The sequence below is a fragment of the Mangifera indica genome, chromosome 13 (assembly GCF_011075055.1).
Source record: "Mangifera indica cultivar Alphonso chromosome 13, CATAS_Mindica_2.1, whole genome shotgun sequence".
NCBI classification, from domain to species: Eukaryota; Viridiplantae; Streptophyta; class Magnoliopsida; order Sapindales; family Anacardiaceae; genus Mangifera; species Mangifera indica.
The window spans coordinates 5,603,330-5,675,418 of NC_058149.1; the positions used below are offsets into that span (position 1 = coordinate 5,603,330).

A 72,089-nucleotide genomic window follows, 5' to 3' on the forward strand; every position below is an offset into this window, starting at 1 on the left:
GGAGAAAGGTAGAACTTGTTGAAGTTCTTATACCATGAGATACCACAGATGTTAGAAAAAATGATGTGCCACCACGATGGTTGATCATGATGAGGAAGTTCTTCCATTTCACATGGAACAACATCAACACATAGAAGAGTTATGTAAGTCTACAAGAGTATATCACGAGCTAAAAAGATTTGGTTTTCTCTCGACTCAACATAATGATGTACAAGTCATCAATAATGACGAACTTAAAATGTATGACGAGGTTATTTCAAGTCCAAATTCTAATAAATGGTAATATGTCATGAAATCTGAAATAAACTTCATATATCAAAACAAAGTATAGACTCTACTGGATACACTTGAAAGGATAAAACCCAATAGGTGCAAGTAGGTTTTCAAAAAGAAAATTGACATGGAAGGTAACATGCATACTTAAAAGGCACAGTTGGTTACCAAAGGTTTCACTCAGAGGTATGATATTAAATATGATGAAACCTTTTCGCTTATGCTTACTATAGCAGTATATTATGATCATAAAATCTTTCAAACAGATGTCAAAACTTGTAATCAGTAAAACTTTGGTTATCCAAGTATTTCTAGTTGAAAGACTTAGGGGAAGGAACTTACATTCTTGGGATTGAAATTTACAAAGATAAAGAGTGTAAACTATTAGACTTAAGTTAAAGCACATACATAGATAAGGTATTGACTATATTTTATATGGCAGAATCCAAGGAAGGATTTATGCCCTGTCCTATGGTGTATATCTTTCAAAAGATATATATCCTGGTAATATAATCTGAAAGAGGTAAGATGAGTAGGATCTCATATGTCTCAGCTATAAGATTAATCATATACGTTATGCTATGTATGACGATTGATGTCTCATACGTCTTGAGTGTTTGTAACATATATTAATCTAATCTAGGTGAAAAACATTGAATGGTTGTTAAGAACATCCTAAAGTACAAAAGAAGGACTAAGAATGAGTTCTTGGTTTATAGAGGGGAATTTAAACTCATTGTAAAAGGTTACAGTGACACTAATTTCCAAACTTATCAAGATGATTACAAATACCAATCAATGTGTGTTTTGTTTGAATAGTGGCATAGTTAGCTAGAAAAGCTCCAAGCAAAGTATAATAGCTATTTTTACAATAGAGTCTAAGTATATTGCCCTCTCAAAAAGGGTAAAAGAGTTTGTATGGATCAAAAAGTTCGTGACTAAGCTTGTAGTGGTTTCGAGTATCACTGGGCTGATTGAGCTCTATTGTGACAAAAATGGAGCGATTGCTCAAGCAAACAAGCCACAGTCTCATCAGAGGTCTAAACATATACTCAAACAATATCACATAATCTAAGAGATTGTATAATGAGGTGACATACAAATAGCAAGGATTGATACAAATGACAATTTGGTTGACTCACTAACAAAGCCTTTGTCATAGCAATAGCATGATAGACATGTTTCGAGCTTGACATTAGATATATAACAGATTAGCTATAGTGCAAGTAGAAGATTGTCAGGATGTGTGCCTTTGAGCTAATTGAATTTGGCATTTGTGGATACAATTTATTTTAATAATTAATAAAAATGATATATTGTTATTCAAATCATATATTGTTTATTTATATGATAGTACAAATAACATGCCCTTAGAATAGTAGAATTGTGACAAGATGATCAAATAACTAATTGCGAGAACCATATGTACACATTAAATGGTCATTCTATAAATGTTTGTAATCTTAACATTACAATGAATAAGGGCACGTGTAATGAGCAATCCCACCAAAAATGATGACAATTCTTATGTGTCGAAGTTGTTATAGACAACTTGGTGTAACACATGGGTATATGTTGTAAACATGTTTATCGATTGGAACCGCTAGAGGATATCTATATGGATTGTTGCTCTAATATCTATAGAATAAATCCTCTAAACATCATGGGTGCATATGATCTTTTCACTTAAGGTCACCAGACCAGCTTGTGTAAGGATTGGTATGGTTTGATGTTATCAAGCGTGCCATCGTAATTAGGTAACTATAAAGATAGTAATTAGTCATATCGCGAGATACATAGAGGTTATGATTGATCAATAAAGGATTTGTCACTTCTAAGCATAAAGAGGATATGTCACATAAGAGTACTATAAGACATTTATAACTGTTTGAATCTATGGCAATAATGGGATAAGGTTGCAGCCTAATCCGTATTAGTCATTGATATGTATCAGTTCATACCTAGGAATCACTAAGATAGATACATTTCTACATCTCAACCTTAAGATATATTGGTTGATAAAAGGATTCAATTATGCATAACTGTGATGTTGTAAAAACTTAAAAAATGTCTACTAACATTCTATCATCCAAATGGCCATGATGCTTTCTTAAAGGCCAATCTTGGTCTGTTTTTGGATTTACTTTAAATCCAGACACTACTAACTTTATAAAAAGCTTATGAGTCACATGCATAAAAGAGTTAAATTGAACTTACAGGGGTAGACTTTTTATTGACAATCTTACTGTTCAGGGCCAAGAGAGAGAGACTACGAATGGATCAAGGTTGCCCAATAGGTTGAAAGGACTTGGTTTGATCATAGTTGGACCAAGTGCCAACCGTTCACTTGGTGTGATGGTGTTGGCTATGCAAATGCATAATACTAGTCAACCCCATGTGATTAAGCTTTCTGATTGACACAGTTAAGTGTGCCAACCATGCAAGTGATTTAACTTATCAACTGGCACATTTATGTGTGCTAGTTGTGCAAGTAATTTAACTTGCTAGCTGGCACATGTCGACTGTGTATTTTACATGCCAGTTATACATGTATGTTGAAGGTGTCGTGCACACTTAGAATTCCAACCATGCTTGGACATTTGCACATATAAATAAAGCATGAATTTTTTTGTGAATTTAGATAAAAAATATAGAGAAAAACCTAGTCATCATTACATATGTTTCTCTTCTTTATGTGAATATGGAGAGTCTAGTCAAGAGCCTTAGTATCTTCTTCACTTAGATTTCCTCTATTTGTGTTCATTATAACAAGATACCAATGCACCACCTCATAAGAGTTAGATAGCATACTTTCTCTTGCCACTTGAAGATTGAATGAGCCATCAACATATGCATAAAGTGTTTTGCATGTTCATAAATATATGTTTTAAAATAGGTATTCTGGTTTGAGTTTTTCAAGCTTGTTTGTTTTAAAATTTTTTAAATTTCGTTGTGCTATTGGTTATCGACGTCTTTAAAACCCTACAATGGTGTACTAAGAGGAGTGAACTGTGATAATATCCATTTTTTCATTAGGTATTCTTTAAACTCAACAAACAAGGATTCAATTTCTCAATCAGTTTGAAATATCTTTGTACAACTTCTAATCTCTTTTTCTACTTTGCTTTTTAATTATTTGAATTTTTCAAAGCATTCAAAATTATGTTTCATTAGATACACATAGTCATATCTACTAAGATCATTAGAAAATGTGATGAAGTAAGAATACCCATTCCTGGCTTGCACTGTTAAAGGTCTACATACATTGCTATGAATTATGTCTAACAGTTCAGTTGCTCTTTCACTATGTCCTATAAAAGGTGACTTGGTCAAATCAAAATGTTTAGTTCTTTTATTTTTCAATACTATATATTTTATCATCCAAATCAAGAACATAAAAATCATTTATCAAACTAGCAGTTCCATAATGAATATTATTCAAGCTAATGGTCATAACTAAAAGAAAGGATGAAGAGAATAGATGCAAAACATGTCATACATGAATAAGAGAGAAGGAATCAATGTTTGCAAAATCAACCAAAGAAAGGAGATTTACCTACTTTTTTGCCTCCTATAGAGATATGGGATGATGGATTGAGCTCCTTACTTGAAAAACCTCCAAAAAATGGCACCACCAAGCTAAAAAGTTCTTCTCGGCCAAGAGACACTTCGAGAGAAGGGAAAGGTTTTTCTAATTATAATGAGAGATAGATATTAGCTCAAATGAACTTAGTAAGTTTAAAATGAACTAAAGGTAACATTATTTATTAGGGGATTTAGTTAACAATTAAGTAATTATCATTTGGTCCTTATAAATTCACAATTTAAAGTGTAACTAAGCTAGTGTATCAAACATATACATTAGTCACCCTAATTTTATCTCACTAATATCTTAATTTTTAAAATATTAATTTTTAAACCCATATAACATTTTATATGATTTTCAGTGTCCTTCAAAAGGTGCTAGCCAACCTCAAATAATTAATTTATTTAGGTGTCCTAGTCATGGGGATAAGCGTTTCAGTCATAGGAATGGGTGTCCCTATTCATTTGATAAAAATTCCTGAGAGCTTCAGACTTACAAGGACTAGCATAGGACGAGCAAAGGAACCGACATCCCATAAGGGACGAGTGTCCCACATTTGGGTTGGGCATCCCATATCTGAAAAGTTAAAAACATAAATTTTTCTCATCTTTTGGTTTTAAAAATTTTATGTCATGGACTTAGTTAGCTCTTTAAATATTAATTAACAATTTTAAACTTAGTTTTGGCATAATCACAACACCTAGGGGTCTAATATATTTTATTTTAGAATTCATTGCTTCTAGCCATCTACCTAAATCAATATATTGTATAGTTTCGTCATAGCTTCTAGGATCATTATTATGATTTATTTCTCCAAATAAGTAGGATTCAAAATCCTTCTCATAAAGAAATCCATATATTTTCAAAGTTCTAAATACTATAAAAGGTCTTCAAATTGGAATTGCTACATCAAATACAAAGATTTGCAGAAAGAAATCCTCTAGCTCAACTTATTCAATCTAAGGCTCTTTGAAATTTTTTTTTAGCTTTATTACTCTTCTTGCACCTTCTTCTTGCAAGAACTCCCTTTCCAAGAAGTGTGTATTTCTACTAATCAAAATTTCTTGATCAGCTAAGAAGTAAAAGTAATATCCCAAATAATCTTTAATATATCATATGAATTAGGCCCTTTTAGACTTGACATCTGGCTTATCGGTTTTAATTTATTTAACACAAGTTGGATATCCCCAGACTTTAAGATAATTGACATTAGGAGGCTTACCGTACCATATCCAGCTTTGTTTAGAATATGCACAACAGTAAGCAATGCAAATCCCCACAATGATGTCGATAGGTTTGTAAAACTAACTATGGACTGTACCATATCTAACAGGGTACGATTCCTTCTTTCTAATACACTATTATATTGTGGTGTGTACGGAGAAGTCATCTGGTATATGATTCCATTTTTCTTCAAATAGTCTCAAAATTTCATAATCAAATATTCACCTTCACAATCTGATTGTAAGGCATTGATATTCTTTTTGTATTGTTTCTCTACTTCATTCTTGAATTCCCTAAACTTTTCAAAGAATTCAAATTTGTATTTCATTAAATACTTATACCCATATCTTGAATAATCATCAGTAAAGGTGATGAAGTATTGAAAACCACCCTTGCCATTTTATTAAATGACCAATATTAGTTCCAGTAGTTCTTTGGATCTTTCCCTTTTACTTTTAAAAGGCAATTTGATCATTTTTCCTTGAAAGCAAGGTTCACAAGTTGGATAAGGTTTAGAACCCAATGAATTCAAAATTCCATTTGTTTCCAATCTCATTATCCTTTTGTTTCCAATCTCATTTGTTTCCATTTGGTCGTTCTTGAATTCCCTAAACTTTTCAAAGAATTCAAATTTGTATTTCATTAAATACTTATACCCATACCTTGAATAATCATCAGTAAAGGTTATGAAGTATTGAAAACCAATCTTGCCAGTTTATTAAATGACCAATATTAGTTCCAGTAGTTCTTTGGATCTTTCCCTTTTACTTTTAAAGGGCAATTTGGTCATTTTTCCTTGAAAGCAAGGTTCACAAGTTGGATAGGGTTTAGAACCCAATGAATTCAAAATTCCATTTGTTTCTAGTTTCATTATCCTTTTGTCTCCTATATGACCTAATCGATGATGCCAAAGTAATGTTACATTGATTTCTTTCGAGATCTTTTATTCGTAATAGCATTCATAATATTTAGATCATTTAATTCTAAAACATATAAACCATTTGTATTTATTACTTTGCCAATCAGAAATTTTCCAAAAAGAATCAAACATTCATTACTATTGAACTTCACTTTGTAACCATTTTTATATAAGACAGTTACAAAAATTATGTTTCTAGTAGCTTTACCAAAATACAAAATCTTGTATAGTCTTAAAAGGTTTTAATAGAAGTGTCAGAGAATGATCCCCTATGACTTCAGCTACAACTCTTGTTCTATTGGCCATCATCAAACTGACTTTATTCTTGGATAGTGTAGAACTATTTTGTAAGTCTTGTAATGGCACACATATATGAGATATAGTTATTGAATCTAATATCCAGATTTGATCATTTGAATTAGCATTTAGCTCAAATTCTATCACAAATGAAGGAAATATACCTATTTTCTTTTCCTTTAAACTTTGAAGGTATAGAGGACATTTTTTCTTCCAATGTCTGTCTTTATTACAATAGAAGCATTGCTCTTTGGCCTTGGCCTTGGCTTTCTCTATATTGGTTTGCACTGTCTTAAAGATCCTTTTCTTTGGTCCAACTTTTGGACCTTTTCAAGGTGATTTACGTTTTTTTCTTTATGCCACTTGTAAAGGCAATGTTGACTTCCACATGCCCTTTCTTTTGCTTATAGAATTCCTAAATTTCATTTAGAAGCTCTAGAAGTATACGTTCGATTCTATTCAAATTTTAATTTATTATAAACGGTTTATAACTGTTTAGGGGGGATTGGAGAATCAAATTCACCTTGACTTTGGGTGGAATTACAACCCCATAAACATTCATCTACTCCAAAATATTTATCATCTTAATGATATGGTCATCTAAAGGCATTCTTTCTCTCAGTCTCATTCGAAAAAGTATTGCACACAGATCGTACTTGACCACTCATGATTTTTCACCACAAAACTCTTGTAAGGTTATGAGTATATCATAAGCACTCTGTATGTTTTCATGCTTTGTTTGAAGCTCTCTATTCATCGAAGGTAACGTATAGCTTCATGCTCTCAGATTATCATCTTGCTAGGTTTTGAAAACTTCCCCTTTATCATCTATGGCATATAGAGCCAAGTCAAGGGGAATGGACGACATACAGAGCCTTTTCAAAAGCAGGAAAATTCTCAAATTTCTTACACAATCTTTAACGTTTGACCTAGTCAAATATTGTTATCGAAAACTTATAGCAACATATTATTAGCCATTTATATTCGATTTTATCACAAATATTGAGAAAATACAACAAAGAAAAAATTGGTTTTGATGCGGATCTTATGCAAATATTAATTAAGTTCTAGGTTAGTTAAAGATTTAGAATCAAGAAAACAAGAAATGAAGTTCGATATTTATATTTGACCAAGTAACAACCTAAGACTTAAAAGATGCACCGCCGACCAAAGGAGATTCACCACTAATCTCGAGCCAAGAGAGAAAGGATAAAAAAGATAAATACTAAAGAAACAACTTAAGGCTTAAAGAATCACCACCAGCCAAAGAAGTTCCACCACTTAACTCTAGTGAAGAGAAAAAGGATAAAGGAGAAAAGAATAATTGAACAAAAACACACCCATGGCTTAAAGAAGAGCCACCAACTAAAGGCAAATCCACCACCAATCTTCGGCCAAGGTGGAAAGATGATAAAGGAAATTAGTTGCTCAATGAACAAGCACTATCATTTTCATTAACCAAGTCTCCTTTTTACATAGACATTGTTAAACCTTTATATAGGCACTATTATATTAAACTAATACAACTTGGAATTCAAACTAAATATTAATCTAATATAACTTTTGAATTCAAAATAAGGTTAAGCATTAAATTATAGGAAATTCATATTGAGGTAAGGAACAAGGAGCTACCTATGGATACTAACCTTGTCCTTGCAAAATAAGGTAACCTTGAGTCGTCCACTTGTTTCCCTTGTCTCCTTCATTAAAGCTTCATTTGACTTTGTCTTTACTTTCTCAAGGTGAAATAATACAAGACTAACAAGGTTTAACATAACTAAATACATGAGTAGACTAAAACATGTTTAACCTAATACATAATTAAACACATTAGTAACTTCAATTAGGTTAGTTGATAGGCTTGGTCCCAAATGATCATATTACACCCAATGGAGTGGTTTAGACCCAATAACAAGTGTAAGGCTAGTTGTTATAAGGATGGAACATGGGTTTTGGTAATATTGGTGGCGCTCGATATGGTATAACTTAATGGATCATAAGTCAGCTTCATATCATCCTCTCTAGGTTGAAAAGGATTAAACCTCAAGTCTGGGAGATTTTTATCATCAATATTTGGTGAAATTTTTTGGAGAATGAACAGTAATATCGAGAGTAGGCAATAACTTCAACTAATCATAAAAATGGAACCATAGCAAATCACTTACACAACCCAAGATCTGATATCAGTTGTTGTGGAACTTGTGCAAGTATTAATTAAGTTCTAGCTACATTAAAGACTTAGAATCCAGAAAACAAGAAAAGAAGTTTCATATTTATATTTAACCCAGTAACAACCCTAGGTTTAAAAGATGCATCACTGACCAAGGGAGAAGTACCACCAATCTCCGATCAGAAAAAAAAGGATAAAGGAGATAAATGACCAAGAAGCAACCTAAGGCCTAAAGGATCACCACCCGCCAAGGCAGTTTCACCATCTACCTTCAAGCAAAAGAGAAAGGATAATAGAGAAAAGAATAATGGACTAAAAACACACCCATGGCCTAAAGAAGAACTACTGGCCAAAGGCATTTCCACTAGTAATCTCCAACCAAGAGAGAACAGATAAAGGAAACTAGTTCCTTAAAGAACAAGTACCATGATTTTCACTAACAAAGTCTCTTTTTTACAAGGAGATTTTTAAGCCTTTATATTGGTACAAAATACATTAACTAATACAACTTGGAATTCAAACTAAATATTAATCTAATGCAACTTTTGAATTCAAAATAAAGCTAAGCATTAATTTATAGGAAATTCTAAAAGAGGTAAGGGATAAAGAGCTGCCCATGGATGCCAACCTTTTCCTTGCTAAATGCGTTAACCATGAGCTACCTCTCTTGTCTTCCTTGTCTCCTCCATTACAGCTTCATTTGACTTTTTCATGTGTTTTCCCAAGGTGAACTAATATAAGACTAACAAGGCTGAACATAACAAAATACATGAGTAAACTAAAACATGTTTAAACAAATACATTATTAAACACATAAGTAACTTCATTGGGCTTAGATGATAGGTTTGGTCCCAAGTGATCATATTCTACCCAATGGAGTCGTTTGGACTCAATGACAAGTGTAGGGTTGGTTTGTATAAGGATGGAACATGGGCTCTGATAATGTTGGTATAGCTTGAAGTGTTAAAACTTGATAAATCATGGTTTGGCTTCATATCATCCTCCTCGGGTTAAAAAGGATTTGAACTCAAATCCAGGAGGTTTTTATCTTTTACAAATGGTGAAATTTTTTTATGAATGAATAGTAAAATCTAGAATAAGCAGTAAGTTCAGCAAATCATAATAATGGAATCATAAACAAACTCACATATGCAACTCAAGTTTTGATACTAGTTAATGTGCATCTTGTGCAAGTATTAATTAAGTTCTAGCTGAGTTAAAGACTTGGAATCAAGGAAACAAGAAAAGAAGTTCGATATTTATATTTGATCAAGTAACAACCTAAGGCTTAAAGGATGCACCACCGGCCAAAGGATATCTACCACCAATCTTTGGTCAAGAGAGAAAGGATAAAAGAGATAAATGACCAAGAAATAACCTAAGGCTTAAAGGATCACCACCCGCCAAGGGAGTTCCACCACCTAACTCCAGTTAAGAGAGAAAGGATAAAAGAGAAAAGAATAATTGACCAAAAACACACCCATGGTTTAAAGGAGAACCACCGGCCAAGGGCAAATCCACTACAAATCTTTGGCCAAAAACTAGTTGCCCAATGAACAAGCACCATGATTGTCATTAACTAAGTCTCTTTTTCACATGGAGATTGTAAGCCTTTATATAAGCACTAAAATACATTAAACTCATACAACTTGGAATTCAAACTAAATATTAATCTAATACAACTTTCAATTTCAAAATAAAGCTAAGCATTAGGTTATGGTAAATTCCCAAAGAGGTAAGGGATAAGAAGCCACCTATAGACGCCAACCTTGTCTTTTCCAAATGGGATAACATTGAGGCACCCATTTGTTTCCCTTGTCTCTTTCATTAAAGCTTCATTTGACTTTGTCATGTCCTTTCCCAAGGTGAACTAATACAAGACTAAAAAGGCTTTACATGATAAAATACATTAGTAGACTAAAACATGTTTAAACTAATACATAGTTAAACACATAAGTAACTTCATTGAGCTTAGTTGCTAGGCTTGGTCCCAAGTGATGATAATGCACCCAATGAAGCGGTTTAGACCCAATGACAAGTGTAAGGCTGGTTGGTATGAGGATGGAACATGGGCATTAGTAATGTTAGTGGAGTTTGAAGTGTCGGAACTTGATAGATCATAGGCTAATTTCATATCAGGTTTTATTAGTGTCTTATATGTGTGAATTTAAACCCTCTTTTATTACATAATCTCATTAGTTCCCACTATTTTATTCAATTCTCGCATTTTCTAGAACAGGATCTAAAAATTCTATTAAATAAAATTTCTAGTGGGGAATTGAATTCTTATTAAACATAATTAACCTTATATAATAGAAATCTTGGTTAATTAAATTTAATAAACAGGAAACCCTTTCCTATTTATATCCCTATATAAAACTCGATTCAATTTTCATGCCTTTCACTTCGAATAGCTCACATACTAAAAATCTTTGTACCCTCAACTAGTTAAATCCAAACCATTATGCTTCCCGAAATGGCATTCTTATCATGTCCTCACATAATAGAATTCTTAGTCATGATGTAAGTAACCACCCAAGAACAAGATAAATATAATTGCATGACATAAATTTTATATCTCTCACATAATAGAAATCTTGAGATATCAAAATTTATGTTATAGAATTTAATTATCCAATGATGAGAGGCGTTGATTTAATAATTTTAATTAAAGAGATTTAGGTTTAACTTAATATTTAATTAAGTTCATTTTTGCATGGCATACATACATCACATATATGCATAATATAAATCATGGTGGAATGATCATGGGATTTTCGAAATTACAGCCTAATGGTAAACTATTCACCTAGGTCTAAGTCTTCATTTGGATAACCTTTGGGTTCTCATCCATCCACTTCGATTATATTTGAAACTTAGACACACAAGCCAAATAAATTAAATTAAATTACATTAAATAAATGGGATGGGTTATTTAATACAAACCCCTTAATAAAATAATATTACAACCTAATTACTTAAAATTTAAAAAATGACAAATTACACCTATGATCATCCCTAAATAATTCATCCATCCGATATGAACTCATTCATATCCAATTAAACATCAATCCATAAAATTTGATATAATAAAAACTAATAAACAACATGCAATGATTCAATTATAAATGATATATTGCATAATATAAATATTCTTTAATATTTATCTTAAGTAACATTTACCTAAAAAAGAAGGTCATGATGTCATGCACACTTATTTAATTTAATATTATTATTTTTCAAATTATTATAAAATGATTATGTCAACTCTCATTCTCAATCTACATTAGGTGCTAGTAGGTATATGTGTAATATAAAAAAAATATTATATTTGTCATCATGTCAATTCTTGATAACTCTCACATGCAACCATGATTAAGAGCTAGTTGGTATTTATGCGTGACATCTTCATTTAATCAACATTAAACAAAGCGAAAGGGCATATGCATCATTTCACATGCCTTCTAAAATGTTCAATTTCATGTCAACATTATATCACATCTTAACTCCCAATCATTATTAGTGCAAGTTGACATACATACAAAATTTACCATTTTGTCAAATTGAACTAAATTAAGCAATAAGTATTCATGGCCATTCAAACGTATTATGCATATTCACTTACCATGCCTCATAATTTTTATAGATCATATGTAATTACATTAATCACATACATCATTACTTTCATCCAAGTACCTTAATCAACATTGAAACATCATTTAGCTTGTCCAAAAGAGAGCTTTTTATGATGGACCATTCATGATATATATGCTCACAAATTAATATATCATTATATATCATTGACTTTAATGCATATACCATACTTGTATGCCTCCAATACATGTATTCCATGTACAATACATAAACTAACATCTAAGAAATTTCACCAAGCATATTATATACACAAGGAAGCTGAAACATACACATAGCATCAAGTTTTAATTTTTTTTTTCCAATTTTCAAGCCAAATCACATAACCAACTACACATGCATGCCCCTAAATCATATCTTTTATACACCAAGCAAAACAATGAACTCAAAACAAAATTTATACCTCAATATACATGGCAGTCATGACATGCATCCCCATTCCATGAATCAATAATTCATTAAACAAAGTGAAATGCATATGCATGTCAAGAATAAGCCTACTCACATGTATCCTATGAGCACTTCATCATGTACATTCCATATATAACATGAAGAGAAAATAAAAAACCTAGTCCAGACAATCCAGCCGAGACATTGAAGAAGACTTTATGCTTGGAAAAATCATTTCAAGGCAAAAAGACAACATGCATGCATATATGTAATACATATACATATTATTATGTACATTAAACATATTTTTGGCTCAAAATGAACACGCAAAGAGCTTTTTTAACTCTAATATCATTTTGAAAGAAAGGATGAAGAGAATAGATGCAAAACATGTCAATAAGAGAGAAAAAATCAATGCATGCAAAATCAACCAAAGAAAGTTAGGGGAGTTTCCTATTATTTTGTCTCTTATAGGGATACAGGATGATGGATTGAGCTCCTCACTTGAAGAACCTCCAAAGAATGGCACCATCAAGCCAAAAATTCCTTCTTGGCCGAGAGACACTTAGAGAAAAGGGAGAGATTTTTCTAATTTTATTGAGAGATAGATATTAGCTCAAATAAACTAAGTAAATTTAAAATGAACTAAAGGTAACATTATATATTAGGGGGTTTAGTTAACAATTAAATAATTATCATTTAGTCCTTGTAAATTCACAATTTAAAGTGTGACCAAGTTAGTATATCAAACATATACATTAGCCACTCTAATTCTATCTCACAAACATTTTAACTTTTAAAATGTTAATTTTTACACCCATATAACCTTTTATATGATTTTCATTATCCTTTATAAGGTGCTAGCCAACCCCAAATAATTAATTCTCCTTATTTAAAGCTTGGTTTATTGGTGTGATCATTTAGGTTCACTATGGCATAACTATGACTTTTCTTTCAAACAATCTAAAAGGCATCCGAAAACTTAACCGCTATGGTAAACATCTAGCAATATGTCATAGCTCTTAAACCATAATGACGAAATACTCCATTAAACCTAATATATCCACTCGTACATTCTATGTAAGCAATATCCTTTTGTTGTCCAATCTAGATTGATTTTGGACTTATAAATCGTCAAAGCACTAATTTCAAATTTATACAAATTGTCAATTCAAATATTCGAAACACGGTATTACAAACATCATTTTCATGACTTACATTACACTCTAGCTAGAGATTCGATTTTCAATATTTATTGACGTTTGCTTTGGAACTTAGATTCGAGACGAGTAAGCAAATATTCAAAACCTAACACTTTTCGAGTCAATAGATCTTATCTTGATTATCACTTGTATCCATATACAAGGCAAGGTCCTATATGAGTCCGAAAAAGACTACAAGACAAGGTCAATGGCCAAGTCATTGTCTATAATCATTTTCAGTGATGCCAACTGTTCTATCTAACAAATCATCTTGACTATGTGAGGCCTCACTGTTTCTCCCTCAAACTTGCTACACTTATAGAATGCTTCTAAAGCATCCCATAGAGGTAAAGAAGAACAGATTGGGCATCTTTGTCTTCATGTTGTTTCTGTAGCTTAGGTGTCATTGTCACCACCATTAAGCACTAATCATTATTGGAGTCATCTAAATACTTATTATCAGTATCATTCTACTCTTATGTGGTATCAGGACCAAGCTCAAGAGGCGTTGCTCCTTCAAGAACATATAGTTTCTTCTCTTAACGTAGTATGATCTAAAGACTTTAGTACTTATTATTGAAGTTACTACCTTTAAGCCTATTTTCCTTTCCAAAATCAATCATAAATTCATGTTTTCTAACATAGTGGGTTTTGATCTACATGTGCATAAAAGTAAATATTAGTAATCTTAATTTTAATTATTTATTCAACATGGTCTTTATTGAATAAATTTTCCCACTATTTTATTCAAGTCAACAACCCTCTCTATTGGACTTGGAAAATCTCATTGGACTTTCTAGTAGGCTGAGATCTTATTGCATTAACTATCCTCTTTGCATTGGCACACAAAATTGAATTAATAACATGTAGGTCATCAAACCAATCAGAATACGATCTCTAATTTAGCACTTAGCATGAATCAATCATGTGATATCAATTCTAACTCTTGATTTATAGTAAAGTGGATACTACATATCACCTATGCAACAACAATTGCATGTCCCTAACTATGACACTAATACACTTTCACCTTCACTTTGGCAAATAAGTTATGTGTACTAGTTAAGTCAAACCCAATATGAATAATCATTTGGTCTTTTGCCTGCTAGAAGTACACCCTTCGCTTTGGCTAACAAGGTCTCAATGAATATGGGCTTGTCCCAAATCATCATATTGGAATGCATTGGTTATTTTCAACTTAATTTGTTTAGGGATTTATTATGGTTTATTTAGCATGTGAGTTGATTTTTTGAAAAATAAAGCCTAACACGCATATTACAACGTAAATCATAATTGCGCTAATACACAAGTTTTAACTAATGTCATTTCTCGAGCCATAGGAATTAACTGATCAACCTCGTTCTTGCTCTTAAAGCTTTAAAAATTTGTTCGTCTTTAAATTTAATAAGTACATGGTTTTGTTTCTTAGTTACATTTTTCTAATTTAAAAAAAATAAATCCTATTCTAATTTTACATTGGTAAAATAGAAACCTCAAGTTACATGTTAGCAGATTTAGGTGAGAAAAAAGGTATATCAGAAATAAGAGAGAAGGCAAAATGCATAGGCCCTATTTTATTAAAAAATAAAAACCCAAATATGAAGCATTTAATATAAATCGTCCAACTGTATACTAGACACCATGCATATCACCCAAACATGCGTACAATAATGAAAAATTATTTTTACCCAAGCATTAATTTTACTTTAATCTTTCAAATTTTATATAATTGTAACTCAACCCTAAAGGCTAGACAAATTGCAATTCAGCCCTAGTTCATCAAAACAAGACTAAATTGAATTTTTCTACCTTAGCCAGACATGTAGGTAGGTTGCTAGTTGTGCATGCCATGATTATGAAAGTCACCAAAATTACAAAAGCATTCACAGCTTATGAAACAACTTCGTGTTGCCCACACTTTGCTAAATTTTACATTCTAAATTGCATTAATGATAAAATTGCTACTAAATTTTTATAACAGTAGTTACAAAATTATAAGCACCATTCAATATCAAAAATAATAATAATAATAATCGAAGACCACTGTACACTGGTTGCACCAAAAACAATCACGGCTTAGGCAGAAAAACTACCCAACCACGCGCAAGTTCAAGGTGCAACGAGTGCACTAACGGCAATGCATAACCTAGAAAAAACTATCTAGGTGAGTGTCATTTAGTGATACACCAACTTGTACCTCAATAACAGGATAGGGCAAAGACTGCCCTACCATGTCCTACGTTGACCCAAAGACAATTTTTGTCGAAGCGCACATCGTGGCATGGAGTAGCCTTATCGTGCATGACATCACCCTATTTAGTTTTCATTCCAGTAATGCAAGGTGGTGTTTCTAACCTCAATTTCTAGACTTTCCAATGATAGAAAATCTAGAAGCTATCGTGCAAAGGCAAACCAATCATCATGTGAGCAGTGGTGGTGCGTAAACCACTCTCATGTGACAAACCAACGATCAATCTTGAATTTAATCCTGCATCAATAATTAACTCAAGAAAATTTTAGGAATAATCACTCACTAAATTTAACACATCTTTACATTGTCATTGAACTCAACAAATCGTATGGCAACATAATTGTAATTCAACTTTACCAAATTTAAGGTTTTGATTATTTATCAATTACATACAATGACATATAAAGATAATTAAAACTTGTACGTATATTTTCATGAAAATATGTCTAAACGATGGCTTTGATATCACTGTAGGGTTTTAGGGCACCATTAACTAGCAACGTAGTGAAATTAAAAATTTTAAAAATTATCAAAGATCCTAAAACCCATCCAAGATACTTGTTTTAATTCATAGATTCATGAACATGTTAAACAAACATAGGGTGCTTAGAAATTATATCTACGTTGTTGGCTCTTCTAAGACTACACGTGGTTATGTAAAGATCGCTATTATCCACATAGACCACAAATGGGAGGCAATCCAATAAAAAGGCTACTAAGGCTTCTATCGACTAGATCTTGGAAATTGGATCATGGCAAAATGAGAAAAATGTCACAACAATGGAAGCTTGCGTCAACAAGGTTTTAGGCATGAAGCTACCTTTCGTACTTCTTCGTCAACCTACTTATATACACATCAACTCCTTTAGTGTTTTCTCCTTTCATTTAGGTTAAAATTCATAATGAAATTAGCCCACGATTTAGGGAAGGATTTTAACACCAAGTCAATGTAAGCTTATTATCCATGATGAAGTCTATGTTTGCCAACCACTTAATACAACAAATCATCTTAACCACATAAGGGCTAACTTGTCTTCCCTCAAAGGTTCGCAATCAAATAGTGCACTTGACATGTGAAATATAACTCTCGAATGTGTGCAATTATGGATTGCATATCCATTTCCTTAGGTTGTTTTTGAAGCACAAATGATATGAAAGTCAGCATGAGGCATTGAACTTCACAAAGTCATTAAGATACTTATTAAAAATATCTTTTTGCTCCTAAGTGTCATCAAGACTACGCTTAAGGGGCAATGACTCCTCAAGGATGTATAACCTCTTCTCCTGACACAAAATAATCAAAAACTTTTTGTACCAATTAGTGAAGTTGCTTCCAAAAAACCTATTTTCTTTTTTGAGAATTGATTTATACATTGGGTTTAACATTGTGATTTTATTATCTACAATTTATAGATAAAAAAATTAATCATTTTATTTAATATTCATTTTAATTACGAATTTAGTAATTAAAATGCTCCCACTATTTACGTTAAGTTAATAGCCCATATTATTGAACTTAAGAAGTTCTGGTTAATTTCCTAGTAGACCAAAACCACATTGCATTAATTCTCCCATTCATTTTAGCGAATAGCTTTGAATTAATTGAATAGGAAAATTTCAAATAAATCACCAAAAGCCCATGATCTTAAGTCAAGTGTTACCCTAACAAATCATGCGACCTCAGATGTAACTCATAGCATTAATAGGGTGGCTATTACATATCTCCATCCATTGGCAAATGCATTTCCTACTCATGTCAACTAAGGCTTACATGGCTTAGCTACAACATTGTCCAATTGACATGGCTAAGGCTTGCACACAAATATGTGTCCACTAGCATAGCTATGACTTGCATGACATGGCTACAAATTGGTCTGTAAGTTTTTATTACAAGGTGTCAACTAGTATCATGCATTTGCATGTTTGGCACCTATTTCACTAAGTGCACAGCTAACACTTGGTCAAGATATAGTCAAGCTGACTCTTCTAAACTAGGCAATCTTTATCCATTTTTTCTCTCTCTCTCGGCCCTGAACACTAGGATTATCAACAAACACTTAACTCCTCTGAGTTCAATTTAACTTCTTTATGCATATAACCCATAAGCTCTCTATCAGGTTGGTAGTATCTAGATTTGGGATGAATCTAAACATAGATCAAGACTAGCCTCTAGTAAAGTATCATGGCCACCTAAATAACAAAGTGTGAGTAAACATATCTTAAGCTTTTACGACGCCATAATTATATGCAATTCAATCCTTTTATCAACTAGTATCTCTTAAGGCTAAGACCGAGAAGTGTTTCTATCTTATTAGTTCCTCAGTATAAACTTATACACATTAATGACTAATATAGATTAGGCTACAACTTTATCCCACTGTGGTCATAGATTCAATCAATCATAGATGTCATTCAGTATTCTCATGTGACATATCTTTTCCTGTGCTCAAGAGTGACAAATCTTTTATCGATCAAATATAATCTCCTTATATCTCACGATATGACTGATTATTATTTTTATAGTTACCCTAATTATGATGGCATGTTAGATAATGTCAAACCATACAGATCCTTACATGAAACAATCTGGAAATCTTAAGTGAAAGGATCACATGCACCCCTATGTTCAAAAGATTTATTTTATAGACACTGAAGCAACCATCCATATGGATATCCTCTAATTGGGTTAATCCAATGAACACATTTACAATATGCACCTATGTGTTGTACCAAGTTGTTTATAATAACTTTAACATGTGAGAACTATTGCCACTTTTGCAAGGTCGCTTAACATTATAATAATCATATCATCATTGTGTGTGCCCTTATTCATTGCAATGTTAGAATTATGGCCATTTCTAGAATGACCACTTAATGTGTACCTAGGGTTCTCATGATTAATTGTCTGATCTTCTTGTCATAGTTCCACCATTCTAAAGCTATGTTATTTGTACAATTATATAAATAAAAAACATATAAATTAAATAACAATAAATCCTTTTATTAATGATTAATATAAAATTACATCTACAAATGTCAAATTCGATTGGCTCTAAGGCATTGAACTTCCATGGAGTCATCAGGATACTTATTAAAAGGGTAAAAATATCCTTGATGTAAAATATTCTGAAGATTTTTTTACCAATTAATGAAGTTGCTTCTAGTGAGCCTATTTTTTAATTTCAAGAATTGATAGATATGTTGGGTTTGGTATAGTGATTTTGTGCTCTACAATTTAGAGATAAAAGAATTAGTAATTTTATTTAATTATCAAAGTTCATTTTAACTACAAATTTGATAATTAAAAAATGTTCTCACTATTTTCTTCAAGCCAGTAGCCCTTACTATTGAATTTGGGAAGTTCTGATGAACTTCCTAGTGGACAGAGATCTCATCACATTAAATCTCCCCTTTACTTTGGCAAACAAGTTTGAATGAATCAAATAGGGAAATTTCAAATTAATTATCAAAAGCTTATAATCTCAAGTCAAGTGTTAACCCAATAAATCATGCGACCTCAAATGTGAATCTCGGTATTAGTAGGGTAGATATTACATATCTCTTCGCATTGACAAATGTATTCTCTCTTTATGCCTCTAACATACTTCACCTTCACTTTGGCCAACAAAAATAATATATTAGTGAAATCGGACCACCATGATTATCACCTAATTCTACACCTAGTATGAATGTACCATTCATTTTGGCAAACAAGGTTCCAACAAATAGGGTTTAATTAAGGTATCATTTTGAAAGACACCAATTAAATGTTAGACTTAATATTTAAATTGAGAGTTTTTTTATTTAGTCTTATCATATTTTAGTTGCATGTTAGATGATATTTGCAAAATAAAACCTATACATGTATTCTACAACGTAAAAATAAAATGTACCAGTACACAACCATAACTAATGTCGAGTCGCTTGAGCTAAAAGTAGTTTCACTAGTCAACCTAGGTGAATCTCCATATTTAAGTCTTCATGCTTCTTCTTTCATCTCTAATTTTCAATTATTACATGATTTTGTTCCCTAGTTACAATTTTCTAAGAAAATAAAATAGCATAGTCTAAAGAATAAAGAGGATAAAGGCAGAATGTGCAGACCCTTTTTAAGAATTGCAACCCAAAAATGAAATAAAAATAAAAACCATCTACAAAGTTTATTGGTTGTGTACTAGGCACCATGCATACATACATCCATACATATACATAACAATTAAAATTCGTTTTTAATTATTATTATCTTAAGTGTCAAATTACATTTTGGATTCAAGTCAAATTCAGACATAGACCAAGATTAGCTTTTAACAAAGCGTCATGGCCACCCAAATAATAAAATGTCAGCAAACATCTATATAAGTTTCTATAATATCACAATTACGTACAATTCAATCTTTTCGTCAATCGATATCTCTCGTAGTTGAGATATAGAAGTGTGTCTATCATAATAGTTCCTCAATATGAGCTAATACACATTAATGACTTACACAGATTCAGTTATAATCTCATCCTACTGTGGCAATACATTGAAGCAGTCATAAATATCTTTTAGCATTTGTATATGAGATATCTTCTTATATGCTCAAGAGTGACAAATCCTTTATTGATCAACCACAACCTTCATTTATCTCATAATATGGTCGTTCACTATCTTTATAATACCCCTATTATGGAGATATATTGAATAGTGTCAAATTATACTAATCTTTACATCAGACAGTCTGGCGACCTCAAGTCAAGGGATCACATCTACCCATGGTGTTCAGAAGATTTGTTCTATAAACACTAGAGTAACCATCCATATAGATATCCTCTGGTGGGATTAATCCAAATAACATGTCTAAAATGTGCACCCATGTGTTACACCAACTGTCAGCAAACAGCTTTGACATGTGAGAACTATCGCCATCTTTTAGTGAGGTTACTTAACACTATGATAATCTTATTACCATTACATATGCCTTTGGTTATTGTAATATTAGGATTATATAGGGTTTCTATGGTCAGTCGTCTGATCCTCTCATCACAATTTTACCATTCTAAAGATATGTTATTTGCACAATTATATAAAAGACAAGTATATAAACTGAATAACTATAATTTTTTTTATTAATTAATAAGATAAATTACAATTACAAATGTCAATGGCTCTAAGGCATTTAATTTAACAATCTTTCACTTACACTATAGTTAATCAGTCATGTATTCAATGCCCAATCCTATTACGTGTCTGTAATGCTTCAACTATGAGGCTTTGTTAATGTGTCAGCCAAATTGTCATTTGTATTACTCCTTTCTATCTGTATGTCATTTTGTTGAATAATCTCTCAGATAAGATGATATCATTCGAGTATATGCTTAGACCTCTAATGAGATCATGGCTCATTTGCTTGAGTAATCACGCCTTTTTTGTCATAATAGAGATCAATCGACTCAGTAATGTTTAGAACCACTCCAAGTTTTGTCACAAACTTTTTGATCCATACAACCTCTTTTATTGCTTTTGAAAGGGCAATTATTTAAACTCTATTGTAGAATCAGTCACTGTACTTTTTTTGGAACTTTTCTAGCTTACTGTATCATCATTCAAACAAAACACAAACCTAGATTGTGATTTAAAGTCATCTCGATCAGTTTGAAAATTGGTATCACTGTAGCCTCAAATAGTGAGTTTATCCTTAGTCATTCTCAGGTACTTTAGGATGTTCTTGATAGTTCTCTAATATTTTTCACTTAGATCAAGTTGATATCTATTACAAACACTCAAGGTGTATGAGACATCAAGTCTCATACATAGTATGGCGTACATGACTGATCCTATAGTTGAGGCACATAGATCCTATTCATCTTATCTCTCTCAAATTATAAAGATGAACACATTTTTTTAAAAGATATATATAATGGGACATGGGTAGGAATCCTTTCTTAGATTCCTCCATAAAGAATCTCGTCAAGATATTATTTATATACAAGCTTTGACTTAAGCCCAACAGTCTACGCTCTCTATCTCGATAAATTTTAATCCTAAGAATGTAGGTTGTTTCTCCTAAATGTTTCATGAAAAAACACTTGGATAACCAAGCCTTTACCGACAAATTTGGTATGTCACTTCCAATAATCAAGATGTCATCGATATACAATACTAAAAATACAATATCCTTCCCAGTAACCTTCTTATACATACAGCTCGTCTTCTATTTTTATCAAACTAAACTCTCATACAGTTTCATTAAAATGAATATTCTAACTTTTGAAAGCCTGTTTAAGCCCATAAATGGACTTTTGCAACTTGTATTCTTTATTAACTTATCTAGCAAGAATAAAACCATCGGGTTATGCCATGTAGACGTCCTCTACAAGGTTCCATTCAAAAAGGTAGTTTTAACATTCATTTGAAGGATTTCATAGTTATGGTATGCAGCAATAGTAATTATAATCCTAATAGACTTAAGCATAACAACTAGCGAAAAGGTTTCATCATAGTCAATGCATATTTGTGTGTGAAACCTTGGCAACTAGTCATGCTTTATATGTATGCACATTACTTTTCATGTTAGTTTTCATTTTGAAGACTTATTTGCATCCTATGAGTTTTACTCCTTCAAGTGCATCTACCAAAGTCCATTTTTTATTCTGGTAAATTAAGTCTATTTCAATTTTTATGGTATTCAACCATTAACAGAATCTAAACTCAAGACATTGTCATCATAAGTCTTAGGTTCATCATTAATGATGACAAATACATTGTCATGTTGAGTCATAAAAAAACCAAATCTTTTTGGTTTACGACGTACTTATGTAGATCTACGTAGTTCTTCTATGCTTTGAGGTTGTTCTTTTTGAGATTGAGAAATTTCCTCAAGATCAACTATCTATGATGGCATATCATCTTATCTAACATCTGTGATATCTTGTGGTATAGGAACTTAATCAAGTTCTACCCTTCTCTCACTGGTCTTCCTGAGAATAATTTTTTTCTCAAGGAACACACCAATACGAGTAACAAAGCAAAAACACTAGTCTTCTTGAGAATAAATTCTTTCTCAAAGAACATACTGATATGAGCAACAAAGACTTTTCATTCCTCTAAGTGGTAGAAGCATAACCCTTAGTTTCCTTCGAGTACCCCATGAAGATACACTTTTCAAACTTAATGTTCAGCTTGATTAAAGTCAATTTCTTAATATAAGTTTCACAGTCCCAAATCCTCAAGTATTCTAGATTGGGTTTTTGTCCAATCCATAACTCATATGAATTTTTATCCATATATTTAGATGGGACATGGTTTAACGTATAGGCAGCAATCTCTAGGGCATGCCCCAGAAAGACATGGGTAGGTCAGTTAAACTCATCATGGACCTGATCATTTCCATTAAAGTCTTATTCCTCTGTTCAAATGCACTATTATGTTGTGGTGTACTGGAAGGAGTGAGTGGAGAGACTATCCCATGTTCCTTCAGGTATCCTCTGAATTTAACACTTAGGTATTCACCACCATAGTCACTGTGAAGGATTTTAATTTGTTTCCTAAGTTATTTCTCTACCTTGTTTTTTAATTCTTTGAATTTATCACAGTATTCAAACTTGTGTTTCAACAAAAATACATTCTTATCTACTAAGGTCATTATTAAATGTGACAAAATAAGTTTCCCGATATCTAGTATGCACTATTATGAGCCAACACACATTATTGTGAATGATCCCTAACAATTTAGTCATTCTTTCACTGTGTCTGGTGAAGGGTGCTCGGGCATCTTATCGAATAGGCATGATTTGCATTCATCATAAGATTAGAAATCAAATGATTGCAAGACTTTTTTTTTCAAGAAGTCTTGATATGTGTTTCGGTCCTATAAGGCCTAGCCTGCGATACCATTGATATAAGGTATTCAGTTCGTTTGTTTTCAAATGTTTATTATTTTTGCACATTAAGAATTTCATTATCCTATTTTAGAATGTACAAACCATTATGCAAATTAGTCATTCCATAAAGAGTATTATTAAAACTAATAGTTATAGTACCACCAGCAATAAAAGATAAATATTCTTCCTTGTTTAAAACAAGCACAAAAATTATTTTTTTAGAAACAGGCAGAACATAATAGCATCTATTTAATTCTAAAACAAGTCCAGTGGACAACCTAAAATAATAAATTCCTATAGCTAGTGTAGCAACGCGTGCTCCATTTTCAACTCAGAGGTTAACCTCTCCTTTGGCAAGCAATCTACTATGCCACAATTCTTGCATATCACAACAAATATAAGTACCACTTCTTGTGTCTACAACCTAGGATGAACAAGGGAAATAGTTTATCTCAATGACAAACAAACCTAAAGTAGAGGTTTTAGCTACCTTTTTCTTCTTGTTTTCTAAGAAAGTCTTGTAATGTCTCCTCTAGTGATCAACTTTGCCACAATAAAAGCAAACAACCTTTCTCTTTCCCACACCACCTGTTGGTTGAGTAGCAGTATTTGATTGCTTCTTTGCTTTAAACTTGGGTTTAGCCTTAGCTTTGCCTTTTCCTTTAGCTTGAATCTATGTGTATAGGCTTCAACCATAAGCACATTAGTTGAATCTACCTTTCATACCTCTTGTTCAATCTACGTGAGCATATACAGTAATTCTTGGTAAAAGTGTACCCTTCGCTATGTTGAACAAGGTTCCAATGAACAGGGGCTTAATTAGGGTATCATATTCGACAGATCTAATGTGATCTTAGATTCAATATTTAAATTGAGGGTTTTAATTAATTAGTCTCATTAAATTTGATGTCGCATGTTAGGTGACATCTGGAAAAATATAAGCATTCATATCCATCCAACAACGTAAAATTAAAATGTGTCAATACATAGTCATAACTAATGTCAAACCTCTCGAGTCAAAAGAGATCTGACTGGTCAACCTAGATGAATATTTTGTCTTTGGGTCTTCATCTTTGCACTTGTCCTTTTCGCCTCTAGTCTTCAATAATTACATGACTTTATTTCTTAGTTACATTATTTTAAGAAAATAAAATAACAACCTAAACTAAAGAAGAAAAGGAATTAAATCAGGGTGTGAACCCAAAGAAAATAAATAAAATAAAAACATTCTCATCAGTTCATTTGCTGTGTACTAGGTACAATGCATACATACATCCATACATGCATATTGAATTAAAATTAAATTTTAATTATTAATTAGTCAAGTGTTAAATTACATTTTTATCCCTAAAACTTTGCAAACTAATTGTTCAACCTCATGACTCAAGAAAATTTCAGTTTTAGTTCCAATTCAATTAAATGCAAACCAAAATTTGGAACTCAGCTTGTTTGAAGTAATTTCTTAATATACGCTTCACAACCCTAAACTTTTAGATACTCTAAATTAGGCTTTCGCTCAATCCATAACTTGTAAGGAGTTTGGTCCATAAACTTGAACAAGACACTTCACAATCCGAAACCTTTAGATATTCTCGATTAAGTTTTTGCTCAGTCCACAACTTGTAAAGAGTTTGGTCCATAGACTTGGATGGGACATTTGACAACCCCAAACATTTAGATATTCAAAATTAGGTTTGCACTTAGTCCACAACTCATAAGGAGTTTGGTCCATAAATTTGAATAGGACACGGTTCAGTGTATACAAGGTTATTTTTAGGGAATAGCCTTAGAATGACATGAGTAGATTAATGAAACCCATCATAGACCTGACTATATCCATCAAGGTTCAATTACTCCATTCAAATACACCATTGTATTATGGTGTACCTTGAGGAGTGAGTTCAAACAATATCTCATATTCTTTTAGGTATTCTTTGAACTTAGTAGTTAAGTATTCACCTTTTCAATTATTTCAAAAGATCTTTATACTCTTTCATAACTACTTTTATACCTCCTCCTTAAATTCTTTGAATTTTTTTTAAGTATTTAAATTTGTGTTTCATAAAAAACAAATAGTCATATTTACTGAGATGTAATAAGAGTAATCATATATGGCTTGCACTATTAGAGGTCCACACATATCACTATAATCGTTAATTTATTTTTGTTAACTAGTAATAAAAAATTTCAAGAGACTACTCGAGGTCGTTAAAAGTGCATCAATGGAAACTAATATATCAGTTATATTAATGTTGCTTGAGCTAGGGACGGGGATGAATAGATTCCAACAAGACCTTTCTCCTATTAGTTAATAATCTTGTGTATTTTTAACCTAATACTCTCGTAACAATTTCATGCATATTAGTTTTTCTATCATGCATTCATACGTATATCATGCATTCTGTGATCTTCCTCATGAAATCTCTGCAACCTAATCTTTTTTGTTTCATGTCGTCTTTTAATGCAAGAAAACCTCATTCAAGGTTCAGGCCAGCAACGCTTGTTGGGTTTGGTTACTTACGGAGAAAAGCCATTAAGATGTTTGCTTGGGGATCAGATGCTGAACAGTGGATCACTCAACGGTGTTCAATACAAATCATATAAAAGTTTATGAATGCACCCAACATTGCAACAACCTATTAATAATTTACCAATGAAAATTGCCAATCAACTCCCATGTTCATTTCACAGGATCCTGCAGTCTAATACTATCAACATTCTAAACAGCCATTTCAAGATCCTTAGAGGGCGATTGAAAGCAAAGAAAACAACATTTCACACTAACATAACAGAATATATGTATTTTCATTTCATTTTCATCATAATAGCAGCACTTGTTCTTAGTTCTATTCAGAGTTATATCTGTCTGTTCCATTTTGACACAATATGAATAATACCCATTTATCAATCTTTGTTTTTGGTTCAAACAGTTTGTCATTTAAGAGCTGCATTATTTAACAGTCCTAGCCAGTATTGGACCCATCTTTTCAACCAAGAGGGGGAATTTCACAAGAAAAAAAACAAAAAATAAAATATAGGCCAGACATCATTATACCAATCCATCCACGTGTTGCAAACATATACCTGAAAAGTAAACAACGTGTTAAGAAATGGATGGAAGAGTATAGCCATGAAACAATAACAAAACAACTAGAATACGATCAGAGGACACAACCTAAGAAAGAAAATTAACAAAAGCTTGGGGAGAGCAATGGAGTAACAATCAGTATTACAATATCACTAGATAATTGACCAGAGAGTTCACTAAATCAAGAACCTGTCCATCTTTTTCCATTACTGAATTAATGATTCAACCTGATGAAGAATATTTATACAGCTATAATTGGCAACAATACTTTCAGATTAGACAAATTTACTTTTATTCTTTCTGTCTGCTGACATACTTACTGAAGACGAGAAACCATAATAACATTCAATAACATTTAAGCATCCACACATAATCTCCATATAGCTATCCACTTTGAAAAATCAAGATCTGATAAGCTCAAATGTACTAGAGATAGTGAAACAGGAAAAACAGCTATAGACTATTATAAATAACAGTTTGAACTTGAAATATGCATGCATATGTGTTTATGCACGCTTTTAGGACAGAAGTTTGGGTTTATAGAACAAGACAACATAAACAATGAAATGGAACAAGAAGAAGTATGATCACTAAATTGTATTCCTCTTCAATCAATTTAGCCTTTCAGTTTCTTATCACAATAAAAAATAAATAAAAATAAAAGATGTCTAGAAAATAAAATCAGAAGTAGTAAGGTATTGATAATTCAAAATCAAATATTCCCAAACAGGCATATTATAGGCACCAGACTCTTGCACAGCGAATATACCAAGGAAACAGAAGTTTTTAGCCAAGCTACCTGTACAGAAAATAGATCACAATGATCAATCTTTCAGCTGCTGAGAAGAACTTTCTGAGGATCAAGTTGCCCACTGCAGTAACTTGAAGGAACAGCAGAGAGTTCCTGCCTTCCTCTCCACTCTTCACCAGGTTTTAGTGTAATAGGCTTTTCAATAGCAGCCGCCTCCACACACAGCATATGCTTGTACTCATCATCACCAAAATCAACCATAGCCTTTGCTTTCTTATCCCATGGATTCCACACCACTGCATTAAAAGGAGGCATGAAAAACCCACATACACTGAAACAAGTTAAAGTAGCTTATATAAAAGGTCATCTAGAAACATTTTTTACAAACATTATAAACTGTCATAACAATTTTTGGAAAGAAAAGAAAATCTGAAAGTTTTCTGTGTTTCTAACCTTACCACCCTGCAAAGTCTTACAAAACTTACAATATATCATGTCATCAAGAACTCTAAACCAACATCATAATGGTCTCAAAAACCTCCGTATGAACAAACCCAGTGATGTTTATATGCTTCAATTCATATGCCATCTCAATTATGTACATAAATACGTAAGCAGCAAAAATAATTAAACTTGGAGGCAATAAAATGATGAAAATTGATCCATGTGATTCCGAACTTGAGTGGGAGGAAATATAGGAAAAGAAATAGTGCTCAAGCTCAATGTAGTGATATGTTTTAAAAGATACTTCTTAAATTTAAATAAAGGGTGGTTTCAGAATTCAACTCTCTCTTTTCCTAAAGCATGATTGCCGATACGAAAATCTATATGACCTCATTTTATTCCTTTTGTAAACCGTATTCTGTTGAACTGGTAGACATGTAATGAACCCACATTTCACTCGTTTATCCAGGTTTACTGATTTTTCTATCTTTTAGTACACTCTTGGTTCCAAACTCTTTGAAGCTTTTATACACACGGCTTATGCAGTCACAGTATTCATATAACCACATTTCAACTTATTCAAGCTATTAACACAATGGAATATTAGGTGTTGAACTCGTTTCATTTGACAGAAGCAATAATGTTAAGGCCATTATTTTATTGCATTTTTGCCTGAGAAAAATATAGATCTCCCAGCTAACATAGCAAGATACATTGATATCAAATAAAAGCCCCCATATATTACCAAAAACATTGCTAATAAAAGTATACAGATAAAATTAGTCTCACCAGCATCTGGAAGCCCATCTTTACGAATTACAAATGTTCTCTTCTTTTCATGATCCAGAATTGCAATCTTTGTAGGAGTGCTCAGATATATTTTGTCCACCTGTGTAACCACAAAAGTATTACCAAAACATTAGAGCTAAACATAGAATAAGCACACCCGTAAAAATATGGTATCATAAACTCACTTCTGATTCAAATGTTATTGCATCTCCTTGTTCAGTAAAACGCTCCTTGTTCTGTAAGTTGTCAAGATAATCCAGTGTCTCTAATCCCTCAACACGAACTTCACTGAGCACAAGCAACAAACCCCATTTAAGGACAACACAAATATGCAGAACATAAACTCAACCATTTGTTGCCCAAAATTAAGACTTAACTTCATATCAGTTTCACTAACTCAAATAGTATCAAGAAGCAAAACATTAGAGCCAACCATAAACATAAGCATACACAGTTTCTCCTGAAAGTAATGCCTTACAGACATATTTCTAGTGACAAAAACTAAACTTGATAGATTTGAAGATGGTCAGCCCTAAAACTGATTGCAATGTAGATAAATTGTGGCCAGTGTTTCCTGTACCATCTCATTGCTAAATTAAGAGCCATAATTTCCCCTGAAACTAAATAGATAACTGACAGCAAGATTTATGCTGCACTTGTAGAAAAAGATTACAACCTAATTTCAAACTCAGCATAATAAGATTGATTCAGATAACTCATCACATATTTGTCAGCAATTGTTTCATATTCCTACGTATTCATCTCAATTAAGTAACCAAAAGGTTCCATCAAAAAATTTGGCATCAGATACAATCAGCTTTGGTAAAACGAGAATAAGTTGTAAATCAAAGATCACAATCTATTGATAACTAATTTCATCTCACCCATGTTACTCATTTAAGTAACTTCTTTCACCCAATTTTCAACCACATTTGATTAGTTCCCTTATTTTAAATAGTTGTTTTTTCTGATTTTCCCAAATGACAAGCAAAGTTTAAATTTTTGGACTAGAAAATAGCATTAATAAGGCTAAGAACTTGCTAAAAGGTACCAGAAGTGCCATGCACCCAGGCCTAGTAGACAAATTGGTTAACACAACCAAAATCCAAGACTATTTGTTTGAGGAAAATTCACTTTTCAGGAATGCAGCTCATACGGCTAGGAGAGTTCAGAATGTTAATGATAATTTGGCTCCCACAATAAATAATAAACCCCTTAGGAGTCAATACAGCATTTGAAAATAAGTTTAAGAAAGCAATGTAGGTCAACTAAAGTTCTGAATCCAGAACATTGGAATGTTGTACTTGGATACCAACGATATTATCAAACATGTAGGATGGAGCCAGCATGGTCCTTTTGAAATAAAGGACTTCATTAGGTTTTTTATGTGATCCATAGAAGAGCAAGAACATGTGATTCAATAATGAAGGACTATGATAAGAGTGTGATAGGCTAGATAGCATTAAAAACATTGACAATAGATGCTAGCGTTGGATTTGAACCGAGCTTGTTCAAACTCGAGCTTGAGTTCGGCTCAAACGAGACATAAATGAACCCGAGGTTGAGCTACATAGTTGAGCAACTCGTGCGGCTCATGAGCCAAGCCGCTTGTGTCATAATAATAATTTTAAAGTGAATAATGCATTTCACTTTAAAATTTTCATTAGTCAAAGAACTAAAAAGACAATAGTTCTTTACAGACCATCATTGCTAAATTAAGAGCCATAATTTCCCCTGAAACTAAATAGATAACTGACAGCAAGATTTATGCTGCACTTGTAGAAAAAGATTACAACCTAATTTCAAACTCAGCATAATAAGATTGATTCAGATAACTCATCACATATTTGTCAGCAATTGTTTCATATTCCTACGTATTCATCTCAATTAAGTAACCAAAAGGTTCCATCAAAAAATTTGGCATCAGATACAATCAGCTTTGGTAAAACGAGAATAAGTTGTAAATCAAAGATCACAATCTATTGATAACTAATTTCATCTCACCCATGTTACTCATTTAAGTAACTTCTTTCACCCAATTTTCAACCACATTTGATTAGTTCCCTTATTTTAAATAGTTGTTTTTTCTGATTTTCCCAAATGACAAGCAAAGTTTAAATTTTTGGACTAGAAAATAGCATTAATAAGGCTAAGAACTTGCTAAAAGGTACCAGAAGTGCCATGCACCCAGGCCTAGTAGACAAATTGGTTAACACAACCAAAATCCAAGACTATTTGTTTGAGGAAAATTCACTTTTCAGGAATGCAGCTCATACGGCTAGGAGAGTTCAGAATGTTAATGATAATTTGGCTCCCACAATAAATAATAAACCCCTTAGGAGTCAATACAGCATTTGAAAATAAGTTTAAGAAAGCAATGTAGGTCAACTAAAGTTCTGAATCCAGAACATTGGAATGTTGTACTTGGATACCAACGATATTATCAAACATGTAGGATGGAGCCAGCATGGTCCTTTTGAAATAAAGGACTTCATTAGGTTTTTTATGTGATCCATAGAAGAGCAAGAACATGTGATTCAATAATGAAGGACTATGATAAGAGTGTGATAGGCTAGATAGCATTAAAAACATTGACAATAGATGCTAGCGTTGGATTTGAACCGAGCTTGTTCAAACTCGAGCTTGAGTTCGGCTCAAACGAGACATAAATGAACCCGAGGTTGAGCTACATAGTTGAGCAACTCGTGCGGCTCATGAGCCAAGCCGCTTGTGTCATAATAATAATTTTAAAGTGAATAATGCATTTCACTTTAAAATTTTCATTAGTCAAAGAACTAAAAAGACAATACTTCTTTACAGACCATCATTGCTAAATTAAGAGCCATAATTTCCCCTGAAACTAAATAGATAACTGACAGCAAGATTTATGCTGCACTTGTAGAAAAAGATTACAACCTAATTTCAAACTCAGCATAATAAGATTGATTCAGATAACTCATCACATATTTGTCAGCAATTGTTTCATATTCCTACGTATTCATCTCAATTAAGTAACCAAAAGGTTCCATCAAAAAATTTGGCATCAGATACAATCAGCTTTGGTAAAACGAGAATAAGTTGTAAATCAAAGATCACAATCTATTGATAACTAATTTCATCTCACCCATGTTACTCATTTAAGTAACTTCTTTCACCCAATTTTCAACCACATTTGATTAGTTCCCTTATTTTAAATAGTTGTTTTTTCTGATTTTCCCAAATGACAAGCAAAGTTTAAATTTTTGGACTAGAAAATAGCATTAATAAGGCTAAGAACTTGCTAAAAGGTACCAGAAGTGCCATGCACCCAGGCCTAGTAGACAAATTGGTTAACACAACCAAAATCCAAGACTATTTGTTTGAGGAAAATTCACTTTTCAGGAATGCAGCTCATACGGCTAGGAGAGTTCAGAATGTTAATGATAATTTGGCTCCCACAATAAATAATAAACCCCTTAGGAGTCAATACAGCATTTGAAAATAAGTTTAAGAAAGCAATGTAGGTCAACTAAAGTTCTGAATCCAGAACATTGGAATGTTGTACTTGGATACCAACGATATTATCAAACATGTAGGATGGAGCCAGCATGGTCCTTTTGAAATAAAGGACTTCATTAGGTTTTTTATGTGATCCATAGAAGAGCAAGAACATGTGATTCAATAATGAAGGACTATGATAAGAGTGTGATAGGCTAGATAGCATTAAAAACATTGACAATAGATGCTAGCGTTGGATTTGAACCGAGCTTGTTCAAACTCGAGCTTGAGTTCGGCTCAAACGAGACATAAATGAACCCGAGGTTGAGCTACATAGTTGAGCAACTCGTGCGGCTCATGAGCCAAGCCGCTTGTGTCATAATAATAATTTTAAAGTGAATAATGCATTTCACTTTAAAATTTTCATTAGTCAAAGAACTAAAAAGACAATACTTCTTTACAGACCATCATTGCTAAATTAAGAGCCATAATTTCCCCTGAAACTAAATAGATAACTGACAGCAAGATTTATGCTGCACTTGTAGAAAAAGATTACAACCTAATTTCAAACTCAGCATAATAAGATTGATTCAGATAACTCATCACATATTTGTCAGCAATTGTTTCATATTCCTACGTATTCATCTCAATTAAGTAACCAAAAGGTTCCATCAAAAAATTTGGCATCAGATACAATCAGCTTTGGTAAAACGAGAATAAGTTGTAAATCAAAGATCACAATCTATTGATAACTAATTTCATCTCACCCATGTTACTCATTTAAGTAACTTCTTTCACCCAATTTTCAACCACATTTGATTAGTTCCCTTATTTTAAATAGTTGTTTTTTCTGATTTTCCCAAATGACAAGCAAAGTTTAAATTTTTGGACTAGAAAATAGCATTAATAAGGCTAAGAACTTGCTAAAAGGTACCAGAAGTGCCATGCACCCAGGCCTAGTAGACAAATTGGTTAACACAACCAAAATCCAAGACTATTTGTTTGAGGAAAATTCACTTTTCAGGAATGCAGCTCATACGGCTAGGAGAGTTCAGAATGTTAATGATAATTTGGCTCCCACAATAAATAATAAACCCCTTAGGAGTCAATACAGCATTTGAAAATAAGTTTAAGAAAGCAATGTAGGTCAACTAAAGTTCTGAATCCAGAACATTGGAATGTTGTACTTGGATACCAACGATATTATCAAACATGTAGGATGGAGCCAGCATGGTCCTTTTGAAATAAAGGACTTCATTAGGTTTTTTATGTGATCCATAGAAGAGCAAGAACATGTGATTCAATAATGAAGGACTATGATAAGAGTGTGATAGGCTAGATAGCATTAAAAACATTGACAATAGATGCTAGCGTTGGATTTGAACCGAGCTTGTTCAAACTCGAGCTTGAGTTCGGCTCAAACGAGACATAAATGAACCCGAGGTTGAGCTACATAGTTGAGCAACTCGTGCGGCTCATGAGCCAAGCCGCTTGTGTCATAATAATAATTTTAAAGTGAATAATGCATTTCACTTTAAAATTTTCATTAGTCAAAGAACTAAAAAGACAATACTTCTTTACAGACCATCATTGCTAAATTAAGAGCCATAATTTCCCCTGAAACTAAATAGATAACTGACAGCAAGATTTATGCTGCACTTGTAGAAAAAGATTACAACCTAATTTCAAACTCAGCATAATAAGATTGATTCAGATAACTCATCACATATTTGTCAGCAATTGTTTCATATTCCTACGTATTCATCTCAATTAAGTAACCAAAAGGTTCCATCAAAAAATTTGGCATCAGATACAATCAGCTTTGGTAAAACGAGAATAAGTTGTAAATCAAAGATCACAATCTATTGATAACTAATTTCATCTCACCCATGTTACTCATTTAAGTAACTTCTTTCACCCAATTTTCAACCACATTTGATTAGTTCCCTTATTTTAAATAGTTGTTTTTTCTGATTTTCCCAAATGACAAGCAAAGTTTAAATTTTTGGACTAGAAAATAGCATTAATAAGGCTAAGAACTTGCTAAAAGGTACCAGAAGTGCCATGCACCCAGGCCTAGTAGACAAATTGGTTAACACAACCAAAATCCAAGACTATTTGTTTGAGGAAAATTCACTTTTCAGGAATGCAGCTCATACGGCTAGGAGAGTTCAGAATGTTAATGATAATTTGGCTCCCACAATAAATAATAAACCCCTTAGGAGTCAATACAGCATTTGAAAATAAGTTTAAGAAAGCAATGTAGGTCAACTAAAGTTCTGAATCCAGAACATTGGAATGTTGTACTTGGATACCAACGATATTATCAAACATGTAGGATGGAGCCAGCATGGTCCTTTTGAAATAAAGGACTTCATTAGGTTTTTTATGTGATCCATAGAAGAGCAAGAACATGTGATTCAATAATGAAGGACTATGATAAGAGTGTGATAGGCTAGATAGCATTAAAAACATTGACAATAGATGCTAGCGTTGGATTTGAACCGAGCTTGTTCAAACTCGAGCTTGAGTTCGGCTCAAACGAGACATAAATGAACCCGAGGTTGAGCTACATAGTTGAGCAACTCGTGCGGCTCATGAGCCAAGCCGCTTGTGTCATAATAATAATTTTAAAGTGAATAATGCATTTCACTTTAAAATTTTCATTAGTCAAAGAACTAAAAAGACAATACTTCTTTACAGACCATCATTGCTAAATTAAGAGCCATAATTTCCCCTGAAACTAAATAGATAACTGACAGCAAGATTTATGCTGCACTTGTAGAAAAAGATTACAACCTAATTTCAAACTCAGCATAATAAGATTGATTCAGATAACTCATCACATATTTGTCAGCAATTGTTTCATATTCCTACGTATTCATCTCAATTAAGTAACCAAAAGGTTCCATCAAAAAATTTGGCATCAGATACAATCAGCTTTGGTAAAACGAGAATAAGTTGTAAATCAAAGATCACAATCTATTGATAACTAATTTCATCTCACCCATGTTACTCATTTAAGTAACTTCTTTCACCCAATTTTCAACCACATTTGATTAGTTCCCTTATTTTAAATAGTTGTTTTTTCTGATTTTCCCAAATGACAAGCAAAGTTTAAATTTTTGGACTAGAAAATAGCATTAATAAGGCTAAGAACTTGCTAAAAGGTACCAGAAGTGCCATGCACCCAGGCCTAGTAGACAAATTGGTTAACACAACCAAAATCCAAGACTATTTGTTTGAGGAAAATTCACTTTTCAGGAATGCAGCTCATACGGCTAGGAGAGTTCAGAATGTTAATGATAATTTGGCTCCCACAATAAATAATAAACCCCTTAGGAGTCAATACAGCATTTGAAAATAAGTTTAAGAAAGCAATGTAGGTCAACTAAAGTTCTGAATCCAGAACATTGGAATGTTGTACTTGGATACCAACGATATTATCAAACATGTAGGATGGAGCCAGCATGGTCCTTTTGAAATAAAGGACTTCATTAGGTTTTTTATGTGATCCATAGAAGAGCAAGAACATGTGATTCAATAATGAAGGACTATGATAAGAGTGTGATAGGCTAGATAGCATTAAAAACATTGACAATAGATGCTAGCGTTGGATTTGAACCGAGCTTGTTCAAACTCGAGCTTGAGTTCGGCTCAAACGAGACATAAATGAACCCGAGGTTGAGCTACATAGTTGAGCAACTCGTGCGGCTCATGAGCCAAGCCGCTTGTGTCATAATAATAATTTTAAAGTGAATAATGCATTTCACTTTAAAATTTTCATTAGTCAAAGAACTAAAAAGACAATACTTCTTTACAGACCATCAAGAAGCTGGACAAGCACCCACTTAGAATTAAGAAATGAAGAACCATCGCTCCAACTTCAAGACTAGTGGAACAAACCATTTTCTAATATGAGATGCTAAACAATTTGAGAATCAATATTAAATAAAAGAATATATAAAATTTGATATGTCATCCAACCAAAACCTACTCCTATACAGAAGAAAAAACTTGCAAACTTAGTGAGAATTACTGATCATTTTGGTATTCAGCAACCCAGGGAATCATTAATGAAATTACATAGAAGGTATAGGCAAACTAGTGCAGGAAATATATCAATATCTATATCCACATTACAGCAACTGCAACAACTGGTATGCGAACAAATCTTTCACAATTGAGAAAATGAAGTCACAGTAAAAGGATACTGCATATACTGTAGTGAAATAGGTGCCAAACAAGTTAAGGAATTAGTCACCTGATGTCTGAAACAGAGAAATAGGTGTGATAAGCGAAAGTGAATGTAAATGGCTTTCCATCAGCATTAGTATTCCTGATGCGAGATGTCAACATCAAATCTCCACCAGGACCCAAAGCTACCCTCAGGCGAAACTCAAAACTAGAAAAGAGACAGAAAAATGGTTAAAGTTTACTGAAATTCATGCTGTAAAGGAATTTTAAAATCTGACAAGTAACTATCCATCATGTATGAATATCAGAACATGATTGAATATCCAAGTATTTACCTGTGAGGCCAGATTTTCAAATCTTCTTCAGACGGCCTAAGGATCAAATCAATAAAAGCATTATTTGAGGGATTTGTTGGGAAAGGATACAGGTCATCGTCCACAGTCCAGAACCTATTTCTAGCAAATCCATGCTGCTCTAGAGAGCCATGATTGCTAAACTGCATATAGGAAATAAGTTTGTTAAAGAGATGAAAGTAATGAAAAGTAGTAAGAAGTACAGCCTAGGCAACCACATACCTGTGGAAAGCATATTGGAATTCCTCCACGAACTGCTTTTGGTGGCTTATATATAGCCTGTGCAAGACAAAATATCTTCATTTTCTGATAACTTCAATTTGCAAACAAAATGAACTAAAAGATAAACATACAAATCTGAAAATTGAAATAAAAAGAAAAGATGCCAATGTATATATTTTAGCCCCTTTATCACCATCAAAATGCTGGACATTAGTATTTCATGGTGCCAATTCATGTCTCAAAGACCAATAAAGATAACTTTAGGAGGTATTTTCAAACCTTAAAGCATTGATCAACACAATCACAATGTGAAAACCAGCCAAATACTTTATCAGTGAAAAGGTATGACCTTATAGAGAAGATTGAAGAGAAAAAGAAAACTGAAAAACAACCCAAGAAAAATAAGATTTTATGTCTTTGTAAAATGCTATAACCATGAACAGCCCAAAAACATCCCCCAGTATGTGATAATGGCTTATAAACAAGCAAGCAATGCAGGTTTATCAAGTACTTGAAATTATAGCAAAGGCTAATTGGCAGTAAAATGAATGCAACATCAAAGACAGGAAGACCTAATTTTTTGCAATACACTACTATTACAATTCTTGAGATGTGTTTGAACACTATATGAACCAAGTTATAATCATAATGTGTACGTTGTGGAGGGCCAGAACTTCTCATGACAAAAAATATTGCAGTAGAAATATATACATTACAGAACCACAATAACGCCATTGTAAAAATTCTGAATCAGCATGCTTGGAATGATGGTCAATGCTTGAATTATTCAAAGGATCTAAAAACTGGAATTCAGACACATCAAACTAGGAGATATGACAAATAGACAATTATAACATTTCCAGATCATCATTCAATGAGGCCTGTTATGGCAGTTAATACTTCAACACCCCCAACTTGGTGTATGGACAAATTCATGAAGAATGCGTGCCCCTTAGGTGATGTTAAAATGATACATTAAAGCATAAGAATGGCCCATACAATTTTCAGCCTCTGCTTCCTACGCCATTTAACTTCTAGAAAGAACTCTTTTATCATACCAGAAATCCTCCAAGTTCTCCTAAAGTTCACCAACCACTAAGTTGGAGCCAATATCAAACTCCACAACCTTAACTACTTAGTCTCAAAATAAGCCTATATGCAATTAGATAAATAGATGAAAAATTTTGTAAAACTGTTCAGTTAGATTATTGTGTAGCACCTTGTCACTGGAAAAACAATCATTTTTTCCCATAGCATACAATAGAAAACCAATATAGTTATCATTACAATATCCATAGCACCTTACTACTGACAAAAAGCAACTCCTCGCCATGGTCATTCTTCCAAGATGTCACGTGACCCCCATACAAATACACCTGGAAAACTCAAAAAGAAAAAAAAAAAAGAATATGGTAAGAAAAGAAAAAAAAGGATTTTGGAAAAATTCTTGCAACCTTAAAATTTATAAATGATAAAATAAAATAAAAAGAAATGGGAATGATAAAAATTAAACTATGCCAGATAATTCCAAATCTCTGTCAACAAAAAGATAATAATAAGGCAACAAGGAAGTGAGAAAGGGGGATTGTGCATTCAGAAAATTGTTGAATCTTATCAAGCACCTTCTCTCAGCTAAACTTCTTCCATTGTGTTTGGTCCCTTATCACAAATCTTAGATTTTGCAATTTTTCCATTTAACAGGCGAAATTTTCAATTCTGACAAGAAAATAATATGTGTAAAACTTCCTAAAATAGACAAGATCAGTTACTAACAAGGTACTGCAAGACCAGATTTTGATCCTAGGAAATAAAAATCCCTCTGATCCCAAAAGAAAAAAACAATCTGGACAGACTCAGCAGGAAAAAACATAGTATTTTCAGTTAAAATCAAGTTTGATATAGAAAACCAGCTCAATTAACATTGCAGCAGAAGATCCAGAAGATGCTGCCAGGAAACACCTTCAACCAGATAACATACGTCAGATTGTATCAGCACCATATTTGAGATCATTCTTTGCACCATTAAAAGATCTTTCCAGTAGTTAAAAGAGTTTATTTCTGAGTATCTTGAGAAAATATTTAGCAGCTTCTATTTAGAAACCTTTATACATACATACATACATATATATATATATATTTCAGATGAATGCCTTACAAAAAAGCACTTTTACTCAAAGCCAGTTAAAAGCAACTTCTACAACAAAATTATGGCTCCACTAAAACAGGAAGTTGCAGTTGGAAAAATAGCATTAACACAACAATCAATTTCACATGATATTGACACAGTATTTGATAACGTTCTGTACACCATTATGGCCTTTTTTCAAGTGGCTAAAAGTGCTTTTCTGTGCGTTTTGGATAAAATTTGAAAGGCACTCTATTTAAACCTTCGTATGTTCTGTTCCAGCAATGCTTTTTGAGTATTTTTACAAAATCCCTTTTACTCAAAACCAGTTAAAAAACACTGCCTAGAAAGGAATTGCCAAAAAAGGATTGAACACTATCAGATGGTGCTTTTTCCATAATTTCCAGAAAAACACTTTTTAACAGCAATTTCTCCAGAAAATTTGTCCGTGTACTTTTACAAAAACCCCTTATACTCATAAACAATTTTTCCAAAAGCATTCCCAAGCACAGCCTAAGAAACCCAGCTAAGAGGTACAAACAAGCTCACATTCTCTCCTCCAGATCTGAAACAACGAAATCAAACAAAGCAACACATAACCTCACAAACTAGCTAACTTAATACTAACAATTCAAAATTAAATAAACTGGGTATCAACTAAATCGAACATAACAAGTGATCCAGATTAAGTATGCCTATCAAGAAATAGCAGTAGAAATGAAAAAGGGAAAAAAGAAAAACAAGTGAATAACATGAAACGACGTAGTTTCAGGTACCTCAGCAGAACTGCCGCGGGGGTCTCGCAGAATGACCTTCTCAAGGCCATTAATGCCTTTGGATAGCTCAACTGGTATCTTCTCGCCCGACATAACTGCCAAGTAGTCTTTGTTGAAATCCGATCGAGCCATGCAGTAAGCTGCGCATGTATATAGAGTGATTCACATTGTCCCACCCAAAGTTTGGCCTGAACACTATTTCATCCACCCAACTTTTAAATCACACATTACCACCCAAAATTACAACACTATTGTGTTTGTATTTCCAAATTGCCGGAAACCGGTAAGGCAGCCAAATACAATTTAAAATTCAACAAACAACCCGAAAACTCCGTTTTGGTCCCTAAGGGCTATAAAACACACTTTAACCCCAAAGACCCCCCAAGACGTGAAACCCTCAATCCTGAATTTAGACCAAATTCATCTCAAATAATCCTATAAATCCAAAATTCGATCAACTCCTCTATTGATGAGGGACCAAGGCATGGAATGAAAGCAAGGCTAAGACATGAAAATAAATGAGGTCAATAGAAAATCTAAGGTAAGAGGGCAATTGGGTGAAAAAAGCAAATAAAGAAAAGAATGATATTAATGATATTGAAAACTCTTGACAAGAGGTTGGTAAGGTGGAAAACAATAAAACTATGTGCACCTATTTTTCGTACACAATTTGTGTACACAGATAAAGTGTTATCATGTGATTGGATGTTTCTTTATCATATGATGATACATGTTTTAAAATAACCTAATTACATGATGACACATTACTGTGTACATAAATTATGTATCAAAAATGGGTACACATAGCATTGCTCTGTGGAAAATACTAAAGAAGATGAAGAAACAAACCAATGTGGAAATGATGATGTGGCAACCAAATACAACATAGCAACATGGTTGGTATGACATGGCAAAACAATATGGCTTGCTTATATGGCATGAGGTGGCATGTTCTCTAGTTGTAAAGAGTTTAATTTAATTAAACATTCCTAATGTTATTGAGTATTTCATTTTAAGTCAATTTCTTATTATTTTGGGTTTAATTATTAAGTCTTTAAAGAGTCATATTTTGAGTTTAAAAATATTTTGTGTTTACGAAGTTATTAAATATAATAAAGAATTTTTAAGAATATTTATTTAAGAAAACTCAATTTTAATTAAGAGACTATTAATATTATTGTCTAGAATCATAGTAACCTAGAATTTAGAATTAATTAATAATTTTAATTCTAGTTAAACTAGTATTATATTTTAATAAGTTTTTTATTTTAGCAGAGTTAGGATTTTTATTTTAATTAGGAGAGTCATTATCCTATATAAAAGGTTTAAGTCATTATATTCAGTTCAGTTAACAATTCAATTCAAGCTATCAATAAAATTTTTATTTGAGTTTTCTTAAGAATTCATTTGCAATGATTGTATGAATTCTTGTTATCTTTTTACGTCTGTTGAACGATATCACAACTCCATCAACATTTGTCATTAAAGTCTTGTCTTAAGATGGCTAGGCATATAAAAGATATGGAGAGGAGTTTGTTCTACCCAACTACATAATCTGATGACTCACAATGCAAAAGAACCTTTTGTTACTGTATGTCTTAAGAGCCATTCATGTTGTTGGTTTTGGGGCATTTGATCTTATACGTACATTTATCATGACTTATTAATAAAAGAAATAGTCTTTTTGTTCATTTGCATAAGTTGTTTTCTTCAATTGTGATAGTATAAAATATGTATGTGAATTGTCCAAATGACTCACTTAATATACCAAATGAGTCATCAAATTGTTCCTTAGAACGTGACATAACTTGGGCAATTATATCACATAGTGGATATATCAAATACCTCTATTGAATGTCATGAAATGACATTAGTATAGATGACGATGATGGACATATCATTAGGGTATTGGTATGGATCAAAAGTTAGAGAACCATTTTTTGAACATAACCAATAACAATAAGTCACATGGTTATTAAATTATAGCGAATGATTTATCGTAAAACATACTAGTGTACAAAGTAATCCTTTGATCTGAGACATCATAGTCAAATCTGATACGGATAAATGTGATTCATGTGGTGTGTAAGGATAGGGTTAACCACATCTTGTACAACAAACCATATTAGTCATGTGTTATTTGTATATGGAAATGAATGATGATCAACATGGGATTAGTTGACTCAAAAAGTATTGGGTTTTGAATATCTACTGATTCAATTCAGATCTAAGTTTTGAAGTGAAAGTCAATAAATATTGGAAATCGAATCTCTAGTCAGAGTGTAATATGAGTCATACGAATGATGTTTTCAAATATTTAAATTGATGATTCGTATAGAATCAAAATTAGGGTTTTGACAATTCATGAATTTGAAATCGATCTAAATTAGATAACAAAAGGATAATACCTATACAAAACATACGATTGGAGATATTAAGTTTGATGAAGTATTTATTTATCGTGGTTTAAGAGCTATAATACATTATTAGATGTTTACCATAGTCATTGAGTTTTTTAATACATTTTCAAATCGTTCAAAAGAAGACTTATGGCTACACTATAGTGAACCTAAAAAGTCACACCAATAAGTCAAGCTTTCGAGAGAGAGAGGATTAATTATCCATGGTTGGTTAGCTTTTTTCCAAAGATAATAAAATCATATCAATGTTATATGGGTGCAAAAGAATATTTCAAAAGTTAAAGTGTTAGTAAGATAGATTTTAGGTGGCTAAAATGTATAGTTGATATATTTGCATGGGCTTAATTTGAAATTACATACTAGCCACCAATATAAAATAAAACAAACTATTGTATTTTAGTAATTTAACTTCATTTTACACAAAATCTCTCTCATTCTAAAAGTTCAAATCTCTTTACTCTCTCTAAAGCACTTGACCAAAGACTTGCTCTTGCTTGGTGGTGCAACCTTTTGGAGGTTTTTCAAATGAAGAGCTTGATCCATCATCCTTTATCCCTATAGAAGGCAAAAAAGTAGGTAAATTTCCTAACTTTCTTTGGTTGTTTTTGCATGCATTGATTCTTTCTCTCTTGTTCATGTTATAGGGATTTTGTGGTCTTCAACAATGGAATAATCATATTAAAATTTTAATTTTATATCAAATAATGTGCAAAACCCTTTTCTAGATCATCTTCATAGAAAGATTAATTCACAAACATAAAGTGTTTGTTAAATATGTTTGTGTGGGCAGTCACTTCGTCTTTCATTGGTAGAGAGAGGTCACAAAGAAGTCATTATTAGTATCAAGCGTAGGTCTACTCTTTAGTATCCACATGAAGTAGTAACTATGAAGGCTCAATTATACTCGTGGCTTGCTAGAACCAGATGACAGCTTTAAGTGAGAGGGAAGGAAAATATTTATCTATAGTGGCTAAGGTTGAATAAATTTTATAGTATATATATTTTTTAATTAAAAAGAGAAATAGGCATGTATATATTGTAACACCCCTCCCTAGAAATACTACCCACCGAAGGATAAATGTTATGAATTAATATCCGGAGTGTCTATTTTTTTTTTTTTAAAAATACTTTAAAATAAACGCATCACTAAAAGTGTTTAGAAAGTATTCCAAGAAAACTGAAAATCTGGAAGCGAACAAAAAATGTATATACTCATATGAAAACTTATCTGAAAATGTCTAAAAACAGGGAGTAATCATATACGACTGTACAATCATCTCAAAAAGGTCAAAAGTCGACAAGAACATTCCACTGTATGCATGTAATATAAACTAGAGATAACCTGCTCCAGTCGGATCTATCTTCGCTGACCTAACCCTGCCTTGCAGCTACCTCGATCACCTGTACCTGTAATCAGGAAAGAAAAGGAAGTGAGAGATAAGAACACTCAGTAAGGGGAAAGAATTAAGTAAACTATTTCCTTTTTTATTCTAACTCACTCTTGGGACTCAACCTCACTCATAACCCCCATAAGAACTCGAGGGGATAATCTAGTTCATGTTTTACTATTTGGGTCATATTTTGTCTCATCTGGTGTCTATTTGATACTTTATGGAAGCTGACTATAGGGATTTGGCACCTTTCTAAGCTCAAGCTCTCTTCTTTTCTCTCACTACACCATTTTGAATATGAATTGAGCTCTACTACGAGTGGACCCTACTAGGGGTCTATGTCCTACTGCGGATGTGTCCTACTACGAACGTACCCTACTGCGGGTGGTGTAGTGTAAAGTACCCCCTTATAGTTCCTAGCATGCATGCATGTCTTATATCTTACTAATCTTGCTTCTATCTAAATCTATTCATAACTCACCAGACCATAATTGGGACGACCCCTAAATCTTAAGCCCTAAATTTTTTTTCTTATTTTTCTTTCTTTTCTTCTTCTTTTCTTCTTCTTTTCTTTTTCTCTCATTTCTTTCCTTTCCTTTCCTTTCCTTTCCTTTCTTTCCTTTCCTTTCTTTTCCTTTCTTTTCTTTCTTTCTTCCTTTCCTTTTTCTCCTCCTTTTCTTTCTTTCTTTCTTTCCAAAAACTATGAAATACTATTCACAAAATAGTCATTTGGCAGGGCAACCTTCTTTTTCATACAATTTAATAGCCCAAACAGTTTCTAATTCATACAAGATATATATCGTTGGAAAGAAGATTCAAAGATCTTTCCAACAAGATATAATAGCATTCATAATTCAATAGATAAGGCAGTCAAAACGTGGAATGAATTCAATGACAAAAATTGTCTCCTCTGTTTATTTGGTAAAACAGTCCTTGTGGTTCATACAATATTTAACAGCCTAAATGATCCCCAATTCATACAAGATATATATCCCTGAAAAGAGTATTCAAAGAGCTTTCCAACAAGATATAATAACACTCATAACTCATTAGATAAGACAGTCAAAACGTGAGATGAAATCAATGGCAAAAATTGTCTCCTCTGTTTATTTGGTAAAGCAGTCCTTTTGTTTCATACAAGATTTAACAGTCCAAATGATCTCTAATTCATACAAGCTATATATCAATGGAAAAAGGATTCAAAGAGCTTTCCAACAAGCTATAATAACACTCATGATTCATCAGATAAAATAGTCAAAATATGGGACGAAATCAATGGAAAAACTGTAAATATTATGCAACTCTCTGCCAAGAACAAAATCACACATAAATATCCCAAATGGCAAAACAACATTTCTCAACTTCAAAATCATCATTTATAACATAGATCCAAGAAACCAAAAGCCTAAAACATGCAACATATCAGGGATGATACCCCTTACCTTATTTCAAGCCAATTTGTTTACAAGTTGGCTTCTTTTTCCTTGTCTTGCTTCCTTTATCACCAAAATCACCTTAAATCAACACCAAAACATACTAACATATTCATATAACATGCATCTAATGCATATATAAACATAGGTAAAGGGAAAAGGAAGAAATCTTTTGGTTACCAAAGCTTCCAAAGTGCTTCTTTTTTTCTCTTTTTATTTTACCTTCCAAAATCCCTTCAATTCCTTCCTTTGGCTTCACAAAACAAAAGAAAATAACATGAAGGAGGCTGGCTGCTGGAGCTTTATGGGAGAAGAAGATGCTAGAAAAACTTGAAGCTTTATTGTTTTTGTCTTTTCTCCTTTCTCTTTATATACATTTTTATCTCTTTCTCTTTTTCTTTTTCTTTTTCTTTTTTTATTTATTTCTTTATATATATATATATATATATATATATATATATATATATATATATATATATATATATATATATATATATATATATATATATCTAGAGAGTTATATATATATCCATATATAAATAAAAACACACACATACATGTGAATATATATATATTCTCGAAATAGGGTTAAAAGACGTAATTACCCCTGGAATATACCTGAGGGTATTACATATACACTTCACATGTTTGTCACCTGGGACTTGAATATGTCTAAGGCAACACATCCATGCATGCCTAACACAAATTAATGTGCCAAGCAGACATGATTTGCATGGGAAAAATTCCCACCTAGCTTTCACGTATACAACTCATCAAAGTTGCACAGTTGGTCAATGAAATTAGAGCTTGTATATTCCTTCACTAAGATCTCATTAGCTTTTCACCATTTTTTATATTCAACCCAAATTTAGAATATTTCAATATTAATAACAATAGGATAGGTTAAAATCCTATTGTAATCCTAATTTGAATTTCAAATTAGGTAATATGAATTTGAATCAATCTAACTCAATCTTATCAAAACTCACATATACCCAATAACTCAAGATTATTACACTAAGGTCCCAAAGTATATTAAATTATATTTTGGATCCATAAACCTTTCCAATGCTCTAGATTCTTCATCCAAAATCCAAACCAAATCGAACTTGGACAATTTTCATGCCTCTAGAATTCATCAACTCCTTTTATGTGTGATCTATAGGCTTTCCATTAAGTTAATAGTGATAGATTCGTATCGAACTTTCTATTTGGCATATGTTTAGACACAGACTCAAATTGGCTTCTTGTAATGCATCATTATCACCCAATTAGTAGAGGTCAGCATGTAACTTCTTTTAACCTATCAGTGATAAGATTACTCATACAATTTTATCCTTTCGTCATACGATATCTCTTCAAGGTTAAGGTATAGATTAAGTGTCTCTCTCAAAGCTCCTCGAATTACATAGATTAACTTTTATTAATAACCAAATAATATTGAATCTAACATCAACTCAATTCTACTATGATCATAAATTTAATTAGTCATTGACATCCATAAGTAAGCCCTAATTGAGATATCAACTCTTATGCTTAGGAGTGACGAATCCTTTATTGATCCATCATAGCTTTCATACAAATCTTGATATAACCAATCAACACCTTTTTGGCAATCCTCAAACTAGACTACATTGGACTAGTTTTAAACCATACCGATCCTTGTACAAAACGATCTAATGACTTCAAGTCTAAGGATCATATATACCTCCGTTCATTAAAAAGATATTTTTTATAGACACTAGAGCAACCATCCATATAAAATCTTCTTGGTGAGTCAGTCTGATAGATATATCTACAACATGCACCCATGTGTTACACTAAGTCATTAATAAACAACTTTGACATATGAGCACTATCATCATTTTTAGATGAGGTTGTTCAATACTATAATAACTCTATCACTATTACTCATGCATTTTGAGTTTTTGCATGAATATCGATAAATATTGAAGACAAAATCTCTGGCCATAATATAATATAAGTTATAAGAAGGGTGTTCATGATGACATCTACCAAATATGTCGACCAAAGATTTGTAAAGCATCAAAGTTAGGTTTTTAATGATCCATGAACCTAGACTCAATCAGGTTTTGACAACGAAAGGATTTTACTTACATGGGACATACAATCGAAAATTAGATTCGATTGAGTGTTTCTTTAATGTGGTTTAAGGTCTATGACACATTGCTAGATGTTTACTATAGTCATTGAGTCTCTAGACATGTTTTTTGGATCATTTGAAAAGGGCTCACAACTATGTCATGATGAACCTAAATGGTAACACCAACAAACCAAGCATTTTAGAAAGTGAGAATTGATTATTTGGGGTTGGCTAGCATGATCCAAAGGGTAATAAAGGAAACATCATAGAAAGTGTTACATGGGTGTGAAAGTAACATTTTAAGAGTTAAAATATTTATGAGATAAAATTAAGGTGGTTAATGTATATATATGAATGACTATTATGTAAATAGAAATCTGAAAGGAGCCATGCAACAATTATTAAGTTGCTATTAAGTCCACCACTATATAAAGCTAAAGTTAGTGGAATTTTATGGACAAGTTTCATTTTAGCTAAAAATTTCTCTCACCTCACTTTCTTTTTCTATTTTGGCTAAGACCATTTTATGTTTGGTTTGGTGCAGTCTTTTAGAGGCATTACAAGTGTGGTACTCCATTCCATTATCTTCATCAAATAAACAAGCTTGGAAAAGGAATAAACACTAACCTTTCATTTTGGTTGCTTGTATTATATTGATTCTTGGTTAATTGTTACATGCATGTGTTTTTTCCATCCCTTTCTTTACCAAACTCTTTCAGATATATATAGAAATGGTTTCCTACTTGTTGAATTTAATTAACCAAGATTTCTATTATGTGAGGTTAATTAAATTTGATAAGAATTCGATTCTTTGTTAAAAATTAAATCTGATAAAAAATTTTTGGATCATACTAAAGATTACGAGATTCAAATAAAAGAGTAGAAGCTAATATAATTATGCATTAAAGGTTTATGTTTATATGAGACACGAACAAAATTATAATTTTTCTTTATAGTTTCTCTAATTTTTGTGATAAATTAGACAATAATATATTAACTAGACCAAATTTCAAATACTGGCTAAGGAATCTCATAATAGTTTTGGATGTTGAGAAGATAGTCTATGTCTTGGAAGCACAACCTCTCATTAACATAGCTCCAAATACCTCTAAGAAAGAACAAAAAACATTTGAAATGTGGATCAAGGATAATAAGAGAGCTTGTGGCTACATGCTAGCCTCAATGAATAGAGAGCTCTAAACTAAGCATGAAAATGTTTTAAGTGCATACGATATACTCGTTGCTTTACAAGAGTTGTATAACAAAAATTTTATAGTGGTTGAATATGAGTTGTGTGCTTCATTTTTTAGTATGAGACTCAGGGAAAGATTGACACTAGATGATCATGTTATAAAAATGATCAACAAATTAAGGCAATCGGACTTGTATAGGGTAGTTATGCCAGATTGCCTCAAACTGAATCTAATTCTACAATCTCTCCCACCAATTTATAAACCTTGTATAACTAATTATAATCTGGACCAAATAGAGCAAATACTTCCTAAGTTGTTTAATAAACTTTAAAAGTTTTATAAGCAAGGGAAGAAATGAACAAAACACGAGAATGCTTGTATGGCTTTTACTCATAAGGCAAATAAAAGGCCTAATAAACAATAGAAAATGGGTCTAAATGTTGAACCTGAGAAAGGAAACTCTAAGCAAGGTGCAACTAAGGTAGAAAAGGCAAAGGCAAAGGAAAGTTTGTTCATTGCTAATAGGATAGACGTTAGAAAAATAACTTGTTGGGGTTGGTGTTATAGAGCCAATCTCTATGAATATACAAGTTTATTAATAAAGGCATATTTGTAATTTACTGTAACATTCTTTGTCTATAAAGTATATTAATAAATGTTTAAATAAATGTCTTAAGAATAGTTAAACCGTGATAAGAGGATCAGTGCTCGACACTTAATTGTGAAAACCTTATGTGCACAATAGATGGTTATTCTTAAAACATTTATAACTTTAATATTATCATGACCAAGGGCATGAGTAATAGTAATAGAGTTATCATAGTGTTGAATAGCCTCATTGAAAGATGATAACAGTTCTCATGTGTCAAAGTTTTTTGTTGACAACTTCGTGCAAAACATGAGTGCACATTTTAGACTAGTTCACCAAATTAACCCACCAAAAAGATTCCATATGGAGGGTTACTCCAATATTTATAAAATATATCCTTTTATTAAAAGGAGGTACATGTGATCCTTAGACTTGAGGTCATCGAATTATCTTACGTAAAAATCGGTATAATTTGACACCAACTTAACGTAGTCTAATCAAAGGATTGCCAAAATTGTGATGATAAGCCATATCAAATTCTATACAAAGGCTATAGTAGATTAACAAAGGATTCGTCACTTTCGAGCATAAGAGTTGATATCTTAGTTAAGCCCCTTTAATGGATAGAAAAAAACCAATTAAATTTATGGCCATAGTAGGATTGCGTTGATGTTCGATCTAATGTTTTTTCTAGTTGTCGATAGAAGTCAATTTATAAAACTCGAGAATCCTTGAGGGAGACACTTCATCTACACTTTAGCCTTGAAGAGAGGTCATATGACAAAAAGATCAAATTGTATGAGTAACTATATCATTAACAGATTAAGAAGTCATATGTTAACACTTTACTAATCAAGTGGTCATGATGTTTTCTTAGAAACCGTTTTTAGTTTGTGTTTGGATGGATGTCAAGTCAAAAGCCTAATACATATTTGATCATTATCAATGTAGTTGAAAGCCTAGGGATACACACAAAAAGAAATTGATCAATCTCTAGAAGTATAGGATTTTTTCAATCGAATCAAGTCAGATCTAATCTAGATTGTAGATTAAGGGTTTCGAGTCTTATAAAGGTCTTTAGACCTAAAAATATATTTTATGATACTTAAGGATTAAAGTGAAATAATCTTGAGTGATTAGGATTATATGTGAGAAAGTACATATTGGATTGGACTTATCTAAGTTGATAAATCCAAACCTAGTTTATAATTTTATGTGGACCAAAACTTTAATTAAAATGAAAGAAAAGAATAAATAATATATATAAACATGGGTGGGGCTTGCAAGTGTCTATGTATATATATATATACACACAAAATTCTCTCATAGAAGATATATATGTGTAAGGTAGCACACACTACATGTTTTTCTCATGCCAAAGTACAAGATGCACATGATGTAGCAAAATAAAAGAACCCTAACTACTACCTAAAATGAAAAGTATTATAGTGTTTTTCATCTATTTTGTATAAATCATGTTTAAGTTCTAGTAGCCTTTGAACATGGTCTTAGTTTTTAATCATGTTTGTGTTTTGTGTAGATACCAAGGTTCAAGCCTACACTTGGTTCTAGGAACGACTTCTTAATATGTCATCATCAATGGAGTTAAAGGAGCCGCCTACACAAGTATATTCAATAAATGCCTTACTAGTGTTAATAATATGTTTGTGAATTAATTATGTTATAATATCAATCTAGAAAGGGTTTTTGCAGTATGTTTGTTTATTAATTAAATTTTTAATTGTTATTCTACTACTCGAAAGTTGCAAATTCCCTACAAAATTGTCCTCAATACTTGAAAAGTCCTAAAAAAAAAACAAGTATAATCCATTATTAAGTTATTGAATTTGAATTAAGTTTGGATTCAAATAATCATTTCTAGGTATTAGATTTGGTAGCTATATCTAATATATGTATTTCTAGGCAGATATTTCAGAATAGTTTTGATTTGTCAAAATGCAAGATCATTTTAAAGATGGCAAATGGGGCAAGAGTGACAACCGAAACCATAGGGACGTACTATATATGACTTCATCAGGACATATTTTGAGATTATGTACAATTTTGTATTTTGAAAAGGTCATTAGGAACATCATTTTTGTTTCTACTCTATGTAAAATTGGTTACAATATACAATTTAATGGAAATGAATGTTCTATATTTTTTGAAAATGTTTTAGTAGGCAATGTTGTAAATGCAAATGTTTTGTATGTCTTAGAACTAAATGATTAAATGTAGTAAATTTCATTACAAATACAAGAATTTGAATTGAAACAAATCTTAAGATTCGATGGCACCATAGATTAGGTCACATAAGAGAAAGAAGAATGGTCTAGCTTGAAGAAAGAGAACTTTTAAACTTATTAGGTTTAGAACCTATCCAACTTGTGAATCATGTCTCCAAAGTAAGATGACCGAATCTCCTTTTAAAAGTAAAGGAAACAAGCCAAAAAATTATTAGAATTGATAAATTTACATGTATGTGGGTCATTTAGTAGCATGGCTAAAGGAGGATTTCATTAGTTCATTACTTTCACCTATGTTTATTCTTGGTATAGGTATCCATGATCTACTTCTCCCACTAAGAAGAATTCAAAATCTTATTTATGAAGAAATATGTATTTATCTAGAGGCCTAGATACTCTAGAATATCTTTGTGTTGGAACTGTACTATATGATACTGAGGTTTGAGAATGGACTATCCAACTTTAACAGTGTCATTTTGATGCTCTTTAGACTCTTCCTTGAGCTCAATGTTTCTTTCTACACCACCTTCTTCCAAAAACGCTTTCTTAAGAAAGTGTGCATTTCTACTAACTGTTATACTTTGATCAAATGGAAAGTAAAAGTAATATCCTAAAGGCCAAAAGACTTATTCCCACCCAAGTTTTGATACATTCCTAAAGTTCCACTCACAAAATTTGAAAAACCCAAAGTCTCATCTATGGATAAACTACCGTAAAAGTTTTTATTAAGATTAAAGATAAAATCGTCATTTTACTAATAATATTAAAATATTTATAATTTTATCTCATTTTCTCTTCTAAGTTTTGAAACTCACATTTCACTCCCTAACCTTAGACTTTGAAAAGTAACCTTTTGCCTCAAATCTCTAGGGTTTATTGCAAACTTTCTACAAAGGTAACTATGGAGGCCAAATGGTTTCGGTGTCGACTGGCCTTTTGTGTGCCTCCCTCTATTATCGTTGCTAATGCTAAACAAAGGCCAATGAAACCTTAATGATGACGAAGCCTAAATCTGTATAAACTTCATCGAATCAATTCGAGATGACAAGAATTCATCGTGTTTATGGTTGGAGAATAGGTCTTCATTGACGATGGTCTAGATTTGAAGTCAAATTAATAAATTCTTGTTGTTTGGAGCTGATTTGATGAAGCCTCTTTGTCTTCACACTTTGTCACCATCAAGACTTTGTTAGCCTTCATATGACATTATTAATGATAGCAAGAGAGGTTTATAAAAGGTCGATTAACGTTAAAACTAATTGGTTGCCACTATTTTCATTGTTGTTATCAGACGTTTATAGCAAACCCTAGACATTTTGGGGGAAAAAATTGCTTTTCAAAGTTTGAGGTTGGGGTGAAATGTGAGTTTTCAAAACCATGAAAAAAATAAGATAAAATTATATATTTTAATATTATTAGTAAAATAATGATTTTACCCTTATCTTTAACAAAAAAATTTTAACAGTAGTTGGTCCATGGGTAGGACTTTGGATTTTTCAAGCCCCGTAGGTGGAACTTTGGGAATGCATCAAAATTTAAGTGGGAACAAAACCTGTGGCCTATCCTAAACTATCTTTAGGATATCCTTTGAACCGACCTTTCTTTGATTTAACATCCAACTTATCTGTTTTAACTATTTTAACATAAGTTGGACAACCATAAATTCTCATATAATTAAGATTGGGATGTTTTGAATACCATAACTTATATGGTGTTTTCTAAACAAATTTTAATGGTACTCAATTAAAGATGTGCACAACAATTTAAAAGGTGTCTCCCTATAATTACATTGAATCGTACTATATTCAATAGAGTATAATTCTTCCTTTTAGATACATCATTATAGTGAGGTGTATGTGGAGAAGTTAATTAGGAAATTATTTCATTGTCTTCTAAGAATCCTTGAAATTTTGTCTTTTCTCCATTATTTGATCATAAAATCTTAATACTCTTTCCAGTCTGTTTTTCGACTTGATTTTTGAATTCTCTAAATTTTTCAAAGGATTCGGATTTGTATTTCATCATGATCCTAGAAGTTATAAAGAAGTTATACTGGATACTAATTCATGTAAATGGTTAGAGGCTATAAATTTTGAAACAATATCCATTCATGTTAATCAAGTTTAGATACATGTTGATCCACTAGAAGGAATAGTTCATATAGGTTGTAAATAGGTCTTCAAGAGAAAGATTAACAAGAATGGAAAGGTAAAGACCTACAAAGACTAGTAGTGAAAGATTATACTTAGAGACAATGGTTGGATTATGAGGATACCTTTTTCGCTCGTAGTTATGATTAAATCTATTTGTATAATACTAGCATTATCTCATACTATGATTATGAGATTTGGCAGATAAATTTCAAAATAACATTCTTTAATGGATTCTCTAAGGAAAACATCTATATGGAATAACCCATAGGTTCTGTATCCGCTATTGAAAGATAGAAAGTATATAAGTTGCATCAATCTATTTATTGATTAAAGCAAGTTTTAAAAAGGTAGAACATTTAATTCGATGATATGATCAAATCGTTTGGTTTTGTAAAGAATCCAAATGAACCTTGTGTTTACAAATGGGTATCATGCAATCACATTTCTCATATTGGATGTAGATAACATACTATTGATGGATAATGATATTGGTATGATGAATGAGTTTAAAATTTGGTTATGAAAGGCTTAAGAGAGATGACCTATGTCCTTGAAATTCTTATTTATAGAGATAAAACAAAAGGGATAACTAAAAATTGTAAATAGAAAACTTGTTGAAAAGGTTCAACATGGAGAATTCAAAGAAAGGCCTTTCACTTTTCACTCACAATCTTCATCTTACAAAAAATATGGGTCCAAGGACCGATAAAGAGCGACAATGGATGCGTAATGTGCCTTATGCTTCAACTGTAGGCAAACTAATGTACGAATGATATGTATAAAATTGGATATAACTTATGTTGTAAATGTTATGAGCAAATATCAGACCAATTTAAAGAAGAAACATTGTTCAACTATAAAATAGATCATTAAATACTTACGAAGAACTAAGGATCTAATTCGGAGTTATGGATGTTTAGAATTAAACATTCAAAGATACTCAGATTTCGATTTTTTTGTTAGATGTTGACAATAAAAGATCTACGTCAAGGTTTATTTTCATATGTAATGGAGGTGCAGTTAGTTGGAAGAGTTCTGAGCAATCAACCACAACCAAATCCACTATAGAGGCTAAATATATTATTATTTCATAAGTAATAAAAAAGGTTATATGGATATGCAAGTTCATATCCAAACTTGATATGGTTTCAAATATGTCTTATCTGATAATCATATTTTGTGACAATACCAGTGCTATTACATCGAACAAATGAACCTAAGGCATATTAGAAGTCTAAACATATTCAGCGAAAGTATCACATTTTGAGAGAATTCATCGGAATTGTAAAGATACTAGTACGTGTTGGTAATCCACTAAGTAAGCTGATAACACTAATGCAATTGGACCATCATCTTGAAAGGATGGGTATGAGATACAATAACAAATGGCTTTAGTGCGAATAGGAGTTTTGTTAGTAAATGTCGTAGGAACCATTCATGTTGTTAGTTTTAGAGTCTTTCATCTTTTTTATATATATATATATATATGTCATTATGACTTATTAACAAAAGAAAGTGTCTTTTTGTTCATATATATAAACTGCTTCCTTTATTTCTTTAAATATAAAATATGTATGTGAATTGTCTAGATAATTCACTTAATAAGTAAAACTAGATTATCAAAATGTTCCTTATGGACGTGATATTAGTTGGCTAATAATATCACACAGCTGGCATACTTAATGTTTCTGTTAAATATCATAAGATGATATTTGTGTGGTTAATGATGATAGTCATGTCACTAGGACATTAATATGGATTAGCAGTTAATGGACGATGTTTTGAACGTGACCAATTATGATAAGTCAAATGGTCATTGCAACATAGTCAATGACTTATCGTATGACTGTACTAGTATACAGAGTAATCTTTTCACTTGAGATATCATGGTGAAATGTGGTAAAAATATGTATGGTTTAAATGGCGCACAAATACGGAGCTAATCATACTTTGTATGGAAAGGTCATATTGGTTATGCGTTATTTGTTTGTAGAGACAAATGATGATCAAGACATGATTCGTTGACTTAGAGTTATTGGATTCAAAGTATCCATTGACTTAAGATTATCTAGTTTTGAGTTCCTAAATGAATGTTAATAAATATTATAAACAAAATCCCTAGACAAAGTATAATGTAAGTCATACAAAAGATGTTTGTGATGACACAATCCAAATATATTAATTGATGATTTGTAGAGTATCGAGGTTAGGGTTTTAATGATCTATGAACTTAGACTCGATCAGGATTTGACAATGGAAAAATCTTACTTACATAAGACGTACAATCAAAAAATAGGTTCGATGGAGTATTTCTTCATCGTGGTTTAAGGACTATGACATATTACTAGATGTTTACCATAATTATTGAGTCTCTAAACATGTTTTTTAGATCATCTAAAAAAAGCTCACAACTACTTCATGATAAACCTAAAAGGTCATACCAATAAACCACACATTTTAGAGAGTGAGAATTGATTATCTCGGGTTGGCTAGCACCTTTCGAAGGGTAATAAAGATAACATCATATAAAGAGTTATATTGGTGTGAAAGTAATATTTTAAAAGTTAAGATATTTATGAGATAAAATTGAAGTGGCAAGTATATATAAGATATGCATGCATAACTATTATGTAAATAGAGATTATGCAAGGAGCTTGATAGGGGACCAAAACATTCTAATCATGGAGGAAAAATAAAACTAAGTTATAGAAGAAAAAAAGATCGATAGAAGATCCGAGGTGAAAAGGAGGTTGGATGGAAAAGGCAAATGAGGACATTGAAAAAAGGAGTCAAAGGCAAGAAGGGGGATGAGTAGATGATGTGGCAGCCAATGAAAATGTAACAACATGTTTTGCATGACATGACAAAGTGATGTGGTGTGCTTATGTGGTATAAGGTGGCATGTTTATGTAACACCTTCTCCAAAAGCACTGTTTTCCAAAGGAAAACATCACTAAATGGCCTACTTAGAGCATGCATTTAATTTAAAACATGCAATTTAACCCCAAAGCATTTGAATAAAACTTCATTTATTAAACATTATAACATTACTTAAATGCCTTTTAGTAAAACTATCTCGAAAGCGTATCAAAAGATATCCATAAGAAAACATAATAGGTGTAGTCAAATACATAAATAATCTAAAGTAAAAATGCCATATAAAACTCTAAAAAAACAGAATGATAGAAATATCTCAAAATCTTATGCCCTTTGACCATTGTTTATCTTATAGCCATCACAATCACATATACCTACATATAAGAAAATAAGGGAATGAGTGATAAAAACACTTAATAAATAGGAGACTCTACTGATAACTTTTACTGAAATCTCCAAAATTCCCTCAATCTCAACCCTTACTATTTCTATCATCTAAAGTCAGCATTAAACTCCCTTATGGATAATAATATGTTTTATATACTATCTTTGTGTTGATACTGTACTCTAAGGATTGTCTAGGCTGTATACTCAACTCTTGAGTCGAACTATGTCCCACTGGGTCACTAAGGAACCACTCCCTTAGATTCTTATTTGATATGACCCTAGCTAACTTTATGGAAGCATTTGAATTTGAAAAATGTAATTGAAGTTGTATACTAGGCCAATTGGTCTAGATTGAATACAAGGATTTAACACTTTGGCCATGTGAGCTATCTCTTTATTCTACTACACCATTCGTTTCTCATCTGTGCTATTTTTAAACAAGTACCCTACTATACGTCTGGTGTCTTACTACGAACATGCCTTACTATGGGTGGTGTAAAGAATGTGTACTCATAATGCCCTCTTGTAACGATCCTATGATGTCTAGCATGCATGCATCTTAAGCCCTAACTAGGTTTAGGTCGCTCTCATTTTCACCTAAAAATGTATCTATACTATTTTATATCTTAACTCTTAGACACGTAAGGTATTACTACGTACCCAAAATGTCTATATTGTTACATAGCACAACCCTTAAATCTCTAGCCTAGTTCCCTTGTTTTTTTCCTATTTCTGCCTTATACACAAAAACATGTACACCTTAACACACGAAAGTGTGTCTAATTACTTTATCCACACACAATTACTCCCTTATAACTTTTACCCATGTTTCACTATTTATAAACACACGACCGTGTGCTTTATCTAATAAGGGTGTGTACCTTCAGACAATTATTCTACTTTCCTTTTCCATTCTCTTCCCAACCATGCTACTTCTAAGGGGTATTCTAATTATTCCACCTTACACACAATCGTGCTAAAGCTACACACGGGAAGTTCCCATGTCATAGTTGACTTCTAACTAGTCAATAACACTTGATAATCATAGGAATACTATGATAACCTGACTAGAATTTTGGCGATACACACAAATATGTGATCCCATACCACATCGTCGTGTGACAAACTTAGAAAATACATTGAGTGCCCTAATTTTGATCTCTAATTCTATTCCAATCACTCAAACGTTGTCTATTCAGTCTCTTGGCATGCGTATAACACGCCACCAAATGCTTAGGAATCATAAACTAATCCACCTACTCAAATCATCAAGCTTTTATAACAAAATTTAATACACAAACAACTATTCTCCTCTAATTCCTTATACTCAATTGTATTTCTAATGATTTTACATGCACAAGGTATATTTCATGAATAACAGGATTATTAACAAGCCGACAATTATTAACATAACATATATAAATACATACACATATAGATCACTTTAACTTATCAGTTAAGACAACAACATCACAATAATGGTGTCACACTCCTTTAGCATATCTTAATTATCATAAACATCATAACAAAATCATGTGATTTATTTTTTAATTACATCATAACTTAACAAGAAGCAGAGGAAATCGTGCCTACTTATCTTAACTCCGCAAAAAACAATGTTTTAATATGCCATTTTCTCTTTAGAATTATTATCGATCCGATTGTTGGGAAGTGTCATCGGAGCTGCTAAACAAGAGTTGGATGATCAAGCTCTTTCACACACTCAATTTCTAAGGAAATCGTGTGTTTATGGATTATGAGATAATATTCCCAAAAAAGCGATGTCATGCCATGTATAAACATAAAATTCGTTACGCATACATGAGTGTGTGTTCAAGGCACACGGTCATGTATCACTTAATTTTGAATTTACATGAAATCAATCTTATCCGACTAATGTGGCAATGACACACGGGCATGACCTTACTATTCATAGCCATGTGTCACTCAGAACCCATATTTTTGGCATTTAACTCATGTAAACTCATATGAAAAAACTATCTTACCCTAGAAACATACTTGTGAGTGTTACAGTTTATGTGGCAAATCATGAGGAGACAATTTTCTTAGTCTAGTTCAGTTAAATGAATATTTTATTAATCTTATTTTTTCTATTAATTTCAGGAGTCATATTTTGAGTTTAGCAATAGTTGTGTTTATGAAGTTATTAAATATAATAAAAAACTTTTAGGAATATTTGTTTAAGAAAACTCAATTTTAGTAAGGCCAAAGTACTTGTTTCCACCCGAGTTTTGATGCATTGTCAAACTCTTACCTGCAAGGTTCAAAAAATCCAAAATCTCATCCATGAGTTGTTACTGTTAATGACTTTTGTCAATCTAAGATGAAAATGATGATTTCACCCTTCTTAAGTATAATATTAAAAATACCTTTTAATATAAATTATAAATTATATATTGAATATAAATTACCAATTTACCTCTCATTAATGTGATTTGTTCATCTAATTGAATTTCTAATTTTGATGAATCTATTAATTTTGCAGTTTCAATGCATATTTATGTAACTGTTTGATGGATTCATACAAACTATATACCAACAGTGGAAGACATAGACATAATCAAATCTATTAATCAAACAAATTCAAACAAAATCTCAAAATTCTTTAAAATCTGGCAATATTATAGTTAATCCAAAAATTCATTCCAGTGGACAAAAATCCATAAATTCTTAAACTTCAACAATTCAAGCTATAACAAAATTCCAAAAATCCAAAAATATACACCCAGTAAACCCTTACCATTCCAAGTAAACCAAACTCCAAATAATTCAAACTAGAATAAAGTGACTAAATATTCTTGATGAAAGCTTTGGTGATGGCAAGGTTGTTTTGCTGAACGGCTTAAGTGGATACCATTAAGGTGTGAATGAGTCAAATTCTATTCTCGTATGAGTCTACTAGGATAACCAAATGAGTTGACTCGAGCAAGCACAACTCATTCTTCAAGTGTTTGTGATCTCTAATGGTGGAAATTGATAAAGAAACAAGGACAATATTGTCATTATATATAGCCTTATCGAGAATCACTTTGAATCATAATCGAGAGTACAAGCTTTTTCAAAAATCCATTGGTGAATCGAGAAATTGATGGAAGTAAGTGTCGATGGGTCAAAAATTGAGTTCAAACTGAACTTTAGGAGTATCTTTTTGAGCCAAATGGACAAAATTGACTAGGTCATAATGAACCGAATTTGAAATAAGTCGAGAAAATTGATCACCAAAAGTGCTAATAATTCATCTATCCCTCCATCCATAGTCACAACTGCCATGTCATCCTCCCACATCTTCACTTTCTCTGGTTTTACAGTCAAATTGGTAGGTGGGTCTAACTAGTTTTGTTCCCTCTTCATGATAAAAAATAAAATAAAGACAAAATGAAAATGAAATTTTTTGGCTAGGCTGTTCTATGAGTGAAGGAAAAGATGGGTGTTGAAAAAGAAGAAAAAAATGGTGCTGATGGATAAGTGAGGTTCAATGAAAGGGAGAGAGAAAATGTGTAATACCTATAAGTACGTCTCAAGGGTAGTATAGTTTTTTTGCTTTCATCGGCGTGAGTTGAAAAATCAAAGTTTACATTTTAGGTGACACATAACCATGTGTAGGGAGGCCACGCTAGTGTGTGCTTGCCACATAAGTCGAATAAACTAATTCAACGCTTAATTGAAATATTAAGTGACACACCCATGTCTGTCTTGACACATGCCCTTATGTTAGGAGTACATTATTAGTTTGTAAAAGGTTTGTCGCAACACTTTTAGGACATCAATTTTAAAAACCTTAGCGCACAAAAACCCTAGGAAAAAAGTGGTATTGAGCATTTGATCATTCAACCTCTTAGTGGCAATTCCAATGACGTTCCTTGACAAACTAATTGTTGACATATCCAGAGAGAATGAGGCTCACTAATGTAACGTTTTTTGCAATAAAAAGATCTAAGTAAGATCTGTCGTCTTGCTCTAATAATGTTTTTGATCTTTGTCAACCTTTTCAAGATTCTTGTTGATAAATATACTGGAGTTCAATAATATGAAGCACTGTAATGAGAAAGATGTTGTGCTAGAAGAATTTTATGCCAAGATTATTTATGTCATGCATCATAGTGTTGAGTTGATCAAGTTCTATTGTTGTTTATGTGAGTGTCAACACAGAAGAGATTTTATGATGGTTTTAATACATGCTAGAATAGGATTGATGCCTAGTAAATTGATTATAAAAGTTGGCTTGCATTGTCTATGTGTAACGAAAGATAAAAACAACTTAAGTAACCTAAAATAAATTATGGCTTGATCTTTTAATCTTTATGGTGTGATACACTATGGTTAGGGTGATGTTCTTGATGCTAATATATGTATGGTTATGTGAAAGAATCGTAGAAACCAAGTAGGTTACATTTCTAGGCTTGTTTCTAAATTCTAGAGTCGACACATGGTTGTGTGATATGGGATACATGCGCGTGTGCATAACCTCCAAAATCTAGTAAATGTCTAGTTGTGAGGCAGGTTTTCTCAATGTTTAGGTGAACACTAGATGTTACTGACTAATTAATGGTCATCTAGGAGGTATGGACTTTTCGTAATTAGTCTTATTATAGTTGAGTAGAAAAGTAGAGTAACCAATCTACCCTTACAAAGATGCGTGGTCAAGTTGGCATTAGGAAGAATGATTTAGAGTATTTTAGTTGAAAGGTACATGAGGGTGTAAAAGAAGATACACACCTATGTGCCTATGACTAGCATTATATAAGTTACGGTCTTAGGGAAGGAACAGTAAGTATAAATAGTAACTAAACACATGGCTATGTGTAAGTAGTACACACACCTAAAAAGTTAAGGGTCGTCCTTAAAGATAAACTAAGTCTTAGGATACGCAATAGTGCCTCATGTGCCAACTAGTAAAAGTATTCAGAGGCATGAATTAGTTGTCACATGGAAACTAAAACATGTTAGTCATTCTAGAATCATTATAAGGGGGCACCATAAGAATTTATTCCCGTTAGACCTATATTAGGGTAATGTTCACAGTAGAGCCTGGTTAAAGTGTAGTTAAGTTGGGAAGTGATAACTCACATGACTAAGGTGTCGAATCTCTGTATTCGATTCAAACTGATTAATTTAGTTACAATTAAATTTTAGATTCAGATGCTTCCACCAAGTTCATTAGTGTCACATTAGATAAGAATCTGAGATAGTGGTTCTTTAGTGACCAGATAGGGATGTAGTTCAATCTGAAAGTAGGATATATAACCTAGTGAATTCTAACTCAAGATATGATTGCCAGTTCAATTACTACAACCGATCATCATTCAGTAAGAAGTTCGAAGCCAACTCTAGATGACAGAGTTAGTCAAGGGTATTTTAGAAAAATTTAGAAAAATATATTAGTTAGTCTCTTACTTACTGGGTGTTTATCACTCATCCTCCTTACTTTTATATGTACAGGTACAAGTGATCGTGATAATTATGAGACGAGTGGCGATTAGAAGACATAGAGCGACAAGGGCAATTTCATCATTTATAATTTTACTATGTTCACTTTATTTGATAAATTTAGATTATATTATATATGAGTTATGGCTACATTTTACTTTTTACTTCTTTTGATACTTTTTGACATTATTCATTAATTGTAATGATATTTTAGTACCTTTAAACAGTTTAAATAAAGTAGTTTTATACATATTTTTATTATCTTTTATGAATTTTATTAAGTGATATATTTCTATGGTTAATTTAGTAACACTTTCTTTTAGAGGGCAATACTTCCGGAAGGGAGTGTTACAAAATGAGTGAGTGGCGTTTGAAAAATGAGGAGTGAAAGTTGCAAAAAATAGATAAAGATGCAAAAAAGGTATAATAAATTTTTTTCAGATCTCCAATATTTATTTAATGTTTTACTGTCTTGCGTGTGAATTTAGCAACTTTTCAGCCGCCAGTATTTATTAAGATAAACATTTAAGTTAAGATGATCAAATTTACTTAAATAACCTTTTCACTCACAAATTATACTAACGTTAATAGTTCATGGTTGGAATTTTGGGTTTTTCAAACCTTATAGATGGGAGTTTGACAATGCATCAAAATTTGGGTGCGAATAAGTCTTTTAGCCCTTTTGTAAAGTCTATTAACATTATTTTTTTTAAGTCATAGTTTCATAAAATTTGAAATTAATTAATATTCTTAATTCTAGTTAAACTAGTACTAATAAACTTTCATATTTTAATAAGTTTTCTAGTTTAGTTAAGAAAATTAGCCTATAAAAAGGCATAAGTCGTGTCCTTCAAATTAGTCAATCAATTATAAGATTATTAATGAAATTTAGTTTGAGTTTTTTTATTAAGAATTGTTTTGCAAGTTATATTGAATTATTTTTTATGCCTTTGCATCCTTCAAACAATATCAACCCTACGCATCCTTGTGAACTATATCATAATCTTATCAATGTTTATCCTGCGTTAGGTGGTATCAAAGCCTTATCTTAAGATGGTTAGGCATAAAGAAGATATGGAGAGGAGTTTGTTTACACTGCTACACAACTCGATGACTTACTATGCAAGAGAACCTTTTAGAGTGAATGTATAATTAATGGTAAGGTGTGCAAGCTCGTGATTGATAATTGTAGTTGTGAAAACTTTGTATCTTATAGGTTGGTGGAGTACTTTAAGCTAGAAATCAAACCTTATCTTGCTTCATATACTATAGGTTGGATTCAGAATGGTCCAAGTATGCGAATAATGAAACAATGTAAGTTGTCATTATCTTCAAGCAAAAACTGCAAAGATGAAATGTTATATGTTGTAGTAGAGATTGATGTGTGTCATATACTCTTAGGATGTCCATGGCAATATGATATGGATGCTACAAATAGAGGTTGAGACAATACTTACTTTTTCATGTAAGGCAAAAAACGAATCACCATGCATAATAAGGTTGAAGGAAACACTTTAAAGCAAGAGGAGAGAGTTTTGATTTCCATACCACTAAATGAGGATGAATTTAAACTTGGAGTTTACAAAAAAGTTAAAAAAATTGGGGAAATTCATGTCAAAAAGATGAGGTTAGAGCTACAATTGCTAATAAAGGTGAAAAAATTCAAGAGGTTGAGGCAAAGAAAGAAGAGCAACCTAGGGATGATAGGAGAATCGAAAAAATGAGCGAAATACCTTCAATTCAAGAAAATATTCATTTCTTTCACGACAATTTTGAAATCAAAAGTATTGTTGACAAAGATGATCTCAATGTTATTTAAGGTAACTCTATAATAACTCTTAAAAACAATTATATAGCTGCCAATGAACTTAAAAGGAATATTATGGAAGGGTTACATCTTTGGAAAAAAAAAATTTCTTCCTCAAATGAAGGCAAGATTCACACCTTGGTTTCATCCTTTTATATGTTTGGATGGTACATTACATGATAATGGCTTGAGGGCGAGTCTTTTCTTTTTTAGTAGGGGAGAATGATAAGGGATCGAGACATTCTAATCGTGGAGGAAAAATAATACTTAATTATGAAAGAAAAAGAGATCGGCATAAAATCCAAGGTAAGAGGGAGGTTGGGTAGAAAAGACAAATGAAGATATTAAACAAATGAGTCAAAGGCAAGAGGGAGGATAGGTGGGTGATGTGGCAACCAAGGATGATATGACAACATGTTTGGTGTGACATGACAAAGTGATATGGTGTGCTTATGTGGCATAAGATGACATATTTATGTGGCAAATCATATGGAGACAAGTTTTCTAGTTCAGTTTAGTTAACTAAATATTTTATTAATATTATTTTTCCTAATAATTTCAAGATTCCAAATTTGAGTTTACAAATATTTGTGTTTGGGAAGCTATTAAATATAATAAAGAGATTTTAGGAATATTTTTTCAGGAAAGCTCAATTTTAGTAAAGTCTATAAATATTATTTCCTAAAGTCATAGTTTCCTAGAATTTGAAATTAATTAATATTCATAATTCTAGTTAAACTAGTATCTATAAGTTTTCTTATTTAGTTAAGAAAACAAACTTATATAAAGACATGAGTTTTGTTATTAAAATCAATCAATCAATTATCAAAGTATTAATAAAATTTAATTTGAATTTTTTCTTAAGAATTGTTTTGCAAGTTGTATTAAATTATTGTTTATTCCTTTTGCATTTTTTGAATGATATCAACCTTAAGCATCCTTGTGAATGATATCACAATGCCATCAACTTTTATCTTGCATTAGAGCCATGCAACAATTAAGAAATTGCTAATTAAGTCCACCAATATAAAAGATTAAAGTTAGTGCATTTTGAAAAACACATTCATTTTAGCCAAAAACCTTTCTCTTATTAACTCATTGCCAAGGGCTTATTTAGCTTGGTTTGGGGTAACATTTTATACGCCTTGCACTTGAGAAGTTCCACTTCATCATCGAGAAGGTAAAAACCTAAACGTTCTTCATGTTTTTATGTATGGCATTGATTCTTGCATGAATGGTACATGCATGTGGCTTTCCATCATCCTCTTCATCTTCAATTTTTCACAATCTAATCCCACTGTAGCTACAGATTCATGTGATCATTGATGTTATTAAGTATTCTCATGTAAGATATTTTCTCTCGTACTCAAGAGTGATGAATTTTTTACTGATTCAGTATAACCTCTATATATCTCATGATATAACTAATTACTACCTTTATGGTTATCCAAAGATAGCGACACGTTAGATAACATCAATCCATATTGATCTTTACATGAGACAGTCTAGTAACCTCAAGTCAAAAGATCACATGCACCCATGGTGTTAGGGGATTCATTCCAAAGACATTGAAGTAACCATCCATATGAAATTTCACTAGTTGGATTGTTAAGATAGATGCCCTAGAGCCAAATGACATTTTTAATTGTAATTTATCTCATTAATTAATAAAAAGATTTATAGTTTTCAGTTCATATGTTTGTCTATTATATGATTGTGCAAATAACATGCCTTTAGAATGATATAACTGTAATGAGGGGATCAGACAACTGTCGTGGAAACTCTATGCACACATTAAGTGACCATTCTAGAAATGTTCATAATCCTAACATTACAATGACTAAAGGCATATGTAATAGTGATTACATTATCATAATGTTGAGTAATCCAATCGAAAGGTGATAATAGTTCTCATGTGTTGAAGTTGTCTACTGGTGATTTGGTGCAACACATAGGTGCACGTTGTAAACGTATTCATTAGACTGACCCCACTAGAGGATATCCATATGGATAGTTGCTCCAATGTTTATGAAACAAATCCTCTGAGTACCATAGGTGTATGTGATCCTTTGACTTGAGGTTGTCAAATCATCTCGTGTAAAGATCAGTATGGTTTGACACTGTCCAACGTATTGCCATAATAAAGTTATCATAAAGGTAATGATTGGCTATATCGTAAGATATATAAAGACTATGGTTGATCAATAAATTATTCGTCAATCCTGAGCACAAGAGAAGATATCTTATATGCAAATGCTAAAAAATATTCATGACTACTTGAATTTATGGTCACAATAGGATAAAGTTGTAGTCTAATCTATGTAAGTCATTAATGTGTATTAACTCATATCGAGGAACTACTAAGATGACACATTTTTATGTCTTAGCCTTAAGAGATATCGATTGAGGAAAAGATTGAAATGCATGTAATGGTGATATTGTAAAAGCTTATATAGATGTTCACTGATACTTTGTGCCATAACATTTTTCGAGAGGTCAATGTTGGTCTGTGTTTAAATTTGACCTGAATTTAGATACTATTGATTCGATAGAGGCCTTATGGGTCGCATGTATTAAAGGGTTGATACGAACCAAGAGGCAAGGATCGTTTGACAATAATTTTGGGCTCATAGAAAGAGAGAAACGTATGAATGTGTTTTGACTGGAATCATTTTGTGTGCACGATACCAAATGGCATCATATAAATGCACTACATGGTTTCGATTAGAGCTACTTAATAGTCCAACCAAGCAAGGCCAAATGATGGATGTGAGTCAACTAGATAAGTTAACTTATAGGTAAGGTGTGCTAGTTAAACAAGGATTCTTTAGAGTCCTTGTTTGATAGAAAGTTTAGGTTGAGTTGGAATATTAATTTCATTAGGATTCCCATGCATTAAAACTTGTAATAAATTAAAAGTCTTAATTTAATAAAAACTCTTGGGCACTTATCGCCTAAGTAGTTAGAATTCTAACTAACTTAACATTTATGCACACCTTATAAATAAATGTGTTTAGTTTAAGTCAAAATTTTGACAACAAGCTAAAACATACTTCCTAAACACACATCTTCATGCCTAAAACCTTGTTGATACAAGCTTCCATTACCATGGCCTTCTTCTCATTTTGTCGTGTCCAATTTCTAAGATCTAGTCAATAAAAACCTTAACAATCTTCTTTCTAGATCGCCTTCTATTTGTGCTCCATGTGGATACCAAGGCATTGCCTTAAGAAGGTTGAATAGCAAACTTTACATAGCCACGTGAAGTCTTAGAGGAGCCAACAATGCAAGTATAATTTCTAAACACCTTATATGTGTTTAACATGTTCACGAATTTATGCATTAAAACGGGTATCCTCGATGGGTTTTAGGATCTTTGATAATTTTTGAAAATTTTAATTTTGTATTGTTGTAGGTTAACGTTGCTCTAAAATCCCACAGTGGTACTAGAGCTACCGTTTAGGCATATTTTCATGAAAATATACCTATAAGTTTTGATTATATTTATATGTCGTTGCATATAATTGATAAATAATCAAAACCTTAAAATTTGGTAAAACTGATTTACAATCATGTTGCCACATGATTTGTTGAGTTCAAGAACAATGTAAAAATGTGTTAAATTTATTGAGTGATTATTCTTGAAATTTTCTGGAGTTTAATTATTGATGTAGCATTAAATTCAAGGTTGATAATCGATTTGTCACGTGAGCATGGTTTATGCACCATTGTTACTTACATGATAACTGGCTTGCCTTTTCAAGACAACTCCTGGATTTCCCATCACTAGAAAGTCCAGAATTCAAGGTTAGAAACACCATGCTACACGGTTAGAATGAAAACCGAACAAGTGGTGCCGCACACAGCAAAACTATTTCACGCTACGATGCATGCCTGGATAAAAACTATCTTACAGGTGGCAGCCTAAACCCTGGCCACTGGGACGTGGCAGGAAAGCCTTTACCTTGTCCTGTTCTTAAGGTAATGGGTTGGTGCATCACCGGACAGTATTTGCATGGGTAGTTTTGTCTAGGCTACACACTGCTGCTAGTGCACTCGCTGTACCTTGAACTTGCGTGTGGCTAGACAGTTTTTCTGCCTAAGCCTTGATATTTTTGGTGCAAACCATGCATGGTGGTCTGCTATCATGCCTTCAATGTGCCTCTCGAGATGTTAACATACCTTTTGAGGTTGACAATTAGCTTTTGGTTTGAGTTTCGTTGAATTGGAACCAAACTAAAATTTCCTTAGGTTTTAGGGTTGAACGATTATTTTGTAATGTTTTAGGGATAAAAATGTAATTCAACACTTCGTTAATTAATAATTAAAATTTTATTTTAATTAGATATGTATGTATGCATGGTGCCTAGTATGTAGCCAACGAACCAATATGAATGATTATTTTATTTTATTTAGATTGTAATTCTTAAATAGGGTCTGTTGTTCTGCCTTATATTCCATTTCTTTTAAACTAGGTTTTTATTTTATTTTCTTAGAGTTATGTAACTAGGAAATGAACCATATAATTATTGAAAACTAGAGGCGAAAAGGACAAGCGCAAAGATGAAGACCCGAAGATAAAATATTCACCTAGGTTGACCAATCAGTCTTTTGTTGGAATGAGAGATTTGAAATTAGTTATGGGTGTGTATTGACACATTTTAATTTTACATTGTTGGATAGATGTGAATAGTTATATTTTTCCGTATATGACCTGACATCCAACATAAAATCTAATAAGACCAATTAATTAAAAACCTTCAATTTAAATATTAATTCTAAGATTAAATTAGTGTTTTCCAATATGATACCTTAATTAAGCCCCTATTCATTGGAATCATATTTCCCAAAGTGAAGCTGAAGTATATTAAAGGCATGAGTAGGGAGTCCATTTGTCAATGTAAGGTGATTTGTAGTAACCACCCTATTGATACCAAAAGCCACATTTATGGTTGTATGATTTGTCGGCCCAAAACCTAGCTTGAGATCATGAACTTTTGGTGATTAATTTGAAATTTGCTTATTTAATTATTCGAACTTGTTTGCTAAAGCAAAGGGAAGAATTAATGCGATAACGTCTCAGTCTACCAGAAAGTTCTTTGAAACTTTCCAAATACAATAGTGAAGGCTATTAGCTTAAGGAAAATAGTGGAAGCATTTTAATTAATTAAATCTATAATTAAAATGAATATTAATTATGAATAAAATTACTAATCATCTTTATCTATAAATTGTAGATCAAATAAACACCATGTCAAACCTAAAGTATTGATGAATTCTCAAAAAAGAGAATAGACTTAATGGAAGCAACTTCACTAATTGGTACAAAAGTTTTCGAATCATTTTGCGTTAGGAAAAAAGGTTGTATATCCTTGAATGGTCGTTGTCTAAATAGCCTACTCCTGATGCCACCGAGGTAGAGAAAGATATTTTCAACAAATATCTTAATGACTTTATGAAAGTTCAATACCTTATGCTGACTTCCATGACACTTGAGCTTAAAAAGCAACATGAAGAAATAAATGCTCCACCCATACTTGCTCACCTTCAAAATTTATATAACACTTATGCAAGGGTTGAATCATATGAGATGACAAGTGCTTTGCTAGATTGCAAACTCTCCAAAAGAGGACAAGTTGAATCTTATATGGTCAAGATGATTGGTTATATTGAGAGGTTGGTGAGCTTAGGTTTCACTATAGACAATGAGCTTCGTATTGACCTAATGCTAAAATCCCTCCTAAAATTGTAGGCTAATTTCATTATGAATTTTAACTTACATGAGAGGGAAAAATCCTTGGAAGAGTTGCTATACATGCTCAGACAGGCTGAACAAGAGGTATGAATAGTAGCTTCAAATAACATGCTTATGGTTGAAGCCCAAACACCTAAAACCAAAGTTAAGGGCAAAAGTAAGGCTAAAGCCAAAGCCAAACCCAAGGCAAAGAAACAACCTGATACTACTACTTAACCAACAGGGAATGTAGGGAAATGGAAAGTTGTTTGCTTTTATTATGACAAAGTTAATCACTAGAAGAGACATTGCAAGACTTTTCTAGAGAACAAAAAGAAGAAGGCAACTAGAACCTCTACTTCTAGTGTGTTTATCATTTAGATAAATTATTCTTCTTATTCATCTTAGGTTATAGACACAGGATATGGTTATCATACTTATTTTGATATACAGGAACTACAACACAGTAGATTGCTTGCCAAATGAGAGGTTGACCTACGAGTTGGAAATAAAGCACACATTGTTGCATTAGTCATAGGAGTTTATTATCTTAGGTTGCCCAGCTTATTTTAAAATTAAATAATTATTATAATGTTCTATCTGTTTCTAGAAATTTAATTTCATATCTATTTTAGACAAGGAATGATATTTATTTTTTATTGTTGGTGGAACTATAACCATTAGCTTTAATAATATTCTTTATTGAATGGTAGATTTGCATAATGGTTTGTGCATTCTAAAACTAGATAATGAAATTCTTAATATGCAAAATAATAAATATTTGGAAACAAACGAATCGAATACCATATATTTATGACATTGCAAGCTAGGCCACATAGGATCAAAATGCATATCAAGAATTCTTAAACAAAGAGTCTTGCAATCATTTAACTTCTAATTTTATGATGAATGTGAATCATGCCTATTTGGTAAGATAGCCAAAACACCATTCATTGGACATATTGAAATGGTGACTGAATTGTCAAGGATCATTCACAACAATGTGTGTAGGTCCATGATAGTGCATACTAGATATGGGGAAACCTACTTTGTCACATTTATTGATGACCTCAATAGATATGGCTATGTGTTTTTATTGAAACACAAGTCTAAATGCTTGGACAAATTCAAAGAACTCAAGACCGAAGTAGAAAAGCAGCTTAGGAAACAAATCAAAATCCTTCAAATTGATAGAGAAGGTGAATACCTAAGTGTTAAATTCAGAGGATACCTGAAAGAACATAGGATAGTCTTTTAGCTCACTACTCCTAGTACAACACAACATAATCGTGTATTTGAATGGAGGAAAAAACCTTAATGAAAATGGTCAAGTCCATGATAAGTTTTATTGATCTACTTATGTCTTTCTGAGGATATGCCCTAGAGATTGTTGTTATGCATTGAATTGTATCCCATCTAAATATGTGGATAAAACTCATATTAGTTGTGGACTAAACAAAAGTCTAATCTAGAATACTTGAGGATTTGAGGCTATAAAGCTTATTCAAGAAATTAACTTTGAACAAGCAAAACAGTAAGTCCAAAAAGTGTATCTATGTAGGGTACTAAAAGAAAACTAAGCGATACTAATTCTACCACCTAGAAGAGTGAAAAGTTTTTATTGCTCTTACTGACATGTTTCTTGAAAAAGAATTTATTCTTAAGAAGACTTGTGGGAGAAGGGTGAAACTCGATGAAGTTCATGTACCATAAGATACCGTAGATGTTAGACAGGATGATATGTCATCACATATGGTTGATTATGAGAAAGTTCTTCAACCTTGAGAGGAATAACCTAAAAACACATAAAAGCTACATAGATCTACACGAGTATGTTGCAAGCAAAAAAGATTTGGTTTTCATATGACTCAGTAGGATAACTTATTGGTCATCTCTAATGGTGAACCTAAGACTTAGATAATGCTACCTTGAGTTCATATTCTAATAAATGGTTAGATGCCATAAAATCTAAAATAGACTTCATATACCAGAACCAAGTATAGACTCTAGTGGATGCACCTAAATGAATAAAACTCATACAGTGCAAATGAGTTTTCAAAAATAAAACTGATATGGAAGATAATGTCCATACCTATAAAGCAAGACTGATTTTCAAAGGTTTTACACAAAAATATGACATTGACTATGAAAAAACGTTTTTGTTAGTTACTATGTTTAAATCTATTAGGATTATGTTTGCTATTGATGCATACCATAACTATGAAATCTTTCAAATGAATGTCAAAATTTTTTTCTTAA

At 32.2% G+C, this 72,089-nt stretch overlaps 1 protein-coding gene across 1 annotated transcript; it reads right to left on the bottom strand.

Moving 5' to 3' along the window:
* Nucleotides 1-26,612: 26,612 nt before the first annotated feature.
* On the bottom strand, nt 26,613-40,201 carry LOC123195048 (putative glucose-6-phosphate 1-epimerase). Its single transcript, XM_044608619.1, has 9 exons — nt 40,049-40,201; nt 38,449-38,523; nt 37,148-37,204; nt 36,908-37,068; nt 36,640-36,780; nt 29,084-29,186; nt 28,899-28,998; nt 27,714-27,961; nt 26,613-26,910 (listed from the first exon to the last, which is right to left on the bottom strand). Exons 1-8 carry the CDS (start codon nt 40,178-40,180, stop codon nt 27,747-27,749), a joined length of 984 nt encoding a protein of 327 aa, XP_044464554.1. The 5' UTR covers nt 40,181-40,201; the 3' UTR covers nt 26,613-26,910; nt 27,714-27,746.
* Nucleotides 40,202-72,089: the final 31,888 nt, after the last annotated feature.

What these genes read in the sequence shown, in the direction of transcription:
- LOC123195048 (XM_044608619.1), bottom strand. Translation starts at nt 40,180, where the DNA reads ATGGCTCGATCGGATTTCAACAAAGACTACTTGGCAGTTATGTCGGGC. An exon ending in CAATAACATTTGAATCAGAA is followed by an intron (nt 28,999 to 29,083) that starts GTGAGTTTATGA and finishes GTGGTTACACAG; the next exon opens with GTGGACAAAATATATCTGAG. An exon ending in AGATGGGCTTCCAGATGCTG is followed by an intron (nt 27,962 to 28,898) that starts GTGAGACTAATT and finishes CTTTTAATGCAG; the next exon opens with TGGTGTGGAATCCATGGGAT.